General features: G+C 46.9%; 1 protein-coding gene across 1 annotated transcript; it reads right to left on the minus strand.

The window, feature by feature from the left end:
• Positions 1 to 10,433: 10,433 nt before the first annotated feature.
• Positions 10,434 to 39,312, minus strand: LOC141167035 (glutathione S-transferase theta-3-like). The gene is made up of 4 exons (XM_073654348.1): positions 39,229 to 39,312; positions 12,335 to 12,485; positions 11,619 to 11,795; positions 10,434 to 10,683 (listed from the first exon to the last, which is right to left on the minus strand). The coding sequence occupies exons 1-4, from the start codon at positions 39,306 to 39,308 to the stop codon at positions 10,486 to 10,488; spliced, it is 606 nt and encodes a 201-aa protein (XP_073510449.1). The 5' UTR covers positions 39,309 to 39,312; the 3' UTR covers positions 10,434 to 10,485.
• Positions 39,313 to 72,089: the final 32,777 nt, after the last annotated feature.

The raw sequence follows: 72,089 nt of genomic DNA on the forward strand, positions 1-72,089 counted from the left end.
AAATGAAGATAATAATACCAAAGAATTTGTGATTGCAATCATTTTCAGGAAGAAACTGAGTATTATCTGACAGAATTGCAGGGGTGCCAATACTTTTGGCCACCACTGTATATATATATATATATATATATATATATATATACAGTGCCTACAAGTAGTATTCAACCCCCTGCAGATTTAGCTGGTTGACACATGGGGAATTAACTTGGCATTGTGACATTTGTACTGTAGATCAGCCTGGAAGTGGGAAATGCACTGCAGCAAATTTTTTAATTTTTTTTTAAAATGTAAAAAGTTAATTCAGAGTGTCATTTATTATTCAACCCCTCAAACCACAAGAATTCTGTTTGGTCCCCCTAAAGTATTAAGAAGTAGTTCAGGCACCAAGAATAATGAGCTTCACATGTGTGGATTAAAGATCTCTTTTGCCACCCTTTTCTGACTATTTAAGACCCTCCCCAAACTTGTGAACAGCACTCAGACATGGTCAACATGGGAAAGACAGAGGAGCATTCCAAGGCCATCAGAGACAAGATCGTGGAGGGTCACAAGGCTGGCAAGGGGTACAAAACCCTTTCCAAGGAGTTGGGCCTACCTGTCTCCACTGTTGGGAGCATCATCCGTAAGTGGAAGGCTTATGGAACTACTGTTAGCCTTCCACGGCCAGGACAGCCTTTGAAAGTGTCCTCACGTGCCGAGGCCAGGCTTGTCTGAAGAGTCAAGGCTAACCCAAGGACAACAAGGAAGGAGCTCCGGGAAGATCTCATGGCAGTGGGGACATTGGTTTCAGTCAATGCCATAAGTAACGTACTCCACCACAATGGTCTCCGTTCCAGACGAGCCCGTAAGGTACCTTTACTTTCAAAGCGTCATGTCAAGGCTCGTCTACAGTTTGCTCATGATCACTTGGAGGACTCTGAGACAGACTGGTTTAAGGTTCTATGGTCTGATGAGACCAAGATCGAGATCTTTGGTGCCAACCACACACGTGACGTTTGGAGACTGGATGGCACTGCATACGACCCCAAGAATACCATCCCTACAGTCAAGCATGGTGGTGGCAGCATCATGCTGTGGGGCTGTTCCTCTGCCAAGGGGCCTGGCCATCTGGTCCGCATCCATGGGAAGATGGATAGCATGGCCTACCTGGAGATTTTGGCCAAGAACCTCCGCTCCTCCATCAAGGATCTTAAGATGGGTCGTAATTTCATCTTCCAACAAGACAACGACCCAAAGCACACAGCCAAGAAAACCAAGGCCTGGTTCAATAGGGAAAAAGTCAAGGTGTTGGAGTGGCCTAGTCAGTCTCCTGACCTTAACCCAATTGAAAACTTGTGGAAGGAGCTCAAGAATAAAGTCCACATGAGACACCCAAAGAACCTAGATAACTTGGAGAAGATCTGCATGGAGGAGTGGGCCAAGATAACTCCACAGACCTGTGCCGGCCTGATCAGGTCTTATAAAAGACGATTATTAGCTGTAATTGCAAACAAGGGTTATTCCACAAAATATTAAACATAGGGGTTGTATAATAATTGACCCACACTTTTATGTTTAAAATTTAATAAAATTCAACTGAGCAACATAACTTTTTGGTTTGTAAGATTTATGCTTCTGTTCATAAAACCTACTCTCGTTTGCAGTTTGAAGGCTCTAACTTATTTGCATCTTATCAAACCAGCTAAATCTGCAGGGGGTTGAATACTACTTGTAGGCACTGTATATATATATATATACATATACAGTACAGACCAAAAGTTTGGACACACCTTCTCATTTAAAGATTTTTCTGTATTTTCTTGACTATGAAAATTGTACATTCACACTGAAGGCATCAAAACTATGAATTAACACATGTGGAATTATATACTTAACAAAAAGTGTGAAACAACTGAAAATATGTCTTATATTCTAGGTTCCTCAAAGTAGCCACCTTTTGCTTTGATGACTGCTTTGCACATTCTTGGCATTCTCTTGATGAGCTTCAAGAGGTAGTCACCGGAAATGGTCTTCCCACAATCTTGAAGGAGTTCCCAGAGATGCTTAGCACTTGTTGACCCTTTTGCCTTCACTCTGCGGTCCAGCTCACCCCAAACCATCTCAATTGGGTTCAAGTCTGGTGACTGTGGAGGCCAGGTCATCTGGCGTAGCACCCCATCACTCTCTTTCTTGGTCAAATAGCCCTTACACAGCCTGGAGGTGTGTTTGGGGTCATTGTCCTTTTGAAAAATAAATGATGGTCCAACTAAACGCAAACCAGATGGAATAGCATGCCGCTGCAAGATGCTGTGGTAGCCATGCTGGTTCAGTATGCCTTCAATTTTGAATAAATCCCCAACAGTGTCACCAGCAAAGCACCCCCACACCATCACACCTCCTCCTCCATGCTTCATGGTGGGAACCAGGCATGTAGAGTCCATCCATTCACCTTTTCTGCATCGTACAAAGACACGGTAGTTGGAACCAAATATCTCAAATTTGGACTCATTAGATCAAAGCACAGATTTCCACTGATCTAATGTCCATTCCTTGTGTTCTTTAGCCCAAACAAGTCTCTTCTGCTTGTTGCCTGTCCTTAGCAGTGGTTTCCTAGCAGCTATTTTACCATGAAGGCCTGCTGCACAAAGTCTCCTCTTAACAGTTGTTGAAGAGATGTGTCTGCTGCTAGAACTCTGTGTGGCATTGACCAGAGCTGCTGTTAACCTGCAATTTCTGAGGCTAGTAACTCGGATAAACTTATCTTCAGAAGCATAGGTGAGTCTTGGTTTCCTTTCCTGGGGCGGTCCTCATGTGAGCCAGTTTCTTTGTAGCGCTTGATTGTTTTTGCAACTGCACTTGGGGACACTTTCAAAGTTTTTCCAATTTTTCACACTGACTGACCTTCATTTCTCAAAGTAATGATGGCCACTCGTTTTTCTTTACTTAGCTGCTTTTCCCTTGCCATAATACAAATTCTAACAGTCTACTTAGTAGGACTATCAGCTGTGTATCCACCAGACTTCTGCACAACACAACTGATGGTCCCAACCCCATTTATAAGGCAAGAAATCCCACTTATTAAACCTGACAGGGCACACCTGTGAAGTGAAAACCATTTCCGGTGACTACCTCTTGAAGCTCATCAAGAGAATGCCAATAGTGTGCAAAGCAGTCATCAAAGCAAAAGGTGGCTGCTTTGAAGAACCTAGAATATAAGACATATTTTCAGTTGTTTCACACTTTTTTGTTAAGTGTAGAATTCCACATGTGTTAATTCATAGTTTTGATGCCTTCAGTGTGAATGTACAATTTTCATAGTAATGAAAATACAGAAAAGTCTTTAAATGAGAAGGTGTGTCCAAACTTTTGGTCTGTGCTGTATATATATATATATATATATTATTTTTAAAGAAATTAAGAAAACACTAGCGTTTATTTGAAGTAAAAAAACGTGGACAAAGTCATTGACTTACAGCAGGGGTGGGGAACCTCAGGCCTGGGGCCGTTTACAGTCCGCGATTTTTGCTGGCCCCTGGGCAAAATCAATGGGATCACAGTTCTCTGGCTGGCAGCTGTGTTTTGACGGTTGCCTTCTAATTTCTCCTTGCTCTTCGTTCACGACTGAACGCTGCGGCCTTGCAGTGAAAGATTACGTCCTGACACTTGCCAGTACCAGGGTGTACTCTGTGGGTGGAGTTAGGGCACTATGTGCTCCCATCCCACAAAGAAAGTCAGCAGCGGTATCCCCAGCGTCTCCTGTGATGTCTATAATTCAGCCCCATGTCTCCTGCGATGTCTATGCCGCAGCTCCCATGTCTCCTGCGGTGTCTATACCGCTACCCCAATGTCTCCTGTGATGACTATGCCGCACCCTCGGTGTCTCCTGTGATGACAATGCCGCAGCCTCGATATCTCCTGTGATGACTATGCCGCAGCTTCGGTGTCTCCTGTGATGACTATGCCGCAGCCTCGGTGTCTCCTGTGATGACTATGCCGCAGCCCCGGTGTCTCCCGTGATGTCTGTTCCGCAGGCAGGGCCATGTCTCATGTGATGTCTATGCAGCAGCCCCATGTCTCCTGCAGTGTCTATGCCGCAGCCCCCATGTCTCCTGTGATGTCTATGCCGCAGCTCCATGTCTCCTGCGAAGTCTATGCCACAGCCCATGTCTCTTGAAGTGTCTATGCCACTGCCCTAATGTCTCCTGCAATGTCTATGCCACAGGCCCATGTCTCTTGTGATGACTATGCCGCAGCCTCGGTGTCTCCTGTGATGACTGTGCCGCAGCCTCGGTGTCTCCTGTGATCACTATGCCGCAGTGCCATGTCTCCTGTGATGTCTGTGCCGCAGTGCCATGTCTCCTGTGATGTCTGTGCCGCAGGCCCATGTCTCCTGCAATGTCTGTGTCGCAGGCCCATGTCTCCTGCGATGTCTATGCTGCAGGCCCATGTCTCCTGCGATGTCTATGCCGCAGCCACATGTCTCCTGCGATGTCTGTGCTGCCGCCCCATGTCTCCTGCGGTGACTATGCCGTAGCCCCCATGTCTTCTGCAGTGTCTATGCCGCAGCCCCATGTCTCATGTGATTGTGATGTATACACAGCAGTCTCGGTGTTCCTGTAAGTTGTATATACAACAGTCTCAGTGTCTTCTATGTGTTGCGTGTATAGCAGTCTCGGTGTCTCCTATGTGTTGTGTTTACAGGAGTCTCTGTGTCTTCAATGTGCTATATACAGCTCTCTGTGTCTATGTGATGTGTACACAGCAGTCTTGTTCTATGTGATGCATCTACAGCAGTCTCTGTGTCTTCTATGTGATGTGTATACAGCAGTCTCTGTCTTCTATTTCATGCATCTACAGCAGTCTTTGTGTCTCCTATGTGATGTATATACAGCAGTCTCTGTCTCCTATATGATGTGTATACAGCAGTCTCTGTCTCCTATGTGATGCATCTACAGCAGTCTTTGTGTCTCCTATGTGATGCATCTACAGCAGTCTCTGTGTCTCATATGTGATGTATGTACAGCAGTCTCTGTGTCTCCTATGTGATGTATATATAGCAGTCTCAATGTCCCCAATGTGATGTAGCCTACAGATCTCCCACTGCTTGAGATCAATAAATGTAACATGAGCAGTGATGATTTTCCCACTGTGAAGAGACCTACACTGTAATATACATCTGTATTCGCTACAACTTACTGCTGTAAGTTCTTTACAAAACTTATCATCGCAAAGAGTCACCTGAGCTCCAGAACGACGCAAGTCTGGAAAAGCAGTTACTAGTAGCAAAATCATCCGTATCACCTAACATAACACTTCTCCACAGAGAAGTAGCTCCAGCATGAGGGGTGAATTAATTAATTGTTTGACCAAATATAGCAGAGTAATTTTCAAGTTGATAATTCTGTATGGCCCCCGAAGGATGATATAAATTTACAAATGGGCCTTAGCAGAAAAAACCCTGACTTACAGCTTAAAACACCTGTAGAATGATCAAGTCACTTCTGTTAACCACTTCCATTTTTGCACTACTGTTTTTTCCTCCCCCTCTTCGAAGAGCGCGATAACTTATTCCTTCAACATAGCCATATGAGGGCTTGTTGTGGGACGCTTTGCACTTTTGAATTACATCATTCATTTTATTATGTTGTATTATGATGTATTGCAAAGAGAATTTTTTTTCCAAAAATGGCAAAATTGCTATTGATTTTTGGATTGTGTTTTTATAGCATTAAGAGTAAAATTGCCTTACAATACCATTCTCCAGGTCAAAATTTTCACCCCTCAAAAAAAAACTATACCAAACTGGCATAGTTTTTTTGGAGGGGTGACATTTTTGGGGGGATATTTGTAAAAAGAAATTGTGTTGCCCTAATGTCTCAATTTTCAGATGATGGAGCTTAGATATGTTAGGGCTTGTGTTACGGGTCCGGATGGTGGAACCACTGTGCCGTGGTACAAGGAGGGACCAGAGGGGCGTAACTAAGTGCCTACCCGGACCGACCCTGGCTACAGGGCGGCTTAGTCGACTCCGTGAACCAAGGAGGGACCGGGAAGGTGGACCAGATGCCACACTAGGACCGACCATGTGTGAGAGTAGGTGACTCCCATGGGACTGACAGCCGAAGCAGACAGACATGGCAGATGGGCTGGTAGGCAGACGGTGCTGGAAGACAGACAGTTGGTCACGGCTGCTAGACAGGCTGGCAGGCACGGCTGCTAGACAGGCTGGCGGGCACGGCTGATAGACAAGCTGGCGGGCACGGCTGATAGGCTGGCGGGCATGGCTGAAACCTGAGGGCTGGAGCAAGTGTTAGGACACAAACAACAACTTTGCACAGGCACCTCCACTTTGGAGGAGGTGCCTTAAATATTAGAAGTCCTCCGGCCATTGGCCGGGGACATCTTAGGACAGCGCACGCTGCCCCTTTAAGAGGTAGGGAGCGTTTGCACCCTAAGTAGAGTACCCAGGGATCTGCGCGCGGTGTGCACCCCGGGCAGACGCGGCGAGGGAGCCAGAAGGAGGGGCGGAGGACGCCGGACTGAAGCCATGGCTTGTTTTTTGCACCCTAATCTTACATTTTTATTGATACTATTTTGGGGTAGGTAGGATGTCATGGTTGCATTTTATTGCAATTTTTGTTGTGTTGCAGTGGCCATAAAAACGCAAATAAGGCATTTTGATTTTTTTTTCATTAAAGCGTTTACCAATCAGGTTTTAATATTATGTTTTGATAGATCACACTTTGACGGAGATATCACATATGTGTATTTTTTATTATGTCTTCATTTTTTAATGGGGGAAAAGTGGGGTGATTCAGAGATATAGATAATTTTTTTTGTTTCATATTTTTAAAAAATGTCTATTTTTACTCTATTTTGCAGTCCCCTTAGGGAACTTGAACCTGTGATCATCTGATTGTTTGTAGTATACACAGCAATACCACAGTATTGCTATATATAGGAAAAATCACGGTCTACTATGAACGCGTATGAATGAGAGTACTGCCGTGACAGGCACAGGGGGTCTTCAGCAGACCCCTGGCCATCATAACAATCTATTGCCACCCTCACTCTGGTTAGAACATTGCACCCTCCCCCATGCCATGTGCTATAAATGCTGCTGCTGTCACAAACCGGTTACTAGCCCTGGGGGAGCTCTGCTCCACTCACAGCTGTTGGAGGCAGATGATGGGAGAATAGCACAGCCATCATCTGCTGGCAGACATGCAAGATCAGTTTCTGCCATCATGACTTTTCATGTACTGTATATGGATTTCATTTAAATAATTTAGAATCTATATGTGAAGATGGATTATTTCTTCACTTATCACTTGTTTGAGCTGCTGCAGAGCTGTTGTCAGAGCTCCGAGTGGATGGATGGGGTCATAGGCGGATTATAATGAGGGCAATCCGGGCTACCGCCCGGGGCCCCGAGCCTGCAGGGGGCCCGCGGCTCCGGGCGGGATGTCTAATGCCGGATTGCCCTCATTATATGTGCGGGCCGCCGCGGCACATACCGGTAGCAGTGGCGGGAGGGGGGCCCCGGACCGCTCCCCCAGCAGCGGCGTACGGACGCTACTTCTTCATCGGCCGGGCCAGCACTGCAGCAGTTAACTTCCCTGTGCTGGCCCGGCCGCGTCACTGCTAGGAGACACGGCCCTGTGCGCGGCCGTGTCTCCTAGCTGTGACGTCACGCAGTGCGCGCCCGGCCTGCACTGCTGCAACAGAGAAGTCAGAGCAGGCAGGAGGAAAGGAGCCGGGGGATGGTGAGTCTGTGTGTATATGTGTATGTATGTGTGTGTGTGTGTGCAGGCAGATATCATTGTGTGATGTCTGTTTATATGTATTTTTGTGTTTCAAATGTGTTTATGCGTGTATGTATATGTCTGTATATGTTTGCGTGTGTGCGTGACAGCATGCGTGACTGCGTGCGGCCTCCTGCTGAGTATAGTTGGCACCGTGCGGCCTCCTGCTGTCTCTGGGGGGGGGCGCCGTGCGGCCTCCCACTATGTATAGATGGCGCCGTGCGGCCCCCTGCTGTGTATAGATGGCGCCGTGCGGCCCTCTGCTGTGTATAGATGGCGCCGTGCGGCCCCCTGCTGTGTATAGATGGCGCCGTGCGGCCTCCTGCTGTGTATAGATGGTGTCGTGCGGCCCCCTGCTGTGTTTAGATAGCGCCGTGCGGCCTCCTGCTGTGTATAGATGGCTACGTGCGGCCTCCTGCTGTGTATAGATGGCGCTGTGCGGCCTCCTGCTGTGTATAGATGGCGCTGTGCGGCCTCCTGCTGTGTATAGATGGCTACGTGCGGCCTCCTGTTGTGTATAGATGGCTACGTGCGGCCTCCCATTGTGTATAGATGGCTACGTGCGGCCTCCCGCTGTGTATAGATGGCTACTTGCGGCCTCCCGCTGTGTATAGATGGCACCGTGCAGCCTCCTGCTGTGTATAGATGGTGCCGTGGGGCCTCCTGCTGTGTATAGATGGCTACGTGCGGCCTCCTGCTGAGTATAGATGGCGCCATGCGGCCTCCTGCTGTCTCTGGGGGGGGTGCCGTGCGGCCTCCCACTGTGTACAGATGGCGCCGTGCGGCCTCCTGCTGTGTATAGATGGCGCCGTGCGGCCTCCTGCTGTCTCTGGTGGGGGCGCCGTGCGGCCTCCCACTATGTATAGATGGCGCCGTGCGGCCTCCTGCTGTGTATAGATGGCGCTGTGCGGCCCCCTGCTGTGTATAGATGGCGCCGTGCGGCCCTCTGCTGTGTATAGATGGCGCCATGCGGCCTCCTGCTGTGTATAGATGGTGCCGTGCGGCCTCCTGCTGTGTATAGATGGTGCCGTGCAGCCCCCTGCTGTGTATAGATGGCGCCGTGCGGCCTCCTGCTGTGTATAGATGGCGCCGTGCGGCCTCCTGCTGTGTATAGATGGCTACGTGCGGCCTCCTGCTGAGTATAGATGGCGCCGTGCGGCCTCCTGCTGTGTATAGATGGTGCCGTGCGGCCGCCTGCTGTGTATAGATGGCACCGTGCGGCCGCCTGCTGTGTATAGATGGCGCCGTGCGGCCGCCTGCTGTGTATAGATGGCTACATGCGGCCTCCTGCTGAGTATAGATGGCTACGTGTGCTCAATATTGAGTCATACAATTAATGTAAGGCTATGTGCCCACGATACAGAAATGTTCCGGATTTTTTTTTGAGCGTTTCTGCATCTCCCTGACAGAAAAAACGCATGCGGATTTTACATGCGGATTGTACATGCGGATTTTACATGCGGATTGTACATGCGTTTTCCTGCCAGGGACAAGCGGATGTGAAGCGTTCTTCACTTGCATTTCCGCATGCGGGTTGACAAGCGCTTTCCAAGCGATTTTAGCATCACTTGGAAAGTGCTTGACAACTTGGTTACACTATATAAATCCATGCAACCAGCATGGATTTATATAGTGTGACCGTAAAAGATAAAAAATATATACTTACCTTCTGCTGCCCTGCCGACGTCAGCGGTCGCGTGACCCGTCACATGACTAAATGACGTCACAGCAGGTCCTTTTCAGACCATCGCGAGCTGCCGGCAAGCCAGGACGCATCGGATAAAGACGCCATCAGAAGGTAAGTATAATATTTATTTTTTATTTTATTCTTTTTTTACAGGTTCTATGGTACCCGGGTCCGGAGGAGAGTCTCCTGTCCTTCACACCTGGGTACCATCCGCACATTGAAACGCATGGATTCCGCATCTACAGATGCAGGGATGCGGATTCCATGCGTTCTAATGCAAGTCAATGGCGGCGAAAACGCCGCGCTTCCGCAAAATAATTGGTAATGCTGCGGATTTTTCCGCAATGATAATCCGCAGCGGAAATTTCCGCAGCATGTACACAGCACATGCGGATTATCATTGGGAAACATGGCAGACCTTCTACCAAGAGTTTTTAAGCGTTTCTGCAGCGGAATAGCCGCTGCGGAAATGCTTAAAAAACGCATAGTGGGCACACAGCCTAAATAAAAATTCTTATAATTAATATTGTGCCAAATTAATTTCACGTGAACTATCACATGATCTATCACAGGGGATCATGTGACATGTCACGTGATAAATCAGGTAGGTGTGTGTGTGTGTGTGTGTGTGTGTGTGTGTGTGTGTGTGTGTGTGTGTGTGTGTGTGTGTGTGTGTGTGTGTGTGTGGGGGGGGGGGGCCCTTGCTACTCTTAATCCACCCCTGGATGGGGTTAACGTCAGTAGTGAGCTGGAATCCACATTATTATACAGGGATAATGCAACAGGAAAACTGCAACAACATTATCTAGTGTAGCTGAAAATAAGCGAATCCCAACTCATAGATGCATATAGCTGGAATCATAGCACTTTTACTGAAAAAAAAAAGAAGAATGTTAAAAGGATTTTTTTTTCTTGAAATTTAATAATGCTGCTCACTTGAAATGTATCAGCGTGTAATCAGATAACTTCCCTGCTCATTTATTACACATGAGAGAGTCGTAGAGTACGGAACGTCTATTTGTGGTTGTAATAATCAAATCTGGTTTTAACTCGCTCCTTAAGCTCAGGAGGGATTGGTTGACGTTCCTTGAAATGCATTATTGTCTCATGTGCTTCTTTGAACAGATCTGCTCCAATTGCTTCCTCCACTCTTAACTTCCAGGCTGACAACTTGGGTTTGTCCTCAAAAGCATCAATCCCAGCGGAAATTGTCTGTAAATAAAGAGGACTGATAATATACTAGATATTAAAAGGGAACATCCAATTTCTGCTGCACAAACCAAGCTGATCTCACACTTTCAATGTTAGAGAGGGGCCATTGGTCCCACTCTGCATGCCGGGATGCCACAACCCGGATGTTCAAGCCCAATGTATGCTAGAAAGTTGAGCTTGGGGCATTAGGGTTTATTCTGCAGACTTTTGACAATTTCGATTTAGAAAAATCACTAGACTGGGTCTGTCCATTCTTTTATTGACTAAAAAGGGCAGCCCACCTTTATTAAATAAATAGATTAGCGATTGGATCTTTTTTAGCCATTCTGTAGACTGACAATTACTCAAATTGTAGGAGTCAATGATCAAGTAGGCATTAAAATGAATCTGTCAGTCGATTCATGCTCCTCAAACCACAGGCAGCATGAATAAGAACATGGCTACATGACTGCAGCCAGGTATAATTTTCTCTGAAATTATCTAGTATTTGATAAAATAGTTTGAAGAACTGGCTGGGGAGCATAGGCAGAGATGAGATAAGTCCTGGGCTACCCCTGACTGCCTTTTCCCAGCACCGCTCCAGGCAATTTACAAGTCTTTTGACATTAAAGAGACCTGCCAATCACCTAGAGCAGTGCTGTGAAAAGACAGCCTGGGGCAGCCCAGGACTAGTCTCATATCCGCCTAATGTTCAGAGACTGCTCTTCAAACTTTATTTTCTAGAAACACAGGAGCATTTCAGATAAAATTATACCTGGCTGCAATCGTGCAGCCAGGCTCCAATTCATACTGCCCGTGTTTGGGCAGCATGAATCGATTGACACGTTCCTTTTAAAAGGTGGTTGTCTACTACTGGACAACTCATACTAATATCACTTCAGGCTCTATAAGGAGAAAAAAAAAAATTATGAATACTACAAATAGTATTTATTCACCTGCATAATCTCTACAATAGCAACCAAATCAGCAATGGAGATCTCATCCCCTGCAAAGAATTGTTTGTCCTGCAGGAATTTAGTTTCTATGGCTGTCAAAGTGCCATTAAACTCGGAAAGAGCAGGATTTAAATTTTCCGGTGCGGCTTCATGACCAAGGAGATATGGAGTCATGCCCTGGAACAAAAAAAGAAAGAGGACTTGCAATTTATTACAACCCCATTCACTACATTGTACTGTAACAAATATTAATTAAAATTTACAATTATCACAATTTGACAGTATGCATTTCAGATTTAAAAGGCCTTATGCCCATAGAATTACTGAAATAGGCTTGCACCACCATAACTTGCTGATTGCTTAGGGGGTCCCTCTACTGGGAGACCCATTATCCTGAGAGTGGGGCTTTCAAGTGCTCTGCTTACATGGAACGACAGCTGTGCACATTCACCACTGCTCCAGTCACACTCTTGGTATTGCGGGAGCAGAGTACAGCATTGGTAACTCTGGTAGTTCTAAAGAAATGGAAAGAAGCTGTGGCAGCCATCACTCCATATAGTGCACTTCAGAGCTAGTATGGGCTTCCATTTCTTCATATGCCACACAATGCAAACAATCCACCAGAGGAGACTGAACATTGGGCCATCCAAACGTCTATCTATATTCCAAAAACCATACCACCCGAATGTGACTCTTTATTTTAAGGACACGTTTACCTTGACCCAAAATGGTCTGGAACTGTGTGGACGTGTATTTGTATGCTGCCAAGACAGGTACTCATCTACACGAGCACGTTTCTGGAGGTCTGATGAGTACCAGTGATCAGGGGTCTTATACTTGTTAATTAGATATTGCAGGATTGCAATGCTGGAAAAAGAATGAAAGGTGAGTAAGCACAAATGTTTCTTTCTTTAAAGTTAAATATATCATGATGTACACAGCATTAATGACAGTTGCTGGATTATCACATGTTATGGATTACTAGGCAGACAAAAAAAAAGCACTAATGCCAATAAGAATAAAAAGCTAATATTAAATATCAAAATTGTTGGTACCCCTCGTTTAATGAAAGAAAAACCTACAATGGTCACAGAAATAACTTGAATCTAACAAAAGTAATAAATTAAAAATCTATGAAAATGAACAAATGAAAGTCAGACATTGCTTTTCTGCTTCCACAGAATTAAAAAAAAAATGAAACTCATGAAATAGGTCTGGACAGAAATGATGGTACCCCTGAAAATAATGTGACAAAAGGGGCATGTTAAATCAAGTTGTGTCCACTAATTAGCATCACAGGATTGTACAATCTTGTAATCAGTCAGTGGGCCTGTATATAGGGCTACAGATACTCACAGTGCTGTTTAGTGACATGGTGTGTACCACACTCAACATGGACCAGAGGAAGCAAATGAAAGAGTTGTTTCAGGAGATTAGAAAGAAAATTATAGACAAGCATGTTAAAGGTAAAGGTTATAAGACCATCTCCAAGCAGCTTGATGTTCCTGTGACTACAGTTGCACATATTATTCAGAAATTTAAGATCCATGGGACTGTAGCCAACCTCCCTGGACGTGGCCGCAGGAGGAAAATTGATAACAAATCAAAGAGACGGATAATACGAATGGTAACAAAAGAGCCCCGGATAACTTCAAAAGAGATTAAAGGTGAACTTCGCACCATCCGTCATTGTTTGATCCAAAGTGGACTTCATGGGAGACGACCAAGGAGAACACAATTGTTGAAAAAAAATCATAAAAAAACCAGACTGGAATTTGCCAAACTACATGTTAACAAGCCACAAAGCTTCTCGGAGAATGTCCTATGGACAGATGAGACAAAAATGGAAGTTTTTGGCAAGGCACGTCAGCTCTATGTTCACAGACGGAAAAATGAATTATATCAAGAAAAGAACACTCCGTACTGTGAAACATGGAGTGAAACATGGAGGAGGCTCTGTTATGTTCTGGAGCTGCTTTGCTCCATCTGGCACAGGGTGTCTTGAATCTGTGCAGGGTACAATGAAATCTCAAGACTATCAAGGGATTCTAGAGAGAAATGTGCTGCCCAGTGTCAGAAAGCTTGGTCTCAGTCGCAGGTCATGGGTCTTGCAACAGGATAATGACCCAAAACACACAGCTAAAAACACCCAAGAATGGCTAAGAGGAAAACATTGGACTATTCTGAAGTGGCCTTTTATGAGCCCTGACCTAAAGCCTATTGAGCATCTTTGGAAAGAGCTGAAACATGCTGTCTGGAAAAGGCAACCTTCAAACACGAGACAACTGGAGCAGTTTGCTCTTGATGAGTGGGCCAAAATACCTGTCGAGAGGTGCAGAAGTCTCATTGAGAGCTACAGGAATCTTTTGATTGCAGTAATTGCCTCAAAAGGTTGTTCAACAAAATATTAAGTTAAGAGTACCATCATTTCTGTCCAGGCCTATTTCATGAGTTTAATATATTTTTTAAATTCTGTGAAGGTAGGGTTGAAAATCAATGTCTGACTTTCATTTGTTCATTTTTATAGATTTTTAATTTATTATTACTTTTGTCAGATTCAAGTTATTTCTGTGACCATTGTGGGTTTTTCTTTCATTAAATGAGGGGTACCAACAATTTTTACCACGTGTGTAGCTCTCTGTAGACAATTTGCTTCAATCTCACAAGGTTAGAAGAAGATAACAATCTGTATGAAGCGTGACATGATATAATGTCCACACAAGTGCATAGCACTGTACGTACCGATATATGGCTAGGCGTACATGCTTCAACGTACTGTACATGTACTAATGTCATTGTGAACTATGATCTTCTAGGCAGGGTCTGGGGGCTGTGGAGAGACGCAGCATAATTTTGCCCCCCTACAACACCACCACCTTATACTGTAGTTGAGGGACATCAAGCAAAAAAGTGTGTTTTATAGGCCAGTCAGTGTGACTCTGCATAGGAGCCGCACCGACTCCATAACTCTTACATGTTAATTTGCATACATTGATGCTAACTGTTACAGTTGGGGACGGAACCTTAATCGCATGAGCGCATGTTCATGTAGCACCCTGAGGATTCGGCTGCTACAGGGGTATTGCACCTCAACCCAGAGGTGTGATATTCCACTCCCGGGTAAGGATGGAGTGTGGAACTGAGCTCAGATAGACTGCATGCACTACATACATCCCATTTCAGAGGAGCAGGCCGACGGTACTCCCACTTAGAAATGTGCAGGTACAACCGAGCCTGTTCCTGGCTGGAGTGGGAGGGGGGTGGTACATCCCATGTAGTGTAGGGGCAGATAGGGGGAGCAGTCTGGGTAGTGATAGGAGCTCATTGGGTGCTGGTCACCTGAGCTCACACATAGAGGGATATATAAGGAGGGCACCAACTTAGAATCAGGGTCAGACGCAGAGAGTCAGTCAGCTGCAGAGAACAAGTCAGGAGAGGAGAGAAGAAAGACCAAGACCCAGAGTGAGAGAGGAGAAGAAAGAGAAAGACCCAGAGGGGGAAGACTTAAGGGACCCAAGAACCCAAATTAGAACACCGGGTGAGGAGTCAGCATCAGGGTACCGGAACCCAAGCTGGTGGGGGCAAAAACAATCCCCAGCCAGAGACCGGAGACCGTGGGCAGTGTCTGTCACGGTCACCCACCACATTCACCCCGAAGGCACACCACATGCAGGGTCAGGGAACCCAGGGCCAAGGGTGTCCCAAAAGAAGGCCCGAGGGAGCTGGACCTAGGTGAATCCCTGGTGGGGACGGCTGAAGAAAGGACAGAGGGAGAGCTCAGGGCCACGCTCCGGACTTGTTTGGGGGTTGGCTGGATCCAGGACCTGGTGGACGCAGCACGGCTCGGGTGGTCACTAGCAGCTGGAGTGACCAGTACAACATCTGCAGTAAGTAAACACCCTTAACTGCACAACCCGAGTCTGTCTTCATTGCCGGCTGCACCGCACCACCACAACCCCCATCCTCTGCGCCTGTCCCCTCTGAGGCTATACCCCTCCCGTTGGGGGTTATCCCACCAAGCTGCGCATCCACCATCAGCCTCAGCGGACCCTGCTGCAGCGGCGGCCACAGTGACCGCATCACAACGGGTGGCGTAGTCGACACAAAAGAACTTTAGTAACATCTGTAAAGCTGCCACATAACACTGAGCTTGACGCCCTGGGCACGGGGCCGGGTCACAGCCGCTCGGAGACTACAACCCCCCATCTGATCCGGTGCCGGGTATTCCCCTCAAAAAGGAATATGTCCCAGGGGGCGCGTCAACTTTGGCGTAGTCGGCAGGATCACGTGCCCGCAACACCCGGGTACTGCGTGCCTGAAGAAAAGTGCAAGTTTACCTCAGAAAGAAGTCTCCCGCCGGTTCCGGAGGGTCCACGCCATCGGACTCCATCACCAGTCGTTTCCCGCCGATTGTCCGCCATTTCCAACTTGTTCCCGCCATCTGCAGAGTTTCCCGCCACTGGGCGACGCTTCCCGCCAAAACCGCAGATTTCCCGCCTTGGAAGAGCAGCGGACGCCATTATGGGCGTGCCAAAGGAGGGCAAGAGGCCACCTCCCATCGTGGGCCAGGACAGAAAATGGCGCCAAAAGTGGAAACCGCCCCCACCAACAGAGACTGTGATGCTGGAGGTGTCTGTCAGCGCGAAAGAACTCCCCCTGGAGCTGACAGTCACCGAGTTGCCCCGGGACCGCCCTCGAAGTGGGAGGAGACGAAAGAGAAGAGAAAAGATGGGTGTCGCTTGGAGCAGTCTGGAGCGAGCGCACCCGGAGGCAAGAGGTCTAATGAGGAGTAGCGAAGGAGCTCACCCGGAGATGGAGAGAAAGCAGAACAGCACCGGCCCGCTGGCCAGGAGTCTGCTAGAGACCGAGGAAGGAGGGCAGAGCAGCACCGGCCCGCTGGCCAGGAGCCTGCCGGAAGCAGAGCAGAGCAGCACCGACCCGATGGTCAGGAGCCTGCTAGAGTCCACAACCCCGCTAGGTCTAGCGGAGATCTTAGCGCAGCTCCCCCGAGACCGGGAGTGTGCACAAACTGCCCTGGAGGGCCTCGCACGGAGGATGGCCCGGGTACAGCGCGAGATACTGGCGGAGTGGAGCCGGGAGATGGCCCAACAAGCAGAGACCAGTCAACGGAGCACGCTACCCTGGAAGAGGAAGCAGACCGCCTCTGAGGATGGCGCGGGAGGACCCAAGGCCGGAGACGGCGCCGAGGAGGGAGCCGAACGCATGGAGGCAGGTAAAGGGGACGCCTATACCCCAAGCCGTGACACCGCTTACCTGCCCCAGCTCCCCGTCGCAGAGCCCGAAAGTCCCCCTGCTGTGCCCGTAGCCGCCATGTCACCGCTATGGACTAGGCCCCGACCGGAAGCCGCCGCAGCGACCCCTGTGACGTCACGCGCCTCGATCCGGAGCGTGACAAAGCAGGAATTACCACCAGCCTGGTCGCAAGGCCTAGTACCCCCGGGCGCCGCACCACCAACAGCGCCCCCTACCTCCGCGGAGCCTCCGGCCTGGCCGCAAGGCCAGGTAGCCCAGGGCGCCGCCGTTCTAACGGTGCCCTTCACCTTCCAGGTGCCCCAGGCCTGGCCGCAAGGCCTGGGCAACCCGGGCGCCACCACCACCGCGCCCGCGCCCGCAATACCAAGGGTGCCACACCTGGGGGAGGACCTCTTCAGCCAGCTCACATGGCCGGACGGGCGACCCTTCATCTGGCCCGAAGGATACCATGAGCTGGAGCGGCAACAAAGACTAGGGCCCTTGTGTGAGCCCCTGATCCCGGCTCCGAAGCCCGTGACTCGGGTCTCGCCTCCTTTAGAAGAAGCCCAATTCGTGTGGGACCCCACGGGAGAAGATTTGATGGGGTTCACCGGAGAAACTCGGGCAGTCGCCGCTGAGCGTACTGAGTGTTGTCGTCAGCAGCTAGCAGAGTTTAAGAGAGAACGGGAGGAGAGGCGGGTCAGAGAACAACAGGCCCAAATCCGGAGCGCGGAGCAGAAGAGCCGGACTAGGAGGAACCCCCGTGCAGCGCATTGTCCCCGCACCATCGGGACAGTGATAAAGTTCAACCCGCAGCATGGGTGGGGCTTTATTCGGGACCGTAACAACCGCGGTGACGTTTTTGTGACTCGCAGAGACGTCGAGTCCCACCTGCCGGAAGGTCACAAAGGCCGTGACCTCTACGTCGGAGACGAAGTCACTTTCACCCGGCACAAGTGTGCCAAAGGACCTAATGCCCTCCACGTACACCGCTTGACGGAGGAGGAGTTGCGGTACGGAGAGGAGGAGCCAGAGGACCCGGACGGGTCTGAAGAAACATCATATCAAGAAAGAGCAGGAGGGAGCCGTCGTTGAGGACGGGAGTAGAGACTGTATATAGTTGCCCGTCGGGGCACAGTGAACCGTTGCTGCTAAAATAGTCCCCGTTGGGACCAGTGAACTGTTTACCCGTTAACCCCTTCATCCTACAGGCTGAGGACTGTGAGCAGCCATTCCCTTCCCTCTACCTGGCCGAGGACTGAGAGCGGCCAACTTCCAACTTCTCCCTGTATATAGTTGCGCGTCCTAAAGCGCCCCCTACCGGTTTTATAGAAAACCAGATTTTCTAAGAGACTGTCGCACTTTTCCCGGACATACGTTGCACAGTGTCCGGAGGAGGAACCAGAGACAAGAGAAGTCTACGAGAATGTTATATGAAAAGTTTTATATATATAATGTTTTATATGTTTTATATGTTTATATGAAAAATTTGTATGTTTTGGTGTTTTATGTCTTACAGCCCGAGGACGTGCTGTGATTTACCGGGGGGGAATGTAGCACCCTGAGGATTCGGCTGCTACAGGGGTATTGCACCTCAACCCAGAGGTGTGATATTCCACTCCCGGGTAAGGATGGAGTGTGGAACTGAGCTCAGATAGACTGCATGCACTACATACATCCCATTTCAGAGGAGCAGGCCGACGGTACTCCCACTTAGAAATGTGCAGGTACAACCGAGCCTGTTCCTGGCTGGAGTGGGAGGGGGGTGGTACATCCCATGTAGTGTAGGGGCAGATAGGGGGAGCAGTCTGGGTAGTGATAGGAGCTCATTGGGTGCTGGTCACCTGAGCTCACACATAGAGGGATATATAAGGAGGGCACCAACTTAGAATCAGGGTCAGACGCAGAGAGTCAGTCAGCTGCAGAGAACAAGTCAGGAGAGGAGAGAAGAAAGACCAAGACCCAGAGTGAGAGAGGAGAAGAAAGAGAAAGACCCAGAGGGGGAAGACTGAAGGGACCCAAGAACCCAAATTAGAACACCGGGTGAGGAGTCAGCATCAGGGTACCGGAACCCAAGCTGGTGGGGGCAAAAACAATCCCCAGCCAGAGACCGGAGACCGTGGGCAGTGTCTGTCACGGTCACCCACCACATTCACCCCGAAGGCACACCACATGCAGGGTCAGGGAACCCAGGGCCAAGGGTGTCCCAAAAGAAGGCCCGAGGGAGCTGGACCTAGGTGAATCCCTGGTGGGGACGGCTGAAGAAAGGACAGAGGGAGAGCTCAGGGCCACGCTCCGGACTTGTTTGGGGGTTGGCTGGATCCAGGACCTGGTGGACGCAGCACGGCTCGGGTGGTCACTAGCAGCTGGAGTGACCAGTACAACATCTGCAGTAAGTAAACACCCTTAACTGCACAACCCGAGTCTGTCTTCATTGCCGGCTGCACCGCACCACCACAACCCCCATCCTCTGCGCCTGTCCCCTCTGAGGCTATACCCCTCCCGTTGGGGGTTATCCCACCAAGCTGCGCATCCACCATCAGCCTCAGCGGACCCTGCTGCAGCGGCGGCCACAGTGACCGCATCACAACGGGTGGCGTAGTCGACACAAAAGAACTTTAGTAACATCTGTAAAGCTGCCACATAACACTGAGCTTGACGCCCTGGGCACGGGGCCGGGTCACAGCCGCTCGGAGACTACAACCCCCCATCTGATCCGGTGCCGGGTATTCCCCTCAAAAAGGAATATGTCCCAGGGGGCGCGTCATTCACACACTATTATTGTGACCTCTGAAAATCTATTCCATATATGTGAATGATGAGGTTTCTGCAACAGGTGAATGAATTTCATCTGGCACCATTCAGAAATATGGGATGATTTCATGTATTTCTGCAACAACCCTGTTGTGAGTAAAAATGCCCTTAGACCAGTGATGGCGAACCTTTTAGAGACCGAGTGCCCAAACTGCGATCCAAAACCCACTTATTTATCGCAAAGTGCCAATAGGGCAATTTAACCTGAATACTGAGGTTTTAGGATAGAAAAACAAGTCATACATTAGCGCGCTATAAAGTCTATAGCAAAGAGCTTGTAAGCACTGCACTCCAAGCCTAAGATACTCGCCACCGATTGCAGTGGAGGTCTGTTCTTGAGAATGAAGAGGATTTTTAATCAAAAGTAAAACTGCAAAGTTGTTTGTTTTTACAACCTCTTTGTACTTGTAAACCTTTATCATGATGAGACTAAGGCCACTGCCCCACTATCAGTATTTGGTCAGTATTCGGTCAGTATTTTTTCTCAGGAATGGGAGCCAAAACCAGGTGAGGAACAATCAGAGAAAAGGTATAATAGAAACAAGTTCACCAATTCTGCTTTTATCACTCAATCCTGTTTTTGGTTCCCACTCCTGAGAAAAAAATACTGACTGAATACTGACCAAATACTGATAGTGGGGCCATGGCCTAACCCTTTAAGTCAGGGATGCCAAAGTCAAATACGCAGAGGGCCAAAGTTAAAAGCTTGGACAAAGTCGCTGGCCTATCTTGATATACCTTAAAAAAATTTCTACAATTGAGGAAGTTTTTCCTTATCAAATAAAACGATTAACTTTTGGAATTATATTGGAATAATATAATATGTTATGTAAGAGCAGTAAAAAGCATGTGGCCCAATGGTGCACGGTGGCTCAGTGGTTAGCTTGGGGTCTTGGTTTGTATGTTCTCCCCGCGTGCGTGGGTTTCCTCCGGGTTCTCCGGTTTCCTCCCACATTTCAAAGACCTACTGATAGGGAATTTAGATTGTGACCCCCAATGGGGACAGTGCCCATATTGTCTGTAAAGCGCTGTGGAATTAATGGGGCTATATAAGTGAGTAAAATAATAAAATAAAGGATAAAAACCTTGAATAAAACAGATAAAGTATGATGCAAACAAAAGTGCCCCAAACACATTATGATCCCCCCACAGTGAATTCCTCCACACACACACACGGTATGATGACCCTACTGTACCCATCTCCCTCAATCCCCCCTCCAACGAAGAATAGTGACCCCATCACAGTATGATTCTCCAACTGTAATCCCCACACATCCCCTCATACAGTGTAATGGGCCCCACATAGTGCTTCATACAGTGTAATGGGCCCCACATAGTGCTCCTGTGGGATTTTTACTCACCTGGGTGCGTTGGTAGGCAAAACATGAAGCATTTCCATTTAAAAGTCCATTCTGGTTTATTGCGGTGTCATAAACCAGCCAAAAGCTGGAAAAGGAAAAGGAAACAGCCTTCAGTTCAGGAACACAAAGTAAACAGTTCTTTTGGCAAAGTCTCTTAAGAACCAGTTCTGGTCACACAGGCTGAATAACATCCAGTATACTGGCTCAGTTTGCAGATAACACAAAGGAGGACCTCTTCCTCCTCACACAGCGACCATGTGCCATTTTAACTTGTCAACCACACCCAGAGGTGAGGTATATGGGTAGCCAGACCCGCCCATCTCTCCGGTTACCCGTAAAACCTGGCCCAGATGCCCCAAACAGTAATCTTAGTGCTTATGTGCACTAGAGCAACATTCCAGAATTACATCACAGATGACAACCATCTCTGTGACACATGCCTCCCATCAACTATGTGTCTGTGAGCTACCTTACATACCTCCCCATTTTTCCCTTTTTTCTCCCTCATCCACCTGAGTGGGGCATGGTCTGATACCAATTTAAACTTTCATCCCAACAGATAGTACCACTTTATGGCCAATCATTCCTTTTCTACAATGGAATAATTATCACATGCGGAGAGCTTCCTAATCAGGTAGAGAACAGGGTGCTCCTGCCCATGTATCTCCTGAGAAAGGACTGCTCCTAAACCACCATCTGAGGCATCTTTCTGTAGTATAAATTCTCTTTTGAAGACGGGGGCAACCAGAACAGGTATCGTCCAGGTATGCCGCGGCGTACTTCTTATGAGGTGCGAGGATCCGGTCCATGGCCCGCTGGAAGGTCGCCAGGGCTCCTTGCAGCCCAAATGGCATCCGAACGTATTGGAAGCATCCATTGGGCGTAGAAAAAGCAGCCTTCTCCTCGGCTCCCTGTAACATGGGGATTTGCCAATAACACTTAGTTAAATCCAAGGTGGTTATTGTAACGGGTCTGGGAGGCGGAACCTCTGAGCTACTATACAAGGGGGCGGTCCTTGTAAGGGAGCGGGTGGCGACCAGGGAAGACGGGCAGGCAGTCACAGCAGGTGACCGGGACAGTCTCTGGGTGAACGGGCTGGAGGTCACGGCAAGTGACCGGAGTAGTCTCTGGATGAACGGGCAGGAGGTCACGGCAAGTGACCGGGGCAGTCTCTGGATGAACGGGCAGGAGGTCACGGCAAGTGACCGGGGCAGTCTCTGGATGAACGGGCAGGAGGTCACGGCAAGTGACCGGGGCAGTCTCTGGGTAAAGGGTAGGTATGACCTGGTAGGCTAGCAGGCAGATGGTAGATGTGTGCTCCCAGGTGAGCAAGCGAGAGTCTCTGGATAAACGGGTGGTCACAGCATGTGACGGCGGAGCCTCCAGGTAGGCCAACAGACAGGCAGCAGATGAGCGCTCCCAGGTGAGCGGGCAGGAGTCTCTGGAATGGCAGGTGGTCACAGCACGTGACGGCGGAGCCTCCAGGTAGGCCAACAGACAGGCAGCAGATGAGCGCTCCCAGGTGAGCGGGCAGGAGTCTCTGGAATGGCAGGTGGTCACAGCACGTGACGGCGGAGCCTCCAGGTAGGCTAGCAGGCAGGTAGCAGATGTGCGCTCCCAGGTGAGCGGGCAAGCTGGTCCATAGACAGACTGACAGGAGTAGGAAGGCAGACCATCGGACCTCAGGCTAGCAAGCAGGTAGGAGGAATGTCAAGCAGGAAACAGACAGCAAACTGGCAGGTTTCTGGCAGGTAACTGGCAGGTAACTGGCAACGGGACCTGAGGGCTGAAGCAGAGTAGTGAACAGTGCAACAACATTGCTCGGGCACCTCCATTTTGGAGGAGGTGCCTTATATATGGTGAAGTCCTCCGGCCATTGGCCGGGGACTCCTTAGGACGGCGCGCGCGGCCCCTTTTAGAGGGAGGGAGCGCGCGCGCGCACGCCCTAAGCACAGTGGCCGGGAAGGAGCGCGCGCTGCCAGCAGAGCGGGAGGAGGACGCCGGGCTCGGAGCAGAGGGGTGAGGGGAACAGCGTCCCTGCCTAGCAGAGGGCAGGGACGCCGGCGCTACAGTTATGTACCTTGCCTCCAAAGTCTCTCGATCAGCACATCAACACGCAGCATCGGATATATGTTGAACTTGGAGACTTCATTCAACGTCCTATAATCGTTGCAGAATCTTCACTTGCCATCGGGTTTTGGAACCAGGACAATTGGACTTGACCATCAGCTCTTGGATTCCTCAATGACTCAGGGTTTCAACATACGACCCACTTCCTTGGAGATCACCTCTCGTCAGGCCTCAGGAATTTGATAGAGCTTCAAGTTCACCCGCACATGAGATTCCGTCAGAACGTCGTGTTCTATGACCTTTGTACACCCAGGCAATTCCAAGAACAGGTCCCTGTTCTGCTGTAGCAATTTCCGACACTGCTTTTTTTGGGCCTTCGACAGTGTCTCCGCTATTGCAACTCCTTCAAACTTGACTTCTGGCTTGACCAGCAAACATGGAGTTTCAACAGGCTGTCTGTCTTGCCATGGCTTGATGAGATTGATGTGGTAGTTCTGGTATGGTTTACGTCTTCCCAGTTGATGAATCTTATAATTCACTTCACCAAGCCTTTTGACCACCTCATAAGGCCCTTGCCACATGGCCAAGAATTTACTCTCCACAGTAGAAATTAGAATGAGGACTCTGTCCCCGAGATTGAACTGCCTCACTCTGACTGACCAGTTCTAGACCCTAGCTTGAGCCACTTGTGCCTGGAGGAGGTTTCCTTTTATGATGGGCATCACCTTCGCAATCCTCTCCTGCATCTGTGCGACGTGTTCGATGATGCTTCTGTGGGGCGTGACTTCGGCTTCCCAGGTTTCCTTTGCTATATCACGGAGACCCCGCGGATGTCGGCCATACAGAAGTTGAAATGGCGAGAACCCATAGAGGTCTGTGGAACCTGTCGGATAGAAAACAACAGATACGGTAGGAGACAGTCCCAGTCTCTACCGTCCTTTTCTATGGCCTTCCTAAGCATTCTCTTCACAGTTTTATTGAATCTTTCCACAAGACCGTCTGTCTGGCATAGTCCAGGATGACCAATATACAGTTGTGCTCAAAAGTTTACATAACCCAGCAGAATTTTTCCTTTCTTGGCCTTGTTTCAGAGAATATGAATGATAACAAAACAACGTTTTCTCCACTCATGGTTATTGGTTGGGTAAAGCCATTTACTGTAAAACTACTGTGTTTTCTCTTTTTAAATCTTAATGACAACCAAAAACATCCAAATGACCCTGATCAAAAGTTCACATACCCCAGTTCTTAATACCATTTATTGCCTCCTTTAACATCAATGACAGCTTGAAGTCTTTTGTGGTAGTTGTGGATGAGGTTCTTTATTATTTCAGATGGTAAAGCTGCCCATTATTCTTGGCAAAACGCCTCCAGTTCCTGTAAATTCCTGGGCTGTCTAACATGAACTGCACACTTGAGATCTCCCCAGAGTGGCTCAATGATATTGAGGTCAGGATACTGAGATGGCCACTCCAGAACCTTCACTTTGTTCTGCTGTAGCCCATGACAGGTCGACTTGGCCTTGTGTTTTAGATTGTTGTTATGTTGGAACGTCTAAGTACGTCCCATGCGCAGTTTCCGGGCTGATGAGTGCACATTTGCCTCCAGTATTTGCTGATAACGTGCTGCATTAATCTTTCCTTGAACTTTTACCAAGTTTCCTGTGCCTTTGTAGCTCACAAATTCCCAAAACATCAGCGATCCACCTCCGTGCTTTACTGTAAGAATGGCGTTTTTTTCATCATAGGCCTTGTTGACCTCTCTCCAAATGTAACGTTTATGGTTGTGGCCAAAAAGTTCAATTTTGGTCTCATGACTCCAAATTACCTTGTTCCAGAAGTTTTGAGGCTTGTCTCTGTGCTGTTTGCCGTATTGTAGCGAGATACTTAGTGGCATTTGTGCACTAATGGCTTTCTTCTGGCGACACGACCATGTAGCCCATTTTTCTTCAACTGCCTCCTTATTATTCATCTTGAAACAGCCACACCGCTAGTTTTCAGAGAGCCCTGAATTTCAGCTGATGTTATTTGTGGGTTTTTCTTTGCATCCCGAACAATTTTCCTGGCAGTTGTGGCCGAAATTTTTGTTGGTCTACCCGACCGTGGTTTGGTTTTTACAGAGCCCCTGATTTTCCATTTGTTAATCACAGTTTGAACGCTGCTGACTGGCATTATCAATTCCTTGGATTTTTTTTGTATCCCTTTCCTGTGTTATACAGTTCAACTACCTTTTCCCGTAGATCCGTTGACAATTCTTTTGCTTTCCCCATGACTCACAATTCAGAAACGTCAGTGGCTGGATGAAAGATGCAAGAGTCTGTCTGGATCCCAGAAACTCACTCAGCTTTTATGCACATACACTGATTACAAGCAAACAGGTCACAGGTGAGGATGTTACCTTTAGTAGCCATTCAAACCCATTTGTGTCAAATTCTGTGCATATTATCAGGCCAAAATCACCAGGGTATGTGAACTTTTGATCAGGGTCATTTAGAAGTTTTTGGTTGTCAATAAGATTTAAAAAGAGAAAAGAGTAGTTTGACAATAAATGGCTTCACCCAACCAATAACCATGAGTGGAGAAAAAGTTTTTGCTATCATTCATATTCTCTGAAACAAGGCCAAGAAAGGAAAATTTCTGCCGGGGTATGTAAACTTTTGAGCACAACTGTATATTGATGCCGAATAGCAGATTTTACCAGGGGACCGACCAAATCCATGGCAATTCTCTCAAACGGCACTTCAATGATGGGCAATGGCACAAGGGGACTTCGAAAGTGAGAGGTGGGGGCGGTTAGCTGGCACGTAGGGCAAGACCTGCAATACCTTTAGATTTCATGGTGACATCCGGGCCAATAAAACCGCTGCATGATCCGTTCCTGAGTTTTTTCCCAGATGGCCACCCAAGACATGTGAATGGGCCATGTCAAACACCCTCCGTCTATAGGCTCCTGGTAACAATAACTGTTCCACTAGCTCCTCCCTCATTTTTGTAACCCAGTACAATAACTCCTCACTCAGCATAAAATAGGGAAATCTCGTGTCAGCCCCCGGCTCTTGCGCTATACCATTTATGACTGTTACATTATTGAATGCTTCCCTTAGAGATAGGTCCTTATGTTGGACGGATCCAAAATTTTTGCTGGTCACCCCTGGTTCAGGAATGTCGACCTCAGGGGACACTACTTCTTCATCCCCCCACAAGGACACAGAAGGGAAACCCGTCAGACTCTAAGTGTGGTGATACTTCTTTAGGGCCAACCCGTTTCTTATCCGAGCAACTGAGCCCTGTTCCCTTCCCCCACAAGTCCCAAGACAAACAAAACTCCTGGCCTATAATAATGGGGTGCAATAAGTTCTGGATGATGCCAACCTTGTGGAACTCAGCACCTTGGGCCATTTCAATATCCACTCTGGCCACCAGATAGTCTTTGGTATCACCATGAATGCAAAAGACGCCAACCTTCTTCCCTGGGATCAGCTGGAGAGGAAGTGTGGCCCTCACGAGGGTCACCAGACTCCCTGAGTCTAGCAATCCAGTTACTTGCCAACAATTTACCTTTACGGGACAAGCTTGTGGCTCCTCACTGGATGGACAGTTCACACTGCAGGCCGGATACGCGTAATATGAACAGCGATGTCCCAGGCTACAGTCCATCTGCTCGGCAGTCAGGGGTCAACGGACAGCTATATGGCCTGGGCCGTGGTATTTCCAGCATATAATCTCGCCAGCAGGGACCTTTGGCATTACCTCCCCCGCCCCCTTGGACCTTGGACAACCCAACCTGTTTTGGGCCTCTGCCCCTTGTTGGGACCCCCAGTATGGAGTGGGCTGCTTTCCCAAGGAACCCTCGACCCTCTAATACCTCTCAACCAATCTGACCAGTTCATCAGGAATCACTCTGGGCAATCCAAGTCTGTATTGGCCTTGGAAGGGAATGCACGAACCGGTCCATCACCACTCGTTCTACCATCTGCGCAGGGGTAGAAGACTCCGGCTGCAACCATTTTTGGACCAGGTGCAGAAGGTCAAACATTTGGGAGCGAGCGGGTCTGTCATGGTGATATGCTCAGCGGTGGACCCGCTGCACCCTGACAGTCATTGTTACCCCCAAGCATGCCAAAATTTTAGTTTTTAGCTTGCCATATTTCTTGGCGTCTTGCAAGGCCAAGTCATAGTAAGTCTTCTGGGGCTCCCCCGTCAAGTATGGCGCCAGCACCTCTGCCCACTGCTCTATCGGAAGTTTCTCCCTCTCAGCGACCCTTTCAAACACAGTCAAAAAGGCCTCTATGTCAGCCACCAGGGTCATTTTCTGCACGGCTCTCCTTACCGCCTTCCAGATGGAAAAATTGTCCACTGACCTTGGAGTCGGAGCTCTCGCCGTCCACGAATTGCCTCTGTGAGCAAATCAATTTTCTGCTGCTGTTGTCGGTGGTGGTCCTGTTGGAGCTTTGCCAAATGTGCTTGCACCAGATGTTTAAGCAGGTCCTCCATTTTGTCTGGCGTCACTTGCTGGCTTATGGCAGACTTCACCAAGGACATGCAGTACGTCTTGTAGCAGTCATATATCAGCAGTAGACTCATAACAGGGACAGAAGGGACAGCCACCGAGGAGCGGGGGCGCCATTCTCGCGACCTAGGGTGCCAACCACCGCTGGCAGGCGGGACCAGCTTTAGGTATGGACTAGGGACACATTGAGGTCAGAGTGGTTTTCCTTTATCTTTCGACAAGGGAAACAGGTATCTATTTAGTTACGCACCTGGGTTTTGTTTCGTTGGTGAATTTTAATGATACTTTTTATAGAATAACTGCTTATGTGCACTAGAGCAACATTCCAGGATTACATCACAGATGACAACTATCTCTGTGACACATACTTCCCATCAACTATGTGTCCGTGAGCTACCTTACACTCCATACAGAGTAATGGACCCCACATAGTGCTCCATACAATGTAATGGGCCCCACATAGCGTTTCATACAGTGTAATGGGCCCCACATGGCGCTCTACACAGTGTAATGGGACACACATGGTGCTCCATACAGTATAGTGGGCCCCACATGATGCTCCATACATTATAGTTGGCCCCACATGATGTTCTAGACTGTATAATGGCCCCACATGATGTTCCATGCTGGATAATGGCCCCACATGATGCTTCATACTGTATAATGGCCCCACATGATGCTCCATACTGTATAATGGCCCCACATGATGCTCCATACTGTATAGTGGGCCCCACATGATGCTCCATACTATATAATGGCTCCACATGATGCTCCATACAGTATAATGGCCCCGCATGATGCTCCAAACTGTATAATGGCCCCACATGATGCTCCATACTGTATAATGGCCCCACATTAAAAAATCAAACATAATGTCTACTTACCAGTGCCCATTCCAACGCTGATCTCTTCATATATCACAGCCCTACCTGTGGGCACGCACGCTATCTCCTCAGCACTGCCGCCACCGACACTCTCCTGAGCCCGCACACCACCCCCTCATCATCACTAGCGCCGCCATTTTCACCTTCCTCAGCACTGATGAGAGGGCATGCGGCCTGATGGGAGGGCGTGCGTACAGAGAAGAGTGGCCGCGGCGCTAGTGATGACGGGGATGGTGTGCGGGCTGAGAAAAGTGGTGGCGGCGGAGGCAGTGCTGAGGAGATGGCACGCGTGCCCACCGGGATGGCTCTGCATGCCCCCTCTGGCACGCATGCTATAGGTTCGCCACCACTGCCTTAGACTAAACTTAAAAAATAAAAATATTTTTCTGGTGTATTAAATCCTGAGCATTTGGGATTATTTATCTTCTGCTGTATTCCCTTTGTACAATACCCAGTAATTGTAATGTTCAGTCAGTAAGGGTTTGTGCACATGTTGAGCATTTGGATGCAGAAATTTCTGCATTTCTTGGCAGGAAAAATGCAGCAGTAAACCTGCTAAGGTTATTATCTTGCCTGCTTCTCATGAGATCTCTTGACCTCATGCCCCCTTGTTTGTTCATATATGCTCTGTTGTTTCACATGTTGGCCCTTTATATCTGGTAGGATTTCTATTAGCGCCAGCCCGATGGCTGCTAACTCTTTTCTGTTGGAGGAAGCATCTACCAACTCTTGAGGCAACCCCCCTTGGAGGATTTTTCCCTCTGTGTGTGCTCCCCAGCCAAAAGGACTTGCGTCCATGGTGATTATTTTGGGGTTTCAGAATTCCCATGGAACTCCATGAGACAAATTTGTCTCGTGTTGCCACCACCTTAAAGATTGTCGTGTCCTCCCTGAGATTATAATCCTTTTGTCTAGATTTCATTCGGATTTTTCTCCTTCTTTCAGAACTTCCCACTGAAGGGTATAGAAGTGAAACCTTGCCCAGGTTACGGCCGGGATGCAAGAAGTTGAGGCCCCCAGGATTGGCATAGCCTTTCTTAGGGTAGTCACCAGATTTTTGATCAGTTCGGAAACCAATCTGCACACTTTCCCCATCTTTTCTTCCGGGAGAAAAGTTTGTCTTTTTGAATTCAACAGAATTCCTATGAAAATCTGCCTTTGTTCTTGTTTTATTTGTGATTTTTTTAGGTTTATTATCCATCCTAGGGAGTACAGTATCTCCCTCACTTGTTCCACCGCTTGACTGCACTCGGCTTCTTATTTCCCCACTATGAGGAAGTCGTCTAAGTATGGAATGAATAAAATGTCTATTTCTCTTGTGCAGACATTTCTGCCACTATCTTTGTGAACGCTCTTGGGGCCATAGATAGGCCAAAGGGGAGGACCTAGAATTGTAAGTGTTTTATGCGTCCCTGGATGTTGACTGCAACCATGAGGTATTTTTGATGACTTTGAAAAATAGGCACATGGTAATAGGCGTCCAGGAAACAATAGTTTTACTGTTGACTCGATAGTTTCCATTTTGAAATATTTGGGAACTAAAAATTGATTTAGACCTTTTAGATTTATGATTGTCCTGAATGATTGGTCTGGCTTTTTCCTTAGGAATAGGGGACTGTAGAACTCCTTCCTTCCTTTCTTCTCCTCTTGGCATGCGAGTTAGTGCCCCTTTCTCTGTAAGTGAGATTATTTCCTCTTCCAGGGTGTTTTGATTTACCCCTGAATACTGATCACATACCTTTCTGTGGGGTGAGTTAGAAATTCTAGTTTTAGCCTTTCCCTTATGATGTCTAATATCCATGAGCTTAGGGAGATCTTTTCCCAGGCAGGAAGAAACTGTTTCAGCCTTCAACCTACCTTAGGGCCTGTCTCCCTGTTTTCTTTGGAAACCCAGATAAAAAGTGATCCCCTTGAGAGGTCTTTCCTTTATTTCTGGATTCCTTCCATCTTGTTTCTTTTTGTTTGGGAGCCCCTTTCCTTGATGGACGAAAGGGTCTTTTAAATTTTGAGGTGCTAGTCTGGGGCAACCCTTTCTTTGAGTCCGTGGCCTTATCTAAGATCTCATCCAGTGATGATCCAAAGAGATATTCTCATTCAAAGAGAATACTGTAGAGCCTAGATTTAAAGTTGAAGTCTCCAGTCCAATTTTTTAGCCAAAGGGCCCTTCTGGCTGAATTTGAGAAGGCGCAAGCCATCGCTGTTAGTCGGGCAGCGTCTGCTGAGGCATCTGCAAGGAAATCTGCCCCTTTGCTATGTTCGGTAAATTGCCAAGTGATTGATGCCTTGGACATTTATTTCTAATTTGCTCTTGCAACTGACTAAGCCACACTCTTAGGGATCTTGCCGTACATGTGGTCGCTATATTTGGCTTAAATGCTGCAACCCCAGATTCCCAGGCTTTTTTCAGAAAGCTCTCTGCTTTCCTAACGTGTGGGTCCTTAAAGCAGCCATGCATCGTCGAATGGAAGTGCCGTATTGCGGGACACCTTATACACCGCCACATCAACCTTGGGTACTTTATCCCAGATTTCTGAATCCTCCGTCAATTTCAAAGGGGTATTTCCTCTTAATTGCTTCAGAATAAAAGTTTCTGTCAGGTTTCTTTCACTCCTTTTTAATCAGTGATGCTATGTTTTTATGTACAGGAAAAAAATCTATGCTTCCTGACTTCTAACCCACCCCCCCCCCCCCCTCCCAAACATCAGATCCTGCATGGATCTTGATTCTATAATTTCCTCTACCTTCATGGTTGCCCTGACAGCCTTCACTAGTTTACCTGTATCTTCTAGCGGGAAGCAAGATGAATTCCCGCCGCTGTCAGTCGAGGATGATGATGAGGCGTCTGTATAATAACCCCCCAACTCTCAATCTTTTATCTGCTCCTCTGATCTGGAGTTTACACTAGCCTCCCTTGTTGAGGTGCCAGTTTTAATTCCTTTCAAAGATTTCTTAATCTCTACCCTAATCATGGTTCTCATATTATCCATGAGGGAATGCGACTCTTCCGTCAGGGTTTTCTCGATACAGTCTTTACTCAGTTTTTTAGTGTAGGTGGTCGCTATTTTTGCATAGTGCACATTCCTTGTGCTTGGCTTTAGATTGTGCTTTCCTAGGCTTGTCCTATGAAACCTATAGATAAAAAGAAATACAGGCATTTAGAAAAGTTTTTATCCAGGGATTTAACCCTGAGTCACCCCACTTGACGCAGGACTACTTAGGTCGGAGGGGCTGCTTCCGTAGGTTCTCCAGGTTGGTTGATGTCCTCCATCTGGAATACCTCCCGCAGCATGGTTCAGAAGTAGGGGGAGGTTTTTATTCTCTACACTTTCCGGGTCCGCCCCTGGATCAAGCCAGGAGTAGGGGTGTGGCTTCAGCTCTCCCTGGATCCGTCGCTGCTATTACTGCCCCCAGAACACGCCAAGTTCCATTCCGAGGATGCACCATGCCATACCGGGCCGTGCCCCCGGAATGCATCGCAGCTATGCACCACGCCACCAGATGTGCCGTCAGACACTCAGCTGGGTCTCGGAGAAGCACCGCGCCATACTAGGCTCTGGAACTGACGTCATTCTACTTCTGACAGCCCCCAGGGATGCACCGCATCTGGTCCGGCGGTGCTCCTGGGGAGATGTCCCCGAATGTTGGCCACTTGGTCCGCCAGGGACTCCGCTCCATAAGTTGCTGCTGGGACTTCAACCCAGGAAGGATCTTCACTCTCCGTAGAGCTGTAGGGTCTCCCTCAAGGACAGGAAACCACTGAGGGCTCCGCCTTGGTTTCTTGTCCTTGAGGACGGATCCTCTCTCTCCATGGAGCTGTCGTGGGGAATGGGAAAAAAAGAAATTGCTGGTCAACTTTTAACCCTTCTAACTTCCTAAAAAAAAAAAATTATGTTTCAAAAATTGTGCTGATGTAAAGTACACATGTGGTAAATGTTATTTATTAACTATTTTGTGTGACATAACTCTCTGGTTTAAGGGCATTAGAATTAAGAGTTTAAAAATTGTGAAATTTTCTAAATTGTCACCAAATTTTCGATATTTTCACAAACGCAAGTCATATCAAAGAAATTTTACTACTATCATGAAGTACAATATGTCACAAAAAACAGTCTCAGAATCAGCGGGATCCGTTGAAGTGTTCCAGAGTTATTACCACATGAAGGTAAGCCTCCTTACCTTGGCATGCCAGAGCCAGTATGTCATTCTCCACAAGGAGAAATGTTACCTCTTAGACCTCAGTCCAGGGCCTCTCACCTAGCCAAATGAGTTCTCATACTTTGCACTGACAAGGGCCAACAGCCAGAAACACAGTGTCTGTAGATTGAGATTCTGATTTGGCTATTATCCTAAGTCAAGACTCGTTAATGGGTCGATTGTGACTTGTAGGATTGCTGCTACCAATAGGTGGCACTATAGAGTTCAAGTCCTCTTTCTCTCTGAAGAGGCAATTTGCAAACCACATGAAGTAACACTGGTCAGAATTCAATATTTTGGCCTGGTCATTATGGTCAAAATTGCTTCGGTCATGAAGGGGTTAAAAAAAAAAATTTTGTGCAGCAAGACATAGTCGTAAAAATAGTCAAACTAAATAGATGGTTAGCTTGGTCAGCATGTAGACATCCTTCCTGTCATTCCACTTCACTGCAAGAAGTTGGTCGCTTGCAAGTGAGAATGACGCCCCCTTCTTCAAACGTCTGGACACCAACTGTGACGGAAAACGTACCTGGTTTTTCCTGACTGTCCCACATGCCCCTGTATTTGCAGGATAGAGTGATTTGTATAGGGGGATACTCGTATAGTAGTTATCTGTGTACACGTGGTACCTTTGATGTAAAAATGGCATTATTAGCTCCCAGACAATTTTACCTGGGATGCCAATTGTCTGGGGGCAGTTTGGTGGGTTAATTTGGCGGACCCTACCTTCATATATTAGGAAAGTGGTTGTGTACCCTGATGTGCTTTCGCACATTTTGTACAGTTTGACGCCGTATTTGGCTTGCTTGGAGGGGATGAATTGACGGAATGACAGACGACCCTTGAAACTTATCAAGGACTCGTTGACTGCAACATTTTGCTCTGGGGTATATGCATTTAGAAATTAAATCTTGTAGGAGGGAAATTAGGGGTCTCAATTTGTTTAGGCGATCGTAGTTGGGGTCAGTTCTTGGGGAAGCTTGGGAATTGTCATTAAAATGAAGGAATCTCATTAGGGCTTCACAACGGGCTTGGGACATAACATCTGCAAATACAGGGGTGCTGTGGACAGATTTTATTACCCAGTGGGAGCGGAGTGTGGCTTTTTTACTTTCAGGGTAAGGCCCAATTTTTTTTTTATTTCAGGGACATTTGTGGGGATCCATGAACCGGAATGAAAGGCAGTGGGTTTTTGGGGAAATGTATATAAATTGGTTTGGTGGGCAATCAATTGTAGGACTTCTGGGGCAACGAAAATTTGGAAAAATTCAAAGGGGGTAAAATTAAAATTGGTGACATCTAATTTTATTCCAGGGGCTGCTAAAAAGGGGGGAATTTGAGGGGGAAATGCACTGTCGGGATACCACAATGGAGATGGGACTGCGGAACTTGGCCCTGCCTCTGACTCTTCAGCAGTAACAACTGACTCCACTTCCATTAGGCTGGCGGATCCCGTGGAGGTACAGTTGTCGTCACTGCCTAACAAAAAAAACTAAGCCTAATTATGTATATATATATATATATATATATATATATATATACATATACAGTACAGACCAAAAGTTTGGACACACCTTCTCATTTTAAGATTTGTTTGCATTTTCTTGACTATGAAAATTGTACATTCACACTGAAGGCATCAAAACTATGAATTAACACATGTAGAATTATATACTTAACAAAAAAGTGTGAAACAACTGAAAATATGTCTTATATTCTAGGTTCTTCAAAGTAGCCACCTTTTGCTTTGATGACTGCTTTACACACTCTTGGCATTCTCTTGATGAGCTTCAAGAGGTAGTCACCGGAAATGGTTTTCACTTCACAGTTGTGCCCTGTCAGGTTTAATAAGTGGGATTTCTTGCCTTATAAATGGGGTTGGGACCATCAGTTGTGTTGTGCAGAAGTCTGGTGGATACACAGCTGATAGTCCTACTGAATAGACTGTTAGAATTTGTATTATGGCAAGAAAAAAGCAGCTAAGTAAAGAAAAACGAGTGGCCATCATTACTTTAAGAAATGAAGGTCAGTCAGTCCGAAAAATTGGGCAAACTTTGAAAGTGTCCCCAAGTGCAGTTGCAAAAACTATCAAGCGCTACAAAGAAACTGGCTCACATGAGGACCGCCCCAGGAAAGGAAGACCAAGAGTCAGCTCTGCTTCTGAGGATAACTATATCCGAGTCACCAGCCTCAGAAATCGCAGGTTAATAGCAGCTCAGATTAGAGACCAGGTCAATGCCACACAGAGTTCTAGCAGCAGACACATCTCTTCAACAACTGTTAAGAGGAGACTTTGTGCAGCAGGCCTTCATGGTAAAATAGCTGCTAGGAAACCACTGTTAAGGACAGGCAACAAGCAGAAGAGACTTGCTTGGGCTAAAAAACACAAGTAATGGACATTATACCAGTGGAAACCTGTGCTTTGGTCTGTTGAGTCCAAATTTGAGATCTTTGGTTCCAACCATTGTGTCTTTGTGCGACCCAGAAAAGGTGAACGGATGGACTCTACATGCCAGGTTCCCACCGTGAAGCATGGAGGAGGAGGTGTGATGGTGTGGGGGTGCTTTGCTGGTGACACTGTTGGGGATTTATTCAAAATTGAAGGCACACTGAACCAGCATGGCTACCACAGCATCTTGCAGCAGTATGCTATTCCATCTGGTTTGCGTTTAGTTGGACCATCATTTATTTTTCAACAGGACAATGACCCCAAACACACCTCCAGGCTGTGTAAGGGCTATTTGACCAAGAAGGAGAGTGATGGTGTGCTATGCCAGATGACCTGGCCTCCACAGTCACCAGACCTGAACTCAATTGAGATGGTTTGGGGTGCGCTGGACCGCAGAGTGAAGGCAAAAGGGCCAACAAGTGCTAAGCATCTCTGGGAACTCTTTCAAGATTGTTGGAAGACCATTTCCGTTGACTACCTCTTGAAGCTCATCAAGAGAATGCCAAGAGTGTGCAAAGCAGTCATCAAAGCAAAAGGTGGCTACTTTGAAGAACCTAGAATATAAGACATATTTTCAGTTGTTTCACACTTTTTTGTTAAGTATATAATTCCACATGTGTTAATTCATAGTTTTGATGCCTTCAGTGTGAATGTACAATTTTCATAGTTATGAAAATACAGAAAAATCTTAAAATGAGAACATGTGTCCAAACTTTTGGTCTGTACTGTATATGTATATATTTATATATATATATATATATATATATATATATATATATATATGTATGTATGTATGTATGTATGTATATATATATATATATATATATATATATATATATATATATATATATACTACCGCTCAAAAGTTTGGGGTCATTTAGAATTGTCATTATTTTTGAAAGAAAAGCACATTTTTTTTCAATGAAGCTAACATTAAATGAATCAGAAATACACTCTATACATTGTTAATGTGGTAAATGACTATTCTAGCTGCAAACGTTTTGTTTTTATTGCAATATCTACATAGGTGTATTGAGGCCCATTTCCAACAACCACCACTCCAGTGTTTTAATGGTACATTGTGTTTGCTAACTGTGTAAGAAGGCTAATGGATGTTTAGAAAACCCTAGAAAACCCCTGGACAAGTATATTAGCCCAGCTGAAAACGGTTTGGCTGATTTGAGAAGCTATAAAATTGACCTTCCTTTGAGCTAGTTGAGAATCTGGAGCATTACATTTGTTTGTTCTATGAAACTCTCAAAATGGCCAAAAAAAGAGAACTTTCATGTGAAACTCGAAATTGCCAAGAAACTTAAGATTTCTACAACGGTGTGTAGAACTCCCTTCAGAGGAGAGCACAAACAGGCTCTAACCAGAGTAGAAAGAGAAGTGGGAGGCCCCGCTGCACAACTGAGCAACAAGACAAGTACATTAGAGTCTCTAGTTTGAGAAATCTACGCCTCACAGCTCCTCAACTGGCAGCTTCATTAAATAGTACACGCAAAACGCCAGTGTCAACGTCTACAGTGAAGAGGCAACTCAAGGATGCTGGCCTTCAGGGCAAAGTGGCAAAGAAAAAGCCATATCTGAGACTGGCTAATAAAAGGAAAAGATTAATATGGGCAAAAGAACACAGACATTGAACAGAGGAAGATTGGAAAAAAGTTTTATGGACAGACGAATCAAAGTTTGAGGTGTTTGGATCACACAGAAGAACATTTGTGAGACGCAGAACAACTGAAAAGATGCTGGAAGAGTGCCTGACACCATCTGTCAAGCATGGTGGAAGTAATGAGATGGTCTGGGGTTGCTTTTGTGCTGGTAAAGTGGGAGATTTGTACAAGGTAAATGGAATTTTGAATAAGGAAGGCTATCACTCCATTTTGCAACACCATGCCATACCCTGTGGACAGCGCTTTATTGGAGCCAATTTCATCCTACAACAGGACAATAACCCAAAGCACACCTCCAAATTATGCATGAACTATTTGGGGAAGAAGGAGGCAGCTGGTATTCTATCTGTAATGGAGTGGCCAGCGCAGCCACCAGATCTCAACCCCATTGAGCTGTTGTGGGAGCAGCTTGACCGTATTGTATGTAAAAAGTGCCCATCAAGCCAATCCAACTTGTGGGAGGGGCTTCAGGAAGCATGATGTGAAATTTCTCAAGATTACCTCCGTAATTTAACAGCTAGAATGCCAAAGGTCTGCAATGCTGTAATTGCTGCAAAGGGAGCATTCTTTGACGAAAGCAAAGTTTGAAGGAGTAAATTATTCTTTCTAATAAAAGTCATTATTTCTAACCTTGTCAATGTCTGGACCATATTTTCTATTCATTTTGCAACTCATTTGATAAATAAAAGTATGAGTTTTCATGGAAAACATAAAATTGTCTGGGTGACCCCAAACTTTTGAACTGTAGTGTATATATATATATAAAAAAAAAACTGAACTCCTTGTTTTTCCTCCCTCTACTAACCTACCTATAACTGACTTTTCAATTTCCTTGGGTGGTGCCACCATAGCTCCCAAGCAGCAGGCTTGCTGTCTTGGAGTCATATTTGACACACAACTTTCCTTTATTCCCCATATACAATCACTCACTCGCTCATGTCACCTGCACCTTAAAAACATCCCCAGAATCTGACCTTTTCTCACCTTTGATACTGCAAAAACTCTTTCTGTTGCGCTTAATCACTCTCGTCTGGACTACTGCAACTCTCTTCTAATCGGTCTCCCTCTAAACAAACTCTCTCCTCTCCAATCCATTCTGAATGCAGCAGCCAGGGTCGTATTTCTATCAGGCCGCTTCACCAACGCCTCTACCCTGTGCCAGTCATTGCACTGGTTACCCATTCACCAAAGAATACAATACAAACTCATCTCTCTCACCCACAAAGCTCTCCACAGTTTTGCATCACCCTATATCTCATCCCTCATTTCTGTCTATCACCCCTCCATTCTGCAACTCATCTAAGACTAACATCCTCCTTAATCCGAACCTCACACCTCCGTCTCCAAGACTTCTCTCGTGCCGCGCCAGTTTTCTGGAATGCACTGCCCCAAACGATCTGACTGATACCTAGCCCCCATGTCTTCAAATGTGCTTTAAAAACACATCTGTTTAGAAAAGCCTATCACCTCAACTCACCAATCCAACTCTCCCCTGTTCCCTTCTAAATGTTAATCTTAATCTGCTCCTGTCTATTCATCTGTCTCTAGAGTATAGAAATTTTCACTGCACACTCAGGAGAGTCAATTCAAAAGTTTTAATGAGATTTAGAAAAACGTGCAAGTGGCGGACAACATACAGTTCTTTTGTTTAGAGGCGACTTTTACATTTCAGCCCGCTCCTGGGCCTTGCTCTCACATCTGGGGAAGTCTGTGATGGTCCAAACCGTATGAGAGAAATCCCTGTGGGGATGCATATAGAGTTCAGTCCTTATGGATAATGGCAAGAAGGGTGCTCCTGCACCTCCTGTGCGAAGGCCTTGTACACAGGAGGTACAGGAGCACCCTTATTGCCATTACTGTGGCCAGGTACCGTGAGGGCTCGTGGACTCCTTTTCTTTAGTCTCTGATATGTTAGATCATATCAGAGGAGAGAGAAATTAATTTTATATCGTACTTTATTTTTTTTTTTATGTGATCGCAATTATTCAGTGAATAACGGCAATCACATGACAGGGGAGCGGAAAAACCGGCCCTGATCATGTTTTCCAGAGTCTCAGCTCTGATGCTGGGGGGTGCTATACCAATATTTCTCAGCGCCGTTAAAATGCGGCGCTGAGGAATAACGCCCATTAATTGCTGCCATTATGGGCGGTCGTTAAGGGGTTAAAAAAAAATTGTGTGTGGGGGGGCGGAGTAGGGTGTTTTGCTTTATTTTGTTTGTTTTTATTTCCTATATCACCATCTTTATTTTAAAAAAATATCTATCTAACATCATCTCCTCTCCCTTCCTTCATAATTACTTCTGCACAGATCAAACCCTGTTGCATCAGTTTTTCACGTTAAAAAAAATAAAATCTACAATAATTATGTTTGATAAATTTGCTTTAACATAGGATTCTTTACCTCTCAGCCATTGTGAAGTCTCCATCCTTGAGAGTCGGCACCTTACGAAGTGGATTCACTTTGCCAAAATCTTCTTTCATCTGATCTCCTAAAAAAGGATCCAAATATTGTAATCTGTGTCCAGATCAGGACATTACCAGACATACACTAGCTTGATTTGTCACTATACCTGTTCATTTTCACAATTTGGGCACAGTATGTACCGCTATCAGTATCGCATTATGAAGATATGATAACCTATATACAATAATTCTAATTTGACATTTTTTTCTTAGATTCAAACGAAATCCCCAAAAATTTTCTCCAATCCAAAGTGCAGCAGCATCTCTCCAAGCCCAATGTCACAATCTGGCAGAAAAATCACTTCAGTGCCCTTATGAATGGTAACTAGAATTCATGTTCTATGATCAACTACGCAGTTGAAATACCGGTATATATAAAAGTACAAGAAAGCAATTGTAGTACAAAACTGTGGCATCCTGGTACCTGTTCTACTACTGCTAAATGAGACAGTTGTAGTGTGGTAGTAGATTTGTTCCATTGTGTGTAGTGAGTTAGGGGATATAATACATTGCATTGTAAATTGTACTTTCCTGCCATCTGCTGGCCAATGTGTGTATATGACGTAATGATTAATCTCCACATAACAAGCTGCCATAGCAACGGCTGGGAGGAGCCTCCAAGCTCAGGACACACTCTGACTGAACTCTGGCACAAACCAGTTGTAGGCGGCTGCTGCTGCCTAAGGAAGAGATAGGAGAGACTTTATTCTCTCAGAGAAGAGTTTTCAATGCCAGTCTATGCCGAGGGGATATTTTTCCTCACATAATCTCCTTCACAAAAAGAGTGAAGTGTCTTCCAGTCAGGAGAAAGAAAGCTGTACATGGACTCTCCTGCTGTCTGGTTATCCTGATCACTTCTAGCCAGGACCAGATCCACGTGGCTGCCACGCCACTGACTTTGTTGTAAATCTACCCCCTACAAGAGGGAACGGTGGGATAAAAACTGTGAGTACGTCCACACTTTAGTGTGTTTCCACAGAGAGACAATCTGTGAAGATCCCTCCATCAGTGTAATATTTCTTTGACTGTTCATAGCATATCCTGTACTAGTAAGTGAAGAAAACTCTACTTCAGCCGCCCTGAGAGGCAATAACAATGCTTGTCTCATGAGGAGAAAACCATTACTTTCATATGCACAATATACTGTGAACTTTGCCTGTAAGAGTGACTGTACCCTGTTACCTCCTTCAGTAAAATTGTTATGTTTACAAGTTCACCTGCGTGTCTGGCTGCTTGAGAGTGCACAAACATCACGGGCACTCCCAAAACCTGCACCCAGACACCATCGCTACAGGAGTGCCCCCGGGGGGTCTTATACCATCCACAAGTGCCACCTCCCACTTTTGAAATTGTTGTGGACACAAGGGAAGCATTGAGGGGTCCAGCGACCCACTTCAGCTACCGTGACATCATTATCTGCTGCCAGTGAGACTACACACCCCAGCTGGCCCTTCTGCAACATCTGGCGCCTCCCCAGTGGCCCACCACAAAACCATCAGGCATTAATCTGTCAGCAGAACTCAGCCCCCAAACTATTTATATCCACATGTAGGACTTTTAAAGACAAGTTCAGCAATACCTTTACATGGCCAGTCAGTTCCTCCGTTACTGAGAAATCAGCGTTTGAATTCATATGCAAATGAGACTGAAAAACTATATGTATATCTGAAGTCTCTGTCACTCCAGGTCTACTCCTTGCCCATTGCAGTCTCTTCCTCTTGACTGACAGATCCTTTGCCTGAAGTCACATAGCATAGAGGCTCTCATTCAAGCAATAGGAGGCGAGGCTGGGCGGGGGAATACAGTGGTGGCCAAAAGTATTGGCACCCCTGCAATTCTGTCAGATAATACTCAGTTTCTTCCTGAAAATGATTGCAATCACAAATTCTTTGGTATTATTATCTTCATTTAATTTGTCTTCAATGAAAAAACACAAAAAGAATTGTCCTAAAGCCAAATTGGATACAATTCCACACCAAACCTAAAAAAGGGGGTGGACAAAAGTATTGGCACTGTTTGAAAAATCATGTGATGCGTCTCTAATTCGTGTAATTAACAGCACCTGTAACTTACCTGTGGCACCTAACAGGTGTTGGCAATAACTAAATCACACTTGCAGCCAGTTAACATGGATTAAAGTTGACTCAACCTCTGTCCTGTGTCCTTGTGTGTACCACATTGAGCATGGAGAAAAGAAAGAAGACCAAAGAACTGTCTGAGGACTTGGGAAACCAAATTGTGAGGAAGCATGAGCAATCTCAAGGCTACAAGTCCATCTCCAAAGACCTGAATGTTCCTGTGTCTTCCGTGCGCAGTGTCATCAAGAAGTTTAAAGCCCATGGCACTGTGGCTAACCTCCCTAGATGTGGACGGAAAAGAAAAATTGACGAGAGATTTCAACGCAAGATTGTGCTGATGGTGGATAAAGAACCTCGACTAACATCCAAACAAGTTCAAGCTGCCCTGCAGTCCAAGGGTACAACAGTGTCAACCCGTACTATCCGTCGGCGTCTGAATGAAAGGGACTGTATGGTAGGATACCCAGGAAGACCCCACTTCTTACCCCGAGACATAAAAAAGCCAGGCTGGAGTTTGCCAAAGCTTACCTGAGAAAGCCTAAAACGTTTTGGAAGAATGTTCTCTGGTCAGATGAGACAAAAGTAGAGCTTTTTGGGAAAAAGCATCAACATAGAGTGTACAGGAAACAAAAAGAGGCATTCAAAGAAAAGAACACGGTCCATACAGTCAAACATGGCGGAGGTTCCCTGATGTTTTGGGGTTGCTTTGCTGCCTCTGGCACTGGACTGCTTGACCGTGTGCATGGCATTATGAAGTCTGAAGACTACTAACAAATTTTGCAGCATAATGTAGGGCCCAGTGTGAGAAAGCTGGGTCTCCCTCAGAGGTCATGGGGCTTCCAGCAGGACAATGACCCAAAACACACTTCCAAAAGCACTATAAAATGGTTTGAGAGAAAGCACTGGAGACTTCTAAAGTGGCCAGCAATGAGTCCAGACCTGAATCCCATAGAACACCTGTGGAGAGATCTCAAAATGGCAGTTTGAAGAAGGCACCCTTCAAATATCAGGGACCTGGAGCAGTTTGCCAAAGAAGAATGGTCTACAATTCCAGCAGAGCATTGTAAGAAACTCATTGATGGTTACCTGAAGCGGTTGTTCGCAGTTATTTTGGCTAAAGGTTGTGCAACCAAGTATTAGGCTGAGGGTGCCAATACTTCTGTCTGGCCCATTTTTGGAGTTTTGTGTGAAATGATCAATGATTTGATTTTTGCTTCATTCTCTTTTGTGTTTTTTCCTTGCAAGCAAATTAAATGAAGATAATAATACCAAAGAATTTGTGATTGCAATCATTTTCAGGAAGAAACTGAGTTTTATCTGACAGAATTGCAGGGGTGCCAATACTTTTAGCCACCACTGTAGATCTGAAGTGACAGAGGCTTCAGATCTACAAAGAGTTCTTCAGCCTCATTTGCATATCAGTTCAAACGATGATTGCTCAGTAACAGACTGGCCATGTAAAGGTATTGCTGGACTTGTCTTTGAAAGAGCTACATGCAGATAGTTTAGGGGGTGAAATCCTGCTGGTAGATTGTCTTTACTCGAATGACTGGTGGCAGAAAATGTGCAAAAAGTTTCAATTAAATGTAGTGTTCTGAAAATAAGTTCACACCCATGGGAGTCTTCAGGCGCAGCTCCTTAGTGCTGGCTTTCAAATTCTCGGTATACAAAACTAACAGGTGTAGGAACAAATGATGACATTTTCTAATACATTTAGGGAATGGAAGACAAAAAAAATCTTCAATTGATAGATACAGTAAAATATAATAACCACTCAGGGTATGTCTGTCAAGCAAGTTGTGGGAAAGACTTAGTGCAACACAAAGGGAAGAGGGAAAGGGAGCCCAGACTCTAGGAAAAGGGGGGAGTGGAGACCTCCTAGGCTGGTCTAGTGTCACCCTGTATCCCCTAATGACGCTATATTGGCTCTTCACCAATCGCCGCACGCGTGCCTCACCCTGTCTTTCCCTGGTGTATGACTAAGGCTAGGGAAGGGAGGAGATGAGCACTAGTCGATCCCCACTGAACACTAAAGACATCAAGGGAGTACAAATAGGGGGAAATTGCTTAGCTTTAGATGACTCCAGACAAATGCACACACGTCATCAAGCTCCAGAGAAGAAGTACTGCTCTTGCTAAAGCCTTCACAAGGAGTAATGAATATCACCGGCACCTCCCTCTGGAACACAGCAGGTATTTATACACCCAGGCCAGGGTGTTAATTAGCCAGAGGAAGGTAGCCGCTAGGTCCCAGGGACAGCCTCTGAGAAGATGTCTTTAATGCCAAACGTAGAGATCTCCTGCAACCAACTGCAGGGCGACTGCCTGTCACTTCTGACACCCATAACAATGTCTGATTAAGTGTCCGATTATTAAAAATTTCTGACTTTTGGGATTTTATAAACATACATACAAACATAAAATAAAAAAATCACCACATTAACCCAAACACGCTATAACCGTTTTTCTTTTTTATTTCAATACATGCATGACACGTAGCAGTTGAGGCACTTTTTTCTTGTTTTCGCTATTTAAAATAAAATGCTGCCATTTACTTTTATTGTTACAGGGGTTTTCCCACGAACAAAAGTTCATTTTAATCAATAGATCTTGGAATAATAATAACTTCCACAATTGGATGTGTTTAAATAAAATGTCCCTGTGCTGAGATAATCTTATAAATGCGCCTCCTGTGTACTGTGTAATGGCTGTGTCTCACCGTACAAGGGACATGGTCTGATCATACCACATCTCCTGGGCGGGGAGGAAGCAAAAGAGTATACAGACACTACAGCAGGGGATCACAGCTGATTTCTTTATTTGAAGTAAAACATTGTTTGAAAACAGGCAGTGAAATGTTTTACGGAACAAAAAGAATCAGCTGAGGGTTCCCACGTTCACCCTTGAAGAAACTAGTATAATGTTATGTGATGTAATGTGAATTGTGATGTGTGTTAAATATGTTAGTAATGTTGATAATGTGTGTACTGCATAGAAAGAGGACCTAAGGTCCATTGTGAGCAGTGCTGCATTATGAGATGTCCCTGAAGTAAGAGGAGACCGAAGAGAAGAGATAGTGAAATCCGGAGCAGAAGTGATTTAGAGACAGAGTGATCTACCGGAGACCGGTTTCTGGGAGAGGACGTCTAGCAGAAAGGCTAGAGTTTATAACTCTTGAAGGTAACAGACCTTGACATGACTGGGTATGTGAGACGAGTAGAAAGCCCAGGGTGGGAGTTCCAGAGGGTCAGCATTGGAAAATATAAATACCGGCCATACTGGCACCCTTAGGCGGAAGAACGTGGGGTACAGTGGGTCACGTAAAGGACTCCTGCTGAACAGCACTGTAGTATAGAGTTGGGTTGTGGTGAAGTAGTGAGAAACAGTAGATACCGAGGACAAGTATAGAGAGCAAAGAGGAAAGGTGAAGATATAGAAAAGAAGGAAGGAAACTGTACGGAAAATGGTTCGAGTTGTAAAGGAAACGTTCATAAGACTGTGTACCCGCCATCTCTTGTATATATTCCCTACCAAGTTCCCGTTCAGTAAAACATTTATTTTTGACTGATGGTCTTCCTCATTGAACCGTAAAACATCTGGTCCTGGCAAACCAGCAACATTGGTTACATGCGCCCTACATGGGCATAGCGCCCTCACAGCACAAGTTCACACATCCAGCCAGGACCCCCATCTTCATGTAACGTGCAGGAGTGCAACAGACGAGTACCTCGCCCAAGGCTACCGCCCCACGTTACACAATGGAAACATATTTTGTGGAGTGACAAATCACACTTCTCTCTCTGGCAGATGGGCACACTTGTCTCTCTGGCAGATGGGCACACTTCTCTCTCTCTGGCAGATGGGCACACTTTTCTCTCTCTCTGACAGATGGGCACACTACTCTCTCTCTCTGGCAGATGGGCACACATCTCTCTCTGGCAGATGGGCACACTTCTCTCTCACACTCTGGCAGATGGACACATCTCTCTCCCTTTCTCTGGCAGATGGGCACACCTCTCTCTGGCAGATGGACACACGTCTCTCTCTCTCTGGCAGATGGGCACACTTCTCTCTCTCTCTGGCAGATGGGCACATCTCTCTCCTCTCTGGCAGATGGGCACACTTCTCTCCCTCTCTCTCTGGCAGATGGGCACACTTCTCTCCCTCTCTCTCTGGCAGATGGGCACATTTCTCTCTCTCTCTGGCAGATGGGCACATTTCTTTCTCTCTCTTGCAGATGGGCACATCTCTCTCCTTCTCTCTGGCAGATGGGCACATCTCTCTCCTTCTCTCCGGCAGATGGGCACACTTCTCTCTCTCTCTGGCAGATGGGCACATCTCTCTCCTCTCTGGCAGATGGGCACACTTCTCTCCCTCTCTCTCTGGCAGATGGGCACACTTCTTTCTCCCTCTCTCCGGCAGATGAACACAAGTCTCTCTCCCTCTCTTTGGCAGATGGGCACACTTCTCTCTCTCTCTAGCAGATGGGCACACTTCTCTCTCTCTCTAGCAGATGGGCACACTTCTATCTCCCTCTCTGGCAGAGGGGCACACTTCTCTCTCTCCCTGGCAGATGAGCACACTTCTCTCTCCCTTTCTCTGGCAAATGGGTACACTTTTCTCTCTCGCTGGCAGATGGGCACACTTCTCTCTCTCTGGCAGATAGGCACATCTCTCTCCCTTTCTCTGGCAGATAGGCACACCTCTCTGCCTCTCTCATTCGGATGGACACACTTCTCTCTCTCTCTGGCAGATGGTCATACTTCTCTCTCTCTCTCTGCCAGATGGGCACACTTCTCCCTCTCTGGCAGATGGGTACACTTCTCTCTCCCTCTCTCTGGCAGATGGGAACACTTCTTTCTCCCTTTCTCTGGCAGATGGACACACTTCTCCCTCCCTCTCTCTGGCAGATGGGCACACTTCTCTCCCTCTCTCTGGCAGATGGGCACACCTCTCTCTCTGGCAGATGGGTACACTTCTCTCTCTCTTTCTCTGGCAAATGGGTACACTTTTCTCTCTCGCTGGCAGATGGGAACACCTCTCTCCCTCTCTCGCAGATGGGCACACTTCTCTCCCTCTCTCTGACAGGTGGGCACACTTCTCTCTCCCTCTCTCTGGCAGATGGGCACACTTCTCTCCCTCTCTCTGACAGATGGGCACACTTCTCTCTCCCTCTCTCTAGCAGATGGGCACACTTCTCTCTCTCTCGCAGGCAGATGGACACACTTCTCTCCCGCTCTGGCAGATGGGCACACTTTTCTCTCTCTCTGGCAGATGGGCACACTTCTCTCTCTCTGCCAGGGGGGTGGGGCGGTTGTCACACCCTCAGCGATCAATATAAAAGTCCTGGAGAAATGTTTAACTTGGTAACTAAAACCCTAATTTAAATCTATATTTGAACCGAAAAAACTACAATAAAAGTGTACTGAAGGGTGAATTCACACACTGCAGATTTGGTTGCAGAAAGCTCTGCAGCCGCCTCATTCCTCTGACTGAAACAACCTATTTCAGATAAAACTGATTTTTTTTCAACATCATTTTTATTTGATTTTTCAAAACATAAATATATAACATATATCTAATCTGGTACATGGAGAGGTAAGAGTGCCCGTACGCAGACTGGGTCTGAACAACTCAAAAACTGATTTTTAGCCAAGGATATTTCTGTTATAAAGTCCCCCAGAATCACACATCATTCCGGTTTTGGGTGATCTGTGCCCCTTATGCTGCTGCCTTCCCCACTATAAGCTCCTGGGTGCACAGATCATCTACCACATCACTGACTGACAGGACATTGCTGGGGCCCCTGGGGGCCACACAGGACAATCACCTCTGACCCAGCTATCTGCCAGCCTGCTCTCTCTCTGTCAGATGGGCAACCGTCTCTCTTTCTCTGTCATATTGACACACTTCTCTCTCCGTCTCTCTGTCAGATGGGCACACTTCTCTCTCTCGCTGGCAGATGGGCACACTTCTCTCTCCCTCTCTCTGGCAGATGGGAACACTTCTCTCCCTCTCTCGCAGATGGGCACACATCTCTCTCTCTGACTGATGGGCACACTTCTCTCTCTCTCTCTAGCAGATGGGCACACTTCTATCTCCCTCTCTGGCAGAGGGGCACACTTTTCTCTCTCCCTGGCAGATGAGCATACTTCTCTCTCTCTGGCAGATGGGCACAGTTCTCTCTCTCTGGCAGATGGGCACACTTCTCTCTCTCTCTAGCAGATGGGCACATCTCTCTCCCTTTCTCTGGCAGATGGGCACACCTCTCTCCCTCTCTCAGGCAGATGGACACACTTCTCTCTCTCTCTCTCTGGCAGATGGGCACACTTCTCTCTCTCTCTCTGGCAGATGGGTACACGTCTCTCCCTCTCTCGCAGATGGGCACACTTCTCTCCCTCTCTCTGACAGGTGGGCACACTTCTCTCTCCCTATCTCTGGCAGATGGGCACACTTCTCTCCCTCTCTCTGACAGATGGGCACACGTCTCTCTTTCTCTGTCATATTGGCACACTTCTCTCTCCCTCTCTCTGTCAGATGGGAACACTTCTCTCTCTGGCAGATGGGCACACTTCACTCCCTCTCTCGCAGATGGGCACACTTCTCTCTCGCTCTCTCTCTGGCAGATGGGCACACTTCTATCTCCCTCTCTGGCAGAGGGGCACACTTCTCTCTCTCCCTGGCAGATGAGCACACTTCTCTCTCTCCCAGGCAGATGGGCACAGTTCTCTCTCTCTCTGGCAGATGGGCACACTTCTCTCTCTCGCTGGCAGATAGGCACATCTCTCTCCCTTTCTCTGGCAGATGGGCACACTTCTCTCCCTCTCTCAGGCAGATGGACACACTTCTCTCTCTCTCTCTCTCTGGCAGATGGGCACACTTCTCTCTCTCTGGCAGATGGGTACACTTCTCTCTCCCTTTCTCTGGCAAATGGGTACACTTTTCTCTCTCGCTGGCAGATGGGCACATTTCTCTCTCCCTCTCTCTGGCATATGGGAACACTTCTCTCTCTCGCTGGCAGATCGGCACACCTCTCTCCTTCTCTCCCTCTCTCTGACAGGTGGGCACACTTCTCTCCCTCTCACTGGCAGATGGGCACACTTCTCTCTCTCTCGCTGGAAGATGGTCACACTTCTCTCCCTCTCTCTGACAGATGGGCACACTTCTCTCTCTCTCACTGGCAGATGGGCACACCTCTCTCCCGCTCTGGCAGATGGGCACACTTTTCTCTCTCTCTGGCAGATGGGCACACTTCTCTCTCTCTGCCAGGGGGTGGGGCAGTTTTCACACCCTCAGCGATCAATATAAAAGTCCTGGAGAAATGTTTAACTTGGTAACTAAAACCCTAATTTAAATCTATATTTGAACTGAAAAAACTACAATAAAAATGTACTGAAGGGTGAATTCACTCGCTGCAGATTTGGTTGCAGAAAACTTTTTTCAACGTCATTTTTATTTGATATTTCAAAACATAAATACATAACATATATCTAATCTGGTACATGGAGAGGTAAGAGTGCCCGTACGCAGACTGGGTCTGAACAACTCAAAAACTGATTTTTAACCAAGGATATTTCTGTTATAAAGTCCACCCCCATAGCCATATGAGGGCTTGTTTTTTGTTGGACGCATTGCACTTTTGATTGACATCATTCATTTTATCATGTGATATAATGGAGAGAGGAAAAAAAATTCCAAGTGCGCCGAAATTGCAAAAATACCCCACAATTCTGTAATTGTTTTTTGGATTTTATTTTTTAATGGCATTCACTATAAAGTAAATTTGACCTAGCAATATAATTCTCCAGGTCAGAATAATTAGTAATACCAAACCAAGTTTTCTTTATTTTTAATTTGATAGATCGGATTTTTATGGCGTTATCACATGTGTGTTTATTATATCTCTTTATTTTTAATGGTGCAAGTTGTCTCTTCAGAGATGAAGAGGACTAGAACTATAGTACCACCTAAAGGATGTAGCAATCAAGCCTTTTCACATGACTTAAGATAAAAGCCAAAACCAGAATCTCAATTTGCAGACACTGTGTTTCCGGATACTGCCCCTCATCAGTGCAAAGCGTGAGATCTGGTTTGTCTGGGTGAGAGGCGTCTGACCCGGGATCCAAGGGGTAACGTTTCTCCTTGTGGAGAGTGACACGTCAAGCTTGACATGCCGAGGTGAGTAGACTTTTAAGCCGCAATGCTCCTCTGGGAAATATGCAAATTGTGTCTTCAGAGAGTAAGATGACTAGAATTCTAGTGCCACCTATAGGAAGTAGCAATCCTAAAAGTCAATATCGACTCTCTAACGAGCCTTGTCGCATGACTTAGGATTAAAGCCTAAACCAAAATCCCAATTTGGAGACACTGTGTTTCTGGGTACTGCCCCTCATCAGTGCAAAGTGTGAGAGGCCAATTTTAATGGTGAAAGGGGGTGACACTTTTTTCCCTCATATTTTTAAAATATTTTTTATTCTATTCTGTAGCCCTCTTAGGGGTCTAGAACCTGCAATCATCCAATCGCTTGTACTATAGTATTGGCTTTCATGAGTACCGTCATGACAGACACAGGAGTATGGGGGTCTTCAGTAGACCCCCGGCTGTCATGGCAACTTATCGGCATCCCGTAATTGTGTTGCTTGGGGCAAGATATGTAGCAGAGATATCATGTGCCATTATGACATATGTCAGTAATGGGTTAACCTCTTGGTGTTTGAGTAAAGCCTGATGCGTTGAAGAGAAGCTGAAAAGCCTGAACATATGAACATCAGGTCGTTTTTACATAGAAATTAAGGGTAATTCCTTTGATGTTTTTTTGCAGCATTTTCTGAGCAAAAAACTGCTAGAAAAAGACACAGTGTGAACATACCTTAAGTCTAGGTTCACTCGAATAGGAGGCCAAGCTTTAAGTTGCAACATATTTGCCCAGAGAAATAACCGAGCATACTGCACTTTTTTCCATTAAAATGAATGCCTTCCAAATGGTTATACAGTTTATTATACACTGCTCAAAAAAATAAAGGGAACACTCAAATAACACATCCTAGATCTGAATGAATGAAATATTGTCATCGAATACTTTGTTCTATACAAAGTTGAATTTGCTGACAACAAAATCACACAAAAATCATCAATGGAAATCAAATGTATTAACCAATGGAGGTCTGGATTTGGAGTCACCCCCAAAATTAAAGTGGAAAAACACACTACAGGCTGATCCAACTTTGATGTAATGTCCTTAAAACAAGTCAAAATGAGGCTCAGTATTGTGTGTGGCCTCCACGTGCCTGTATGACCTCCCTACAACGCCTGGGCATGCTCCTGATGAGGTTGAGGATGGTCTCCTGTGGGATCTCCTCCCAGACCTGGACTAAAGCATCCGCCAACTCCTGGACAGTCTGTGGTGCAAAGTGACGTTGGTGGATGGAGCGAGACATGATGTCCCAGATGTGCTCAATCGGATTCAGGTCTGGGGAACGGGCGGGCCAGTCCATAGCTTCAATGCCTTCATCTTGCAGGAACTGCTGACACACTCCAGCCACATGAGGTCTAGCATTGTCCTGCGTTAGGAGGAACCCAGGACCAGCCGCACCAGCATATGGTCTCACAAGGGGTCTGAGGATCTCATCTCGGTACCTAATGGCAGTCAGGCTACCTCTGGTGAGCACATGGAGGGTTGTGCGACCCTCCAAAGAAATGCCACCCCACACCTTTACTGACCCACTGCCAAACATGCTGAAGGATGTTGCAGGCAGCAGATCGATCTCCACGGCGTCTCCAGACTCTGTCACGTCTGTCACATGTACTCAGTGTGAACCTGCTTTCATCTGTGAAGAGCACAGGGCACCAGTGGCGACTTTGCCAATCCTGGTGTTCTCTGGCAAATGCCAAACGTCCTGCACGGTGTTGGGCTGTGAGCACAACTCCCATCTGTGGCCCTCATACCACCCACATGGAGTCGGTTTCTAACCGTTTGTGCAGACACATTCACATTTGTGGCCTGCTGGAGGTCATTTTGCAGGGCTCTGGCAGTGCTCCTCCTGTTCCTCCTTACACAAAGGCGGAGGTAGCGGTCCTGCTGCTGGGTTGTTGCCCTCCTACGGCCCCCTCCACGTCTCCTGGTGTACTGGCCTGTCTCCTGGTAGCGCCTCCAGCCTCTGGACACTACGCTGACAGACGCAGCAAACCTTCTTGCCACAGCTCGCATTGATGTGCCATCCTGGATGAGCTGCACTACCTGAGCAACTTCTATGGGTTGTAGAGTCCGTCTCATGCTACCACAAATGTGAAAGCACAACCAACATTCAAAAGTGACCAAAACATCAGCCAGAAAGCATTGGTACTGATATGTGGTCTGTGGTCCCCACCTGCAGAACCACTCCTTTATTGAGGGTGTCTTGATAATTGCCAATAATTTCCATCTATTGTCTATTCCATTTGCATAACAGCATGTGAAATTGATTGTCAATCAGTGTTGCTTCCTAAGTGGACAGTTTGATTTCACAGAAGTTTGAATTACTTGGAGTTATATTCTGTTGTTTAAGTGTTCCCCTTATTTTTTTGAGCAGTGTAGTTATATAGTACCACTATAGTTCATGTGTTTTTTTGCAGGAGTTCCACTTTTATGGTCTCAAAAAGGAAAAGAAAAATGGAACGCCAATTGCTAACATAAACCAGGTCTAATACAGTGCTGGATTCAGATGGCCACCCCCTCAAAAAACAAAAATCGGGGCAGTCAATGTCTGCAAATTGACTGGTTCGATGTGCAGATCCATATGCCCATCACATAGTGAACAGGGTGCACCAGACTAGTGCATGCTGCAATTCTTTTTACATGAGCAATCAGTTTGAGTGAAAAATACTGGTGTGCACAGACACATTGGTTATTAGATCTGTGCGCTGTCCGTTGAACACAACCATCTGAATATTGCCTAAATCATGAGACACTCAGTGGCATAAAGCATGAGCCCTAATGAAATATCTCCAAGACCCCCAATTGTTGTTCTATCTGTGTGACACTATTATTTATGGGATAACTATATATATGACACCATGGTCTAGTCATTGTGTGGCGATATTTGCCCCTTGTATGCAGTATCATTGTTAATTGGTCTTGGTATAGTGGATTTTGGTAAAGGGGTATTCTCAAGTTTGGAAGTTGCACCCTATCCAGAACTTACCAATCACTGGGATTCTGACTGTTGGGACCCCCACCAGTCCCGAGAAGCAGGGCCCTGAAGAGCTCCATGTGAGTGGATCAATGGTCTATCATGTGTACTGCTGCTCCATTCATTCTCTATGGTATCACCAGAGAAAGCCGAGTGATGGGGGATAATTTAAAAATTTGAGAATGCCTCTTTAGGTAACAGGAAGGTGGTTATATTCACACACTATAAGATGATAACATATGGTCATGGTGTGGTGGTATTTATCAATTTTATGTGTTGGTATATTGGCAGGGGAGTAATGATCGTGGTCATAGAGGGTGTGACCGTGACAGGCCTGTGCGGGAGGGGGGCTTGCCGATGCTAGCACCTACTTCAGCTGGATGTGCGCTTGAGGATGGCTGAAGTGTATTGCAGCACAGAGACCCTCCAGCTCCCTGCACAGCAATACACAACGCCACCAGCAGCTGATGTCGGCGTGCCAGGCATTGGTGTGGCATAGTAGTGACGTCATGTCAGCTGCCGGCATCTGCGCCAGCTACAGAAGAGGATGTCGCATGTCATGGGAGTGGAGGAAGACGAGAAGAATGTTTTTTTTTTCCCAGAACGGGGGACATACATACCAAGAATGGGGCCAGGATGGGGGACATGTACAGTCATGGCCGAAAGTGTTGGCACACTTGAAATTATTCCAGATTAAGTATTGCTCCCAGAAAATTATTGCAATTACAAATGTTTTGTTTTACACCTTTATTTAATTTGTGTGTATTGGATCAACACAACCCATGAAGTTTACATACATAATGTAGAATATCTCCTGAAAAACATGAATCAAGTGGAATAGTGTTTTCGTATAGAGCCCTCGTGTTAAATACAAAAGAGCAAATGAGAAACAATAATTTTCAACAAAAAACAATTGGAGGGAAAAATAGAAAAACCTAAAGCTTGCTGTGTCACTGGTATTGGCATCCATTACATTAATTTAGTATGGAAACACATTTTGTCTCGCCTGTGGTAAATCACAAAAGAGATTCACCTGTGATTAATTGTTCGTGCCCATGTGACATGAATTAGCCAATGAATGATGACTTCAGCGTTTTAACACCTTTTTGATGTGAGACGTATCTATACGTCCATGTGGCCTGGACCTTAACGAGCAGGTCTGTATAGATATGCCCGTCTCACCTTTAATGCGGCACCGCGATTGCAGTCGCGGTGATCACATTAAAATTTCGGCGCCATCTTACCTCAGGGTAGATGGCATCATCATCCCACGAGGTGGCGACACCCCCACGTTCAGCCAATCACAGTGTTATGCACACGCCCGGACTGACTGGCGTGTGCGGGTGTTGTGGTTCCACTGGACCATGGACCGGAGAGTGCCTGGAGGGGCGTGACTAAGTATCTGGCCGATCCGACCAAGGTGGCACGACGGCATACGACGCCAGTGCACCAGGGAGAAACCGGGCAGAGGGACCAGGTGCTACTTCAGGTCAAACTCCGGACACGGGGGTTGACCCACACTGGGATTACTGGAACAGGCAGGTTAGGCTGGCACAGACTGGTGGATGTAAGCAAACACGGCAGGTATGCAGATGGGTGGATACAGGCGAGTATGCAGGCAGGGAGGTACTGGCCGAAAGGAGGGGCTGGAGCACAGAAAGGTTAAGACCCAGTACAGACTGGGTCACAGAACCGCAGATGCGGTAGACAACCACAGCAGAGAGGGAACGCCCGAAGCGGTGGGCAAGAACAGAGCAGGACGGGGCTGCAGGAGCAGCGAGCACAAGCAGGGCAGGACAGGACTGCCGGAGCAGCGGGCAGAAGCAGGGCAGGACAGGACTGCCGGAGCAGCGGGCAGAAGCAGGGCAGGACAGGACTGCCGGAGCAGCGGGCAGAAGCAGGGCAGGACAGGACTGCCGGAGCAGCGGGCAGAAGCAGGGCAGGACAGGACTGCCGGAGCAGTGAGCAAAAGGGTCAGAGCGGAGCAAGGCTGCCGGAGCAGTGAGCAAAAGGGTCAGAGCGGAGCAAGGCTGCCGGAGCAGTGAGCAAAAGGGTCAGAGCGGAGCAAGGCTGCGGAGCAGTGAGCAAGGAGTCAGAGCAGGCTAGAACCGCCGGAGCGGTAAGCAAAGGAGTCAGAGCAGACTACAACCGCCGGAGCGGTGAGCAAAGGAGTCAGAGCAGGCTAGAACCGACGGAGCGGTGAGCAAAGGAGTCAGAGCAGGCTAGAACCGCCGGAGCGGTGAGCAAAGGAGTCAGAGCAGGCTAGAACCGCCAGAGCGGTGAGCAAAGGAGTCAGAGCAGGCTAGAACCGCCAGAGCGGTGAGCAAAGGAGTCAGAGCAGGCTAGAACCGCCGGAGCGGTGAGCAAAGGAGTCAGAGCAGGCTAGAACCGCCGGAGCAGTGAGCAAAAGAGTCAGAGCAGGCAAGGCTGAGTAGGGGGGACAGGGCTCTGTTCACACGGAACAGACAGGAAGGGAAAGGCAGAGCCAGACACCCACAGGGTACTTGCAGAGAAGTAGCGAGTGGACCACAAACTCACAAATGGGAGTACAGAGACAACAAGCAGGAGTTAGGTACGAGTTCAGACTCTGCAGAAAAAGGAAGGGAACGGACATAGAGGCAAAACAGGTAAAGGATAGGAGAGAGTTCAGACTGGAACTGAGTGTACGGAGGAGACCGACACTGCAGCGGAATACAGGAGCGGGTCTGGGAATACGGCCCCCAGAGAGGCAGGACGAACAGGCAAGAAGCGTGTTCAGACAGGACAGACAAGATACAGGAGCGGGTCTAGGTAATCGGCCCCTAGAAGGCGGGAGGAACAGGCTAGGAGCGTGTTCAGACAGGTCAGACAAGATACAGGAACGGGTCTAGGTAATCGGCCCCTAGAAGGCAGGAGGAACAGGCTAGGAGCGTGTTCAGACGGGCCTGGAAATACAGCCTCCAGGATAGGCAGACAAGAGAACACAGAACGGGACCTGGCACCTTCAGAGTGCAAGCACACACTGAATGAAACACTATGCTCAGGCAGGGATAGATGGGAGCAGCTGAGCTATATACCAGGTGACAGACAGCAATAGGCTGAGGACGCACAAGGGGTGTTACCCACAGCAGGTACAAAAAGCAGGAAGTGATCGGGCACCGCCCTTAAGCAGCAGAAACAGACACAAACAGACAGCATGGAGGGAAGCCAGAGAGACATTCTGGACTGGAGATCAAGTGCGCGCTCTTGCACAGTGGGAGATGGACCACCATGCAAGGACGCTGCCAGGTATGTTACAGTACCCCCCCCCTTACGCCCCCTCTTCTTCAGGCCTGCCAGAATCTTCCGCAGGGAATTCGAGGACCAGTCGTTCACTTCAAGGAGATCACTTCCACTGTCCACAGGAAAAACTGATCTCATCTGGTTAGCTAGGATGCTACCTCCTATCCAGCCATCCTCAGCAACAGACGAAACGGGTGGAGTACCAGGAACAGCACACAAGGAAGTCTCTCTCCACATATTTTCAGGTGGCACCACAGAGGGTACAGGAGACAACTGGAAGTCCTTCACCGGGTTGGAGGGGGACAGAGACTTGGGGGTAATCTCTGCTTCGAGGTACATCTTGTCAAGCTCACAGGAAGAAATAGACGGGTTATCAGGTACATAATGAGGAAAAGTCACTGTCTCTTTGTTATCTGGTGGTACCCCGGAGGATTCAGGAAACAACTGGAGGTCCTCCGCCGGGTCAGAAGAGTGCAGAGGCTCAGAGAAAACATCTGCTTCAGAGTACACTAGGTCGGACTCACTGGACGAAGCAGGCGAGGTATCGGGTACCGAGTATAGCAAAGTCTCTGTCCATTCACCACCAGGTGGCACCCCGAAGGGTTCTGGAGACAACTGGCGGTCCTCCGCCTGGTCAGAAGGGTGTAGAGACTCACGGGTAACCTCTGCTTCAGAGTACACTAGGTTGGACTCACTGGACGAAGCGAGCGAGGTATCAGGTACAGAGTAAAGGAGAGTCTCTGTCCTTTCGCTACCAGGTAGCACCCCGAAGGGTTCTGGAGACAACTGGAGGTCCTCCACCTGGTCGGAGGGGTGTAGAGACTCGGGAGTAACCTCTGCTTCGGAGTACACTAGGTTGGACTCACTGGACGAAGCGAGCGAGGTATCAGGTACAGAGTATAGGAGAGTCTCTGTCCTTTCGCTACCAGGTAGCACCCCGAAGGGTTCTGGAGACAACTGGAGGTCCTCTGCCTGGTCGGAGGGGTGTAGAGACTCGGGGGTAACTACCACTTTGGGGTACTGATTGTCAGGCTCACAGGACGAAGCGGACAAAGTATCGAGTACCGAGTGTAGAGAAGTCTCTCTCCATTTGTCATCGAGTGGTATCCCGGAGGATTCAGGAGGCAACAGGGGGTCCTCCGCCAGGTAGTAGAGGTGCACAGACTCAGAGGTAACCACAGCTTTGCAGCATCCTTGGACGTGCACACCGGTTAAAGTGGGTGAAGCATCTGATGCCGGGTGCAGGAAGTTCTCCTGTGTGGAGTCTGGATGGGCAGAAGTCTCTTCGGGCAGGAGAACCGGAGCACTACCCACGCACATTACCCGTTGGGGCTTCTCCGGGATACAGGGAGATGAAGCTTCAGTAGGGACTTCAAGGTTGGGGTCAGGAGGTCTCAGGGAGGACAGACCCTGGCGTGACGGCTTGCCTCTACGTCTAGCACGTCTGGACTGCCTCTTGAGGTTGGGAGATGTATTCCGGAAAGCGTAGTCACCCTGTGAAGATTCTGGGTGGACAGTAGTCTCATTGGGCTGGAGGACTATTGCGCTACCCACACACATTACCCATCGGGGCTGCTCCGGGATATTGGGAGGTGAAGCTTCAGCAGGAGCCTCCGGGTTAGGATCATCGAAGACCATTAGAAAGGCCACCAGGAAGGCCATTAGGTCCAGGAGGATCGGATCCTGTGTTTCATATAGGGGGTTGATCCATTCCAAGGCATCACCCGCCAGGTAAGACATAATGAATGCCACCTTAACCCGATCGGTGGGAAAACATAGAGGGTAGAACTTGAAGTGTAGCATGCATTGCTCCACAAATGCACGACTTTGTCTTGGATCCCCATAGTAACGTGGCGGATCCGCAGGAACGAGAGCAGATAGATCCATCTGGACGGGTGCGTAATTCGCCTGGAACTCAGCTGAGAAAAAAAAAAAAAAAAATTTATTTATTTATTTTTAATGCATGTATTCGCTGGAAAACTTCTCAGAGAGCGAAGGCCGTGGGGCTCAACGGGAACCATGGCCTGAGCATGCTGTTATGCACATGCCCGGACTGACTGGCGTGTGCGGGTGTTGTGGTTCCACTGGACCATGGACCGGAGAGTGCCTGGAGGGGCGTGACTAAGTATCTGGCCGATCCGACCAAGGTGGCACGATGGCATACGACGCCAGTGCACCAGGGAGAAACCGGGCAGAGGGACCAGGTGCTACTCCAGGTCAAACTCCGGACACGGGGGTTGACCCACACTGGGATTACTGGAACAGGCAGGTTAGGCTGGCACAGACTGGTGGATGTAAGCAAACACGGCAGGTATGCAGATGGGTGGATACAGGCGAGTATGCAGGCAGGGAGGTACTGGCCGAAAGGAGGGGCTGGAGCACAGAAAGGTTAAGACCCAGTACAGACTGGGTCACAGAACCGCAGATGCGGTAGACAACCACAGCAGAGAGGGAACGCCCGAAGCGGTGGGCAAGAACAGAGCAGGACGGGGCTGCAGGAGCAGCGAGCACAAGCAGGGCAGGACAGGACTGCCGGAGCAGCGGGCAGAAGCAGGGCAGGACAGGACTGCCGGAGCAGCGGGCAGAAGCAGGGCAGGACAGGACTGCCGGAGCAGCGGGCAGAAGCAGGGCAGGACAGGACTGCCGGAGCAGCGGGCAGAAGCAGGGCAGGACAGGACTGCCGGAGCAGTGAGCAAAAGGGTCAGAGCGGAGCAAGGCTGCCGGAGCAGTGAGCAAAAGGGTCAGAGCGGAGCAAGGCTGCCGGAGCAGTGAGCAAAAGGGTCAGAGCGGAGCAAGGCTGCGGAGCAGTGAGCAAGGAGTCAGAGCAGGCTAGAACCGCCGGAGCGGTAAGCAAAGGAGTCAGAGCAGACTACAACCGCCGGAGCGGTGAGCAAAGGAGTCAGAGCAGGCTAGAACCGACGGAGCGGTGAGCAAAGGAGTCAGAGCAGGCTAGAACCGCCGGAGCGGTAAGCAAAGGAGTCAGAGCAGGCTAGAACCGCCGGAGCGGTGAGCAAAGGAGTCAGAGCAGGCTAGAACCGCCAGAGCGGTGAGCAAAGGAGTCAGAGCAGGCTAGAACCGCCGGAGCGGTGAGCAAAGGAGTCAGAGCAGGCTAGAACCGCCGGAGCAGTGAGCAAAGGAGTCAGAGCAGGCAAGGCTGAGTAGGGGGGACAGGGCTCTGTTCACACGGAACAGACAGGAAGGGAAAGGCAGAGCCAGACACCCACAGGGTACTTGCAGAGAAGTAGCGAGTGGACCACAAACTCACAAACGGGAGTACAGAGACAACAAGCAGGAGTTAGGTACGAGTTCAGACTCTGCAGAAAAAGGAAGGGAACGGACATAGAGGCAAAACAGGTAAAGGATAGGAGAGAGTTCAGACTGGAACTGAGTGTACGGAGGAGACCGACACTGCAGCGGAATACAGGAGCGGGTCTGGGAATACGGCCCCCAGAGAGGCAGGACGAACAGGCAAGAAGCGTGTTCAGACAGGACAGACAAGATACAGGAGCGGGTCTAGGTAATCGGCCCCTAGAAGGCGGGAGGAACAGGCTAGGAGCGTGTTCAGACAGGTCAGACAAGATACAGGAACGGGTCTAGGTAATCGGCCTCTAGAAGGCAGGAGGAACAGGCTAGGAGCGTGTTCAGACAGGCCTGGAAATACAGCCTCCAGGATAGGCAGACAAGAGAACACAGAACGGGACCTGGCACCTTCAGAGTGCAAGCACACACTGAATGAAACACTATGCTCAGGCAGGGATAGATGGGAGCAGCTGAGCTATATACCAGGTGACAGACAGCAATAGGCTGAGGACGCACAAGGGGTGTTACCCACAGCAGGTACAAAAAGCAGGAAGTGATCGGGCGCCGCCCTTAAGCAGCAGAAACAGACACAAACAGACAGCATGGAGGGAAGCCAGAGAGACATTCTGGACTGGAGATCAAGTGCGCGCTCTTGCACAGTGGGAGATGGACCACCATGCAAGGACGCCGCCAGGTATGTTACACACAGCATTTCTCAGTGTTTCAGGCAATCAGATTGCCTGAAACACTGATGTCCTGCCTATGATCGGTGCTGTAAGAGCACCGATCATAGCCTGGTGCCTGGCAACGCCAGGTTTTTCCTGTGCCAGCTGTGATTGGTGCGATTGACGATGACATCGATCGCACCACTCACAGTGCACAGACGAGCTGTGACCTGGCAGTGAGCGCCCTGTACTTTCTCATTGTAGCTGAGGCTTTGTAAAGGGCAGTCACTCTGTCCCTATGAACATTGTTCTGGGCCTTGTTGTGCCACAGGTGCCTGTGACACCACAATCACCCGTCCTGCTGCCTGCTGGTGAAGACAGACGTAAGAAGTTTTTTTAATCCCTCTCTCCCTCCTTCCCCCCTCTTTTTACCATCCTCCCCCACCTTTCTGTCACTGAACGCTGATCAAAACTTGATCGCTCGTCAGTACTTGATCGCTGGATTTTTGTCAGGTTTTTTTTTTCTTTCGTGCGTCCTGCAGTGGCCGTGCGCTGATCAGTGACACAATTCACTGATCAACATCTGTGCTCACTGCTTTCCAGGACTTTTTTGTCCATTTTTCTCCCCCCCTTTGCACCACCTCCGTCCACACATCCAGCAGCTGCCGAGCGTTGATCAGTGATGCAAATCACTGATCCGCACTCGTGCTACCTGTTTTCCACTTACTATTTTTTCTCACTCCCTTTGCACCACCTCCGTGCGCACATCCAGCAGCCGCCGAGCATTGATCAGTGACACAAATCACTGATCCGCACTCGTGCTCGCTGTTTTCCACTTTTTTTTTTCACTAACTTTTTTCTCCACTCACCCCTTTGCACCACTCCGCACTAGTTTGTTGAGGTGTACATGCCCCAAAGGGACATCTGCGTGGATGAGTCCCTAATCCATTTAAAGGGAGGCTTAAATTCCGGCAGTACCTGACCAGTAAGAGGGCCAGGTGCGGAATTAAGCTGTACAAACTATGTGAGAGTACCTCAGGGTACACCCACAAGTTTAGGGTTTATGAAGGGAAAGACTCCTGGATTGAACCCCCTGAATGCCCCCCTGTCCTGTGAGTGAGTGGGAAAATTGTGTGGGATTTGGTGCACCCACCACTGGATCAAGGTTATCACCTCTACGTGGATAACTTTTATACCAGCATCCCGCTGTTCACGTCCCTCTCTGCGCGAGGTACCACAGCCTGCGGTGGTGTCCGCAAAAATCAGAGAGGCCTCCCTAAGACGCTAATTGGGCAGATGCTAAGAAGGGGTGAGAGCAGAGCCAATGTAGCAACTACCTGCTGGTAGTCAAATACAAGGATATGAGGGATGCCCTTTTCTTGACCACCATACAAGGTGATGGCAGCACCCCCAGCAGTGTACGAGGTACCTCTACACCGGTCATCAAACCAGACTGTGTACTGGGGTACAACAAAAACATGGGTGGAATTGATCTCTCTGATCAAGTCCTTCAGCCGTACAGTGCCTTGAGTAAGTGGTACAAGAAGCTGGCCATGCACATCGTACAAATTGCAATGCACAACGCTTTCCTACTATCACGATGTGCAGGCCAGACCGCTACATCGTACCTTCATTTCCAGGAGGTAGTGATCATGACCCTGATATTTGACAGTTGTGAAGGAGTGGGTCCCAGTACTTCCTGAACTGAAGGTGCTCGTATCGTGCCAGGCCAACATTTCCCAGGGGGAGGTCCCTCAAAGCACAAAAAAGGTAGGTCACAAAAGAGGTGCCGAGTGAGTTACAGAAGGGGAATACGCAAGGACACCATTTATCAACGCGACACCTTCTCACGACAAACCTGACCTGTGTATGAAAGAAAGCTTCAGACTGTACCACACATCCATGGACTGCTAAATTCATTTCTGACTTACACAACTCACATATGACAACCTGACGAACACTACACAACTTATGTATACTAACCTGATGCTGTAACACGAAAAAGAATATACGCTACTCCTTGAAAGTGCCTAATGGATGCAAGATCAGTATCCTAGTAAGATTAACATCCCGGAACCGTACAAAGTCCATAATCAATAATTCATTGGAATTTTTCAAAAATGTATTGCCAACATGGTCAGACAGACTTCAAACCAACGTTTTGGCTCTCAAAGCCTTTATCTAGGTGTATCTGTCCACTTGTGTTGCAAAGGATAGAGTCTCTGGTAAATCCTGCGTGACACGTGTGGATGGATGGCCTGGGCTTGGTGGTGTGACAAATGAATTATTGATTATGGACTTTGTACGGTGCCGGGATGTTAATCTTACTAGGATACTAACCTGATGCACTCTACACAACTCACATATGCCACTACATTATAAAATTCACATACCAGGAAACAGTAGATCAGTTCCAAAAAGGGGACACTTGTTGGGCATTTCCACTGTTTAGGCACATCAAGGGCTCTGCAAACGCAAATTGACGCCCGCAGACCATTCCATGAAAGTCTGCATTCCAAAACGTCACTCCTTCCCTTCCGGGCTCTGACGTGCGCCTAAACAGTAGTTTTCTCCCACATATGGGGTATCAGCGTACTCAGGAGAAATTGCACAACAGATTTTGAGGTCCACTTTCTCCTGTTACCCTTGTGAAAATAATTTTTTTTTGGCTAAAATAACATTTTTGGTGAAAAATGTTGATTTTTTTTCATTTTCACAAGTCAATTTTCTGTGAAGCACCTGGGGGTTCTAGATAAATTCATTGGGGGGTCTAGTTTCCAAAAGGGGGAACTTGTGGGGCATTTCCACTTTTTAGGCACATCAGGGTCTCTGCAAACACGACATGAAGCCTCCTTCCCTTCCGAGCCCTGACGTGCACCCAAACAGTAGTTTTCTCCCACATTCGGGGTATCAGCGTACTCAAGAGAAATTGCACAACAACATTTGGGTACAATTTCTCCTGTTACCCTTGTGAAAACAAAAAAAATTGGGGCTAAAAGATCATTTTTGTGGAAAAAAGTGATTTTCTTTATTTTCACGTCTCTACGTTATACACTTTTGTGAAACACTTGGGGGTTTAAAGTGCTCACCACACATCTAGATAAGTTTATTAAGGGGTCTAGTTTCCAAAATGGGGTCACTTGTTGAGAGTTTCCACTGTTTAGGCACATCAGGGGCTCACCAAACGCGACATGGTGTACGCTCTAAATTCCATTGAGTTTTGCGCTGAAAAAGTCAAACGGTGCTCTTTCCAGGCCCTGCCTTGCGCCCATCCATGGTTTTCATCCACATATTGGGTATCAACGCACTCTGGAGAATTTGCACAACAACATTTGGGGTCTAATTTCTCCTGTTACTCTCGTGAAAATAAAAAAACTGGGGCTAAAAGATCTTTTTTGTGGAAAAAAGTGATTCTTTTATTTTCACGGCTCTACGTTATAAACTTTTGCGAGACAAATCTAGATAAGTTCCTTAAGAGGTTTAGTTTTCAAAATGGGGTCACTTGTGGGGGGTCTCCACTGTTTAGCACATTGGGGGCTTTCAAAATGCGACATGGCGTCCACTATCAATTCCAATGAGTTTTGCGAAAAAGTCAAACTGTGCTTCTTCCCTTCCAAGCCCTGCCGTGCGCCCAAACAATGGTTTTCCCTCACATATGGGGTATCAGCGTACTCAGGAGAAATTGCACAACTTTTGGGGTCCAATTTCTTCTGTTACTGTTGTGAAAATAAACAAAATTGGGTCTAAATGAAAATTTTAGTGAAAAAAAGTTAAATGTTCATTTTTTCCTTTCACGTTCCATTAATTGCTGTGAAGCACCTGAGGGGTTAATAAACTTCTTGAATATGGTTTTGAGCACTTTGAGGGGTGGAGTTTTTAGAATGGTGTCACTTTTGGGTATTTTATGTCATATAGACTTGACTTCAAATGTGATGTGGTCCCTGCAAAAAATGGTTTTGTAAATTTTGTTGGCAAAATGAGAAATCGCTGGTCAACTTTTAACCCTTATAACTTCCTAACAAAAAAAACATTTTTGTTCTAAAATTGTGCTGATGTAAAGTAGACATGTGGTAAATGTTATTTATTAACTATTTTGTGTGACATATCTCTCTATTTTAAGGGCATGAAAATTCAAAGTTTGAAAATTGCGAAATTTTCAACATTTTTGCCTAATTTCCGATTTTTTCACAAATGAATGCCAGTCATATAAAATAAATGTTGCCACTTTCATAAGCTTTCGGGGATAAAGGGGTTAAAAAGCCACATGGTAAGCCCTGTTCCTTCATCACAATGGCGAAGACAAAGAAGCTGTCTGAGGACATCAAGACTGCTATTATTAACAAACACAAGACTTCCAAAGGGTACAAGGCAATCTCCAAAGACCTTGGTATCCCAGTTTCAACAGTGTGCAGTGTTATTAAGAAGTTTGCCAAGCATGAAACCATCAAGAACCTGCCTGGACATGGGGTATAGAGGAAAATTGACAAGAAATATCTTCGAAGGTTGATGCGAATGGTGGAAAAAACACGACGTCAAACATGCAAAGACCCGAAGGCAAACCTGGAACAGTTTGGGGTCATGGTTTCAACAAGTGCCATACACCCCACACTAAATCAAGCAGAGCTTTATGGGCGAAGGCCAAGGAAGAATCCATTGCTGAAGAACAGACATAAAAAGGAACCACTGATCTTTGCCAAAGAGTACCTTGACAAAACACAATCCTTCTGTTCTGTGGACAGATGAAACAAAAATAGAGCTTTTTGGCAATGCAAAGCAAAAGTTTGTTTACAGATGGCGCAATGAAGCTTATCAAGAAAAGAACACCTTACCAACAGTTAAGCATGGTGGAAGATCCATAATGCTGTGGGGTAGCTTTGCTGCGTCTCGATCTGGACGCCTTGACTGTATCACAGGAATCATGAAATCAGAGAATTATCAAGAGATTTTAGAGTGAAATGTCCTACCCAGTGTAAGAAAACTTGGTTTGAGTCAAAGATCATGGGTCCTCCAGCAAGACAGTAACCCAAAGCACACATCCAAAAGTACACAGGTATGGTTGAAAAAGAAAAATGGACTGTTTTAAAATGGCCAGCAATGAGTCTTGACCTCACTCCCATTGAAAATCTTTGGGGTGAGCTGAAATCTGCCATTGGGAAAAAGAACCCTACAAACATTCAAGAGCTTGAACAAACTGCAAAGGAAGAGTGTGTAACATCCCTGGCGGTGTGCTGGCATGGCTTCCCATCTCTCACCATGCAAGACCGCCTACTTGCCCACCAGTCCAGGCTGCACACTGTGTTCCTCTACTTGCTGTGTGCATGTCTCTTGTCTGCAGGCCTAGGTCGGCGGTGCCAGAACTTCCTGAGTCTTATAGGAACAGTGCGCGCAGTTCAAATCTGTCCCCAGCCTATTGCTGTAAGTCATTGGGTACTTAAAGGGGTTGTCCAATACTTTATATTACCCCCCCCCCCCAATATATCCCCCCGGGGCCCCTAAGGATTTTTGTAATTACCTTACGTTGCAGATAATGCCTGCGAGCGGCGCTATCACTGGCCGCTCATAGGCATCACGTGACCCCCGGCTGCAGTCGGCTCTGATATCTGCCGATGTCACGACAAGTGCTGGTAGCAGCCGGAGGTCTTTGTCTTCCGTGTTCCAGGTGGATGCCAGGCTGTGGGCGGGGTTACCGCCCCGCATCACACCCGGCATCCACCGAGCGCTCTGCCTCTCCCCATTCATTGAGAAAGCGCGTGGTGGATGCTGGGTCTGACACGGGTGGTAACCCCCGCCCACAAACCACCAGCCTCCGCGTGGACCCCAGCGCTGAGTCACGCCTCACTTGTCGTGACGTCAGCGCGGGGTCACGTGATGCCTGTGAGCGGCCACCGATAGCGCCGCTCACAGGCATTATCAGCAACGTAAGGTAATTACAAAAAGTCTTAGGGGCCCCAGGGGGATACATTTGGGGGGGGGGGGGTAATATAATGTACTGTACAACTTCTTTAAGGCAGATCTTTCCCTCTACCTCCTGTGCCTATTCCAGTACCTTCCTCCTTACCTGCAGTGTCTGTACCAGCACCTATCTCCTAACTGCTGTCTCTGTACTTCAGCTTGTGAGTGTGTCCACTCGCTACTTCATAGCAAGTACAGTACAGACCAAAAGTTTGGACACACCTTCTCATTTAAAGATTTTTCTGTATTTTCATGACTATGAAAATTGTACATTCACACTAAAGGCATCAAAACTATGAATTAACACATGTGGAATTATATACTTAACAAAAAAGTGTGAAACAACTGAAAATATGTCTCATATTCTAGGTTCTTCAAAGTAGCCACCTTTTGCTTTGATGACTGCTTTGCACAATTTTGGCATTCTCTTGATGAGCTTCAAGAGATAGTCACCGGAAATAGTCTTCCAACAATCTTGAAGGAGTTCCCAGAGATGCTTAGCACTTGTTGGCCCTTTTGCCTTCACTCTGCGGTCCAGCTCACCCCAAACCATCTCGATTGGGTTCAGGTCTGGTGACTGTGGAGGCCAGGTCATCTCCCATCACTCTTCTTCTTGGTCAAATAGCCCTTACACAGCCTGGAGGTGTGTTTGGGGTCATTGTCCTGTTGAAAAATAAATGATGGTCCAGCTAAAAGCAAACCGGATGGAATAGCATGCCGCTGCAAGATGCTGTGGTAGCCATGCTGGTTCAGTATGCCTTCAATTTTGAATAAATCCCCAACAGTGTCACCAGCAAAGCACCCCCACACCATCACACCTCCTCCTCCATGCTTCACGGTGGGAACCAGGCATGTAGAGTCCATCCATACACCTTTTCTGCATCGCACAAAGACATGGTGGTTGGAACCAAAGATCTCAAATTTGGACTCATCAGACCAAAGCACAGATTTCCACTGGTCTAATGTCCATTCCTTGTGTTCTTTAGCCCAAACAAGTCTCTTCTGCTTGTTGCCTGTCCTTAGCAGTGGGTTCCTAGCAGCTATTTTACCATGAAGGCCTGCTGCACAAAGTCTCCTTTTAACAGTTGTTGTAGAGATGTGTCTGCTGCTAGAACTCTGTGTGGCATTGACCTGGTCTCTAATCTGAGCTGCTGTTAACCTGCAATTTCTGAGGCTGGTGACTCGGATAAACTTATCCTCAGAAGCAGAGGTGACTCTTGGTCTTCCTTTCCTGGGGCGGTCCTCATGTGAGCCAGTTTCTTTGTAGCGCTTGATGGTTTTTGCAACTGCACTTGGGGACACTTTCAATGCTTGCCCAATTTTTCGGACTGACTGACCTTCATTTCTTAAAGTAATTATGGCCACTCGTTTTTCTTTACTTAGCTCTTTTTTCTTGCCATAATACAAATTCTAACAGTCTATTCAGTAGGACTATCAGCTGTGTGTCCACCTGACTTCTGCACAACACAACTGATGGTCCCAACCCCATTTATAAGGCAAGAAATTCCACTTATTAAACCTGAGAGGGCACACCTGTGAAGTGAAAACCATTTCCGGTGACTACCTATTGAAGCTCATCAAGAGAATGCCAAGAGTGTGCAAAGCAGTCATCAAAGCAAAAGGTGGCTACTTTGAAGAACCTAGAATATAAGACATATTTTCAGTTGTTTCACACTTTTTTGTTAAGTATATAATTCCACATATGTTAATTCATAGTTTTGATGCCTTCAGTGTGAATGTACAATTTTCAAAGTCATGAAAATACAGAAAAATCTTTAAATGAGAAGGTGTGTCCAAACTTTTGGTCTGTACTGTATGTCTGCGACATTCCTGCCTGGCCGCGCTCTGCGGCTTTCCTGCCTGGCCGTGACCTGCGGCATTCTTGCCTGGCCGCGACCTGTGGCATTCCTGCCTGGCCGCGACCTGCGGCTCTGCTCCGCTTCCCATCCGCACCTTTGGCTCCGCCCGTGCCCGCCTGCCAGCCGTGCCCGCCTGCCTGCCAGCTGTGCCCGCCTGTGTCTGCTACCTCACCAGCCGAACCTACCAGTATCTGTTTGCCCCGGTGTGGGTCAACAGCTGTGTGACCGGGGTCTTCCCTGGGTTAGCACCTGGGCCACCTCCCTCGTCCCTCCTCGGGTCGCGGAGTCGTAAACCCACCGAGCGTCTGGGGTCGGATTGGGTGAGGCCCCTAGTTTAGCCCCTCCAGGCACTCCTCCGTCCATGTTCCAGTGGGGCCACTAACCACGCTCACGCCAGAAGATCCATGCGTGAGCATAACAAAGTGAGCGTAACAAAGTGGTAGAAAATTCCAGCTGAGAAGTGCAACAAGCTTATAGATGGCTTCAAGAAAAGTTTGGAGGCAGTCATCAATGTCAAAGGGTGTGCAACCAAGTATTAATTAGGGGTGCCTTTATTACTGCATATGCTATTTATTCTGTTTCTTCTTTGAAATTGCAACATATAAGTTGAAAAATAAATGTTTTATTGTTGTATTCCTTTGGACCACTAGTTAAAAAATCTTGAGGATATAACTTTGGTACATTTCCATTTATTTCTGAAGATATTGTACAGTCTATGAAAAAAATGAAGGGGTGCCAATAATGGTAAGCAGCACTGTATAACTTTGAGATTGTTCATATTTTTCAACAATTTTGGTTCCCAAGTCCTCAGACAGTTCTCTTCTCCTCTTTCTTGTCTCCATTTAAACACTAATCACAGACACACAATGCAAAGACTTGAGTCAACTTCTCCCTTTTTTATCTGGTTTCAAGTGTAATTTTCATATTGCCCACACCTGTTACTTGCCACAAGTGAGTTTGAACGAACATCACATACTTGAAGCAAAGTTGTATACCTACAATTTTGGAAAGGTGCCAACAATTTTGTGTGAAATTATGTCCTATTTACCTGTTTTTCTCTGTTTTTTTGTGTTGTTACGATACACATAAGAAATAAACATGTGTATAACAAACCATGTGTACAGTTATATGAAATAGTTTGGGCAACCCTATTAATCTTAAGCTTATTGTTTTATAAAAATTGGTGTTTTTGCAACAGCTATTTCAGTTTGATATATGTAATAACTGTTGGACACAGTAATGTTTCTGCCTTGAAATGAGGTTTATTGTACTAACAGAAAATGTGCAATCTGCATTCAAACAAAATTTGACAGGTGCATAAGTATGGGCACCTCACCAGAAAAGTGACATTAATATTTAGTAGATCCTCCTTTTGCAAAAATAACAGCCTCTAGTCGCTTCCTGTAGCTTTTAATGATTTCCTGGATCCTGCATGAAGGTATTTTTGACCATTCCTCTTTACAAAACAATTCCAGTTCAGTTAAGTTTGATGGTCGCCGAGCATGGACAGCCCTCTTCAAATGATCCCGCAGATGTTCAATGATATTCAGGTCTGGGGACTGGGATGGCCATTCCAGAACATTGTAATTGTTCCTCTGCATGAATGCCTGTGTAGATTTGGAGCGGTGTTTTGGATCATTGTCTTGCTGAAAGATCCATCCCCTGCGTAACTTCAACTTTGTCACTGATTCTTGAACATTATTGTCAAGAATCTGCTGATACTGAGTGGAATCCATGCATCCCTCAACTTTAACAAGATTCCCGGTGCCGGCATTGGCCACACAGCCCCAAAGCATGATGGAACCGCCACCAAATTTTACTGTGGGTAGCAAGTGTTTTTCTTGGAATGCTGTGTTTTTTTGCCGCCATGCATAACGCCTTTTTGTATGACCAAACAACTCAATCTTGGTTTCATCAGTCCACAGGACCTTCTTCCAAAAAGAAATTGGCTTCTCCAAATGTGCTTTTGCATACCTCAGCCGACTCTGTTTGTGGCGTGCTTGCAGAAACGGCTTCTTTCGCATTACTCTCCCATACAGCTTCTCCTTGTGCAAAGTGCGTTGTATAGTTGACCGATGCACAGTGACACCATCTGCAGCAAGTTGATGCTGCAGCTCTCTGGAGGTGGTCTGAAGATTGTCCTTGACTGATCTCACCATTCTTCTTCTCTGCCTTTCTGATGTTTTTCTTGGCCTGCCACTTCTGGCCTTAACAACAACGGTCCCTGTGTTCTTCCATTTCCTTACTATGTTCCTCACAGTGGAAACTGACAGGTTAAATCTCTGAGACTGCTTTTTGTATCCTTCCCCTGAACAACTATGTTGAATAATCTTTGTTTTCAGATCATTTGACAGTTGTTTTGAGGAGCCCATGATGCCACTCTTCAGAGGAGATTCAAACAGGAGAACAACTTGCAAGTGGCCACTTTAAGTAGCTTTTCTCATGATTGCATACACCTGGCTATGAAGTTCAAAGCTCAATGAGGTTACAAAACCCAAAAAAGTGCTTTAGTAAGTCAGTAAAAAGTAGGTAGGAGTATTTAAAACAAGAAAATGATAAGGGTGCCCATACTTATGCACCTGTCAAATTTTGTTTGAATGCAGATTGCACATTTTCTGTTAGTACAATAAACCTCATTTCAAGGCAGAAACATTACTGTGTCCAAATTTTAAAAAACATTAAGCTTAAGATTAATAGGGGTGCCCAAACTTTTTCATATAACTGTAACTGCAATAATTTTCTGGGAGAAATAATTCATTTTCTGGAACAATTTCAAGGGTGCCAACACTTTTGGCCATGACTGTATAATAGGAAGGGGCCCAGTATAGGGGACACATATACCTGGAAGGTACCCAGAATGGGGGCCATTACTTCATAATGAAGAGGGTGGGGACACATTTCTTTATAGGATTTAGTACGCTACAAGTGCCCATACATATGACCAACATTGGGGAGGGAGGTGCCAGGTCCAAATTTTGCAGCGAGGCCCATTGGACTCTAGTTACATCACTGTATATTGGTCTTCGTACAGTGGATTTTGTTCAGTAACAATATGGCAATCATTTTTATTTTTGGTAACTATTATTTAGAATACTTAGAAAATTATTTTATTTCTGCATTTTCTTTTTATGTTGATTTTTTTAAAAAATGTTTAAGGGGTAGAAAAACATTGTCTTTGCAACGCTACATACGGATACAACATACTGATGGAAGATGGGGGGCCCAGGTCCAAATTTTGCTCTGGGGTCCATAGGTTTCTAGTTACGCCTCTTACTGCAGAAATCGCTGTTGAATATTATCTGGATCAGCAGTGTGAAAGAATGTAACAGAAAAGGTTATTTGGCTCAGTTCCCAGTTATGGTGTACAAAGTTTCTGGTTATTGTACAATATATCTTTTATACATAGTCAAGGCTATATGACAGTACTGAGGGGAGTCCTCAGGGCAGAGCTGTTTATTTCTTAGAATTGAGGACTTTATAAGTTTCAAGTATTGCATATAATCATTTTTGAATCATTTTTGTTACAGCGTTTCTTTTGGTTTGTAAAAAAAAAAACAATGATTTTCATAAAAAAAAATTTGACAAGTAATAATAGCATTTTTTGCATGAAAAAAATCACCAAACCTAGAACATGCTATGCTTGGGAGAAAAAGGTGAAAAACTATAAAAACATGTAAAAAACAAAACAAAACACACTGTAGTACAATTCTGTTTCCATATTGACTTCTAATAAACATATGATTGTAGTATTTTTGGACTACTAATCTCGGTGAGCCATCAAACTGATACATGCTGCTCGAACAACAGGCAGAATATATTAGACACTGGCTCTATCAGGTATGTTTTATTCTGGCAGGTTTTCTGATACGTGTGCTACCGTGGCACACACTGACCAAATTCTGCTAAAAATCTATTAAAAGACAGATGAAAATCAGTTTGTTTTTTTACATGCGAGAAAAATCACTGACGTCTGAATCTTGCCTGAAACATGCAAGTAAAAGTCACCCGGGGACCATTCCACTAAGATGACTATTCCAAGATGCTGATCCCCAGCGACTTCTCCTGGCTCCGTTCCTCGAGTGGCAGCTCTTTCCTTATACGCAAACATGGGAACAAGACCTGTCACTCAAAGTGGAGCATGGCTGGGAGAAGCCTTCGGGGTCTGGCCTTTTGGACCAATCATACAAGCAGCATGGTCCCCAGCCAGTATTTAAAACATACCAAGCTGAAATCATACAGACAATTTCTGATACATGCCTGCTGTTCAGGCAGCATGTATCATCTGTCAGGTTTTCTTTAGAGAACTTAATAACCTCTTAAAAGCCTGGAATCACACATGCCGTTTTATGCGACAGTATTTTGAGCCAAAACGGATACTTTACATGACTGTTACATTTTTTATACCTGTTTCGCACCATGGGCCCAATTCATCAAAGTTTTTTTTGCCATAATTCTGGAGTAAAAAGCTTTGAAAAATCACATAATTTTGTTGTAACTGGAGGCTGCACTACAATTA

This window comes from Phyllobates terribilis, unplaced genomic scaffold, assembly GCF_046119375.1.
Source record: "Phyllobates terribilis strain yellow unplaced genomic scaffold, ASM4611937v1 Scaffold_1__5_contigs__length_1240528914, whole genome shotgun sequence".
In the NCBI taxonomy this organism is placed as follows: domain Eukaryota; kingdom Metazoa; phylum Chordata; class Amphibia; order Anura; family Dendrobatidae; genus Phyllobates; species Phyllobates terribilis.

Bases quoted from the DNA above. Each gene is read 5' to 3' on its own strand.
- LOC141167035 (XM_073654348.1), bottom strand. From the start codon at position 39,308: ATGAAAGAAGATTTTGGCAAAGTGAATCCACTTCGTAAGGTGCCGACT. The intron at 11,796-12,334 runs GTAAACGTGTCC...TTTTTGTTCCAG, and splicing joins CCAGACCATTTTGGGTCAAG to GGCATGACTCCATATCTCCT. The intron at 10,684-11,618 runs GTGAATAAATAC...CTTTATTTACAG, and splicing joins CTATTGTAGAGATTATGCAG to ACAATTTCCGCTGGGATTGA.